This window comes from Bos taurus, chromosome 6, assembly GCF_002263795.3.
Source record: "Bos taurus isolate L1 Dominette 01449 registration number 42190680 breed Hereford chromosome 6, ARS-UCD2.0, whole genome shotgun sequence".
NCBI lineage: Eukaryota > Metazoa > Chordata > Mammalia > Artiodactyla > Bovidae > Bos > Bos taurus.
Window position 1 is genome coordinate 44314820 of NC_037333.1, and position 72089 is coordinate 44386908.

General features: G+C 41.1%; 1 long non-coding RNA gene across 7 annotated transcripts; it reads left to right on the forward strand.

Moving 5' to 3' along the window:
- The first annotated feature begins 5810 nt into the window (after positions 1 to 5810).
- Positions 5811 to 57289, forward strand: LOC104968852 (uncharacterized). Of its 7 annotated transcripts, none has more exons than XR_003035104.2 (5): positions 5811 to 6413; positions 7235 to 7470; positions 8339 to 8476; positions 19598 to 43092; positions 46711 to 57289. It is a non-coding gene; the product is annotated as an uncharacterized lncRNA (long non-coding RNA). The 7 variants fall into 7 exon arrangements; XR_009494853.1 differs by lacking the exon at positions 46711 to 57289 and adding an exon at positions 9884 to 10045 and having other exon boundaries at positions 6141 to 6413; positions 20233 to 43092; XR_001500496.3 differs by lacking the exon at positions 46711 to 57289 and having other exon boundaries at positions 6127 to 6413; positions 8339 to 10045; positions 20233 to 43092.
- The last annotated feature ends 14800 nt before the right edge of the window (positions 57290 to 72089 follow it).

The window sequence follows — 72089 nt, forward strand, 5'->3', positions numbered from 1 at the left end:
GAGTTTCATTTCACATCAGGCAGCAGATGGGAGGCAGCATGAGAAGATTCTGGAACCTGAAGGCAACCTCAAGAACCTAAGGTCACCCAGGAGTTCAGAGAATCCTTGGCAACTTTTAACTTGCGTAGGCTCTGGCGCTGCAGGAAGTGTGATCCATTTCTTTAACATCTTGGGTATGAAACATGAAGTACACAGAAAAATGCAGAGTAGGTTTCTTATAAAGGGAGGTAAACATTTATCAGAACTCTTATAATAAGAGGGAGATGGATGGCTAGTGTTTAAGATCTTAATCTGTTGTACAGGAAGAAGAACAATTTATTAGGTTAAATAATAAGTACATAAAATCTATTTGGTGTATATAAGATGGTTTGTGTATATTCATACATATATGAATACTTATTTCATTTTTATACATAATGAACCATATGCTTGTGGAAATGAATATATTAAATAAGTAGAATATAAAGGAATATATTTGGCTAGTTAGACATGTGAGAAATATGGTGAAAATGTGTAAGACTCTACAATCTGGCAACCACAAGACGAAGTGAGTTCAGGACCCAGCTGGAGACTGATCATGTGGGTTAGTGGTCGCAGCTAAGAATGAATGGTACCAGCTTCAATACTGGTTGTCCTGGTAATCACATTCCTCTGCTCACCCTAGTGACATTATAATGAGCAAAATCACATCAAATAAGGTAAATGGAAAGGGTGGGAGAAGACAAGAAGCTGAGCGACTGGCCTAAGACATCGAATTGTGAGCTTGGATATGGCTACTGGTACTTCCTCCGGCCTGAACAAATCCAAGGTGAAGAAACCAAGTGCCTTGTCCATCCTATTTTTTTCCACAGCTAAGCTGAAGCATCCAGAGACCAGGGGGTGGATGTGAGTTGTCTACAAATGTGAGTCTTGATTACTCTCCCTGCTGCAGCCTGTAAAGAGGGACAGAATATGCAGGGTGATGGGTGGGGGAGGGGCAGCGGGGCGGGGATTCAACTTACCTCTTATTTGAATTTCTATAGGAAACAGATGATGCGAACAGTCTAGGGGATAGAATTATACACCAACTTTGTCATTCTCCTGCCTTCCCATTAAACGTGCTCTCTGGGGGAAGAGGTGGGTTCTTTTCCTGCCTGTGAGTAGAAACTTCAGTTCAGTTCAGTTCAGTTCAATTCAGTCACTCAGTCGTGTCCGACTCTTTGCAACCCCATGAATCGCAGCACGCCAGGCCTCCCTGTCCATCACCAACTCCCGGAGTTCACTCGGACTCACGTCCATCAAGTCAGTGATGCCATACAGACATCTCATCCTCTGTTGTCCCCTTCTCCTCCTGCCCCCAATCCCTCCCAGCATCAGAGTCTTTTCCAATGAGTCAACTCTTCCCATGAGGTGGCCAAAGTACTGAGTTTCAACTTTAGCATCATTCCTTCCAAAGAAATCCCAGGGCTGATCTCCTTCAGAATGGACTGGTTGGATCTCCTTGCAGTCCAAGGGACTCTCAAGAGTCTTCTCCAACACCACAGTTCAAAAGCATCGATTCTTCGGCGCTCAGCCTTCTTCACAGTCCAACTCCCACATCCATACATGACCACAGGAAAAACCATAGCCTTGACTAGACGAACTTTTGTTGGCAAAGTAATGTCTCTGCTTTTGAATAAGCTATCTAGGTTGGTCATAACTTTCCTTCCAAGGAGTAAGTGTCTTTTAATTTCATGGCTGCAGTCACCATCTGCAGTAATCTTGGAGCCCAAAAAAATAAAGTCTGACACTGTTTCCACTGTTTCCCCATCTATTTCCCATGAAGTGATGGGGCCAGATGCCATGATCTTCGTTTTCCGAATGTTGAGCTTTAAGCCAACTTTTTCACTCTCCACTTTCACTTTCATCAAGAGGCTTTTTAGTTCCTCTTCACTTTCTGCCATAAGGGTGGTGTCATCTGCATATCTGAGGTTATTGATATTTCTCCCAGAAACTTAGGCTCATTGTATTAGCTTACAAGACATTCTTAAATGGTAAAACATTCACTTTCTATCATAAACACAATATCAATTTTAGTCATTTTAAATGCTCAGGCCCCCTGAGGGTAATGATGTCTTTCATTTTTTTCAGGTAAGGAAATTGACGTTTGGAAAGAATAATTGATTGAAAAGAGGTCTCAGTGGTAGAAAGTGGGGAAGTCGGGATTGAAACCCATGACCCGTGTGCTTCACTGAAGACTATACTTCCTACCCTCCACTGAGTGCATCAAAGAGACCCTCACTCTCTCTCCTTTCTCTCAAACCTGTTTTGTCTACCCTTGGAGCAAGAGATGAGTGAAGGGTTGAAAACCAGTTGCATCCTAACTTCTTAGCACGTCCTGACTCTTAGAGGCAGAACTCCGAGAGTAGCATTTACTATTCTGTCCCAGTAGGAAAAGAAGTAAATAATTCATAAGCAGATTTCTTGACCTGTGGTCCATGAAAGATCTCCTGGTGGAAAGATTAGTCTTTTCTCTTAGATTTTCTTTGGTGTCACTTTGTAAATTATCTTTGTGAGAAGACTGTATTTATTGTAAATGTAAACATATTTTTGATGTGTGGTTTCATTACAAACTAATGTTGCATGGGAAGGGTATTACTTGATAATAGACATATTAGCCATTACCCTCACTTCCTGCTGGCGAGAGGAGCACCCACTGATAGAAATGGACCACAACACACCCATCACTGGGTGTGTAAGGCCCAGCTTAATTGGAAAATATAAAGAAAAAGAAGTGATGTCCACATTTACTTATATTCTTTGTTTTGATTTTTTTTATCAGTGAGCATGGTAAGGACTCCCACCACCACTCCCCTCAAAATGCTGCAGTGCCCATAGCGTGGCAAAATTATGTCTGTCCACTTTGCAAATACACTGGACAAGGCAAACACTTTTCATGAGAAGGCTTGATTTTAAAAGGCAGAAACCATGTCTAAACTTGTATTGTCTCAGAACAAAATTCTTTTGTCAAAACATCTTCCACAGTATTTTATTCATACCTTTCACGTGAAATAAGCCACGTATAGTTAGCGAGATTTGAGGAAGTCCTCACTGTGTGGATTTGACCTTGTTTATTTGGGACTTGGAGCAGATAAAGAAAACTGAAGCATACCTCTGTCAAACAGCAACGTACCTTTGGAATTGTTGACATTTCTTTTATTACAGTGTTTTGAAAGTCCCTTGGACTGCAAGGAGATCAAACCAGTCAATCCTAAAGGAAATCAACCCTGAATATTCTCTGGATGGACTGATGCTGAAGCTCCAATACTTTGGCCACCTAAGGTGAAGAACTGACTCACTGGAAAGGACCCTGATGCTGGGAAAGATTGAAGGCAAAAGGAGAAGAGGGTGGCAGAAGATGAGACGGTTAGATAGCCTTATCAACTCAATGGACATGAGATGGAGCAAACTCTGGGAGATAGTGGAGGACAGGGAATCCTGGCATGCTGAAGTCCATGGGGTTGCAAAGAGTCACACATGATTTAGTGACTGACCAACAAAACCTATGAAGATGTATTGTTTGGAACTGCTGCAGCCATTTTGTGACCATGAGAAGGAGGCCAAGAGAATTGTAGAGAAGGTGACCCAGAATTCTGATCTTGTTGAGCTGCTAAACTGTCATTGGAATTCCCTATCTTTGGATTACCTTGTTAAAAAAAAATACATTCCTAGGATCTAAATAACTTTAGCTAAATATTTTGTTACTTGCCCTCTAATATTAGGATCTGTGTTTCAAACCTTGTCTTGGAGAATGCTGTTATTCCTTGGTATAAGTTTTCTCTCAAATGGCAAAAAGCTTTAGGGGCTCTGATTCTTTTGTGAGTTAATGTTTAATATTTTCCAAAGGAAAAAGCAACTGGTTGGGTATTGATATGTCATGTACAGATCATGTCACATCATATATTACAATTTCAATTTCATCTATTGCAAGATGAATATCATTTTTTAAAAGTGAAATTTACCTTTGAGAATATGTAAGATTGACTTTTGTCTTATTGTTCTTATTTTTCTTCCTGGAATGAATCATTAATTTTTGAATAATCAAAAGTGAGAGAAATGATTTTTTTTAAAGATTGAACATAGATGAAGTAAGTACATTTCTAATGTAATTAGTTCCTTGCATGTAAATTTTTCCCACTTATGTTTCAAGAGTATTTTTCCCTGGGGAGGGATCCTATACCTTTTATCAGATCCTCACATGAGTCTGGAATAGAAAAAATATTTATCTTGAGTTGGTATGATAAGATAGACCGTATTCAAAGCCTCAACTTTTGCTAGATTTCTACCTACTTTTTATTATGAATGGGCATTGGCTTGGTCCAAATTCCTACACAATGGTCCATTCTTATACCTCCAGTCCATGCTATGGTAGCATGTTACATCCCTACACTGTTGATCTCAACGGTAGCTACATGATTTGCTTTAGTTAATGAAATGTGAGTAGAATTAACATGTATCACTTCCAGGCAGGAACTGTAAGAGCCAGCACACAATTCATCATATTGCCTTTTACCCTTCTGTGATCTTGGAATCAGGTAACAAAATGGCACATCTGCCAAGGTTCTATCGGGTTGTGAGTGGCTCTGGTTAGTAGAGCTCCCTCGTCAACCCATGATGGACATGGGGCACGAGTAAGAAATTTGAACTCAATTGTTGTCAGCTGCTAAGGTTTTCAGGTTGTTATTGTAGCACAACCTAACCTATCCTGATGGATCTAATGTCCGTTTCAATCCTTCCTGCTTTATCCATTCATACCTCTGACCTCAAACACATGCAACATGGAACCAGGGAAAGGAAGGAATTTCATTTACAGAATGGTTTCTAAGTGCCCAGGATAATGTAGGGTCTTATTCCCAAAGTCACCTTATTTCAACTGCACAAATAGCCCAATGACACAGGAAGGGCTCCTAGTTCAGCACAGGATCCAGGAGCTCAAGGCTCGGAGGTTAAGCACCCAGTGCTGGGAGCCTCAGTTTCTACTCCAAAGCTCTCACTCTTTCCATTGCAGCAACTGTCTCTCACTGCAAGGCTGGCTAAGGTCATTCTGGGAGAGAAGCTTTTGGATCTTAAAAAAATAATAATAACCTTTACTAATGACCTGGTAATTGTTTTTATAGCTTCCCAATGAAGTGTGAAGTGTTCTAAGAGACAACACAGGACAATTTCCTTTGATGGTGAAGTTCTCCAAAGAATGATTGCCTCAATCTGGGCTCCTGGTCCCCTGACTTCAGAGTGATATTGAACAGACCCTGAGTTGCTGGCCTAGAAAACCTGCCGAGGTTGGCAGGAAGGTTGGCTCATATTTATCTATATTTTAAAGCAGTAATTCTATCTTTCTTTTTCAAAAATGACCACATAATAGCATATGAAAAAATAATAAATAGCTGGCCTTTGTCGAGCACTTACACCGTGCTATGACTCAGCACTTCAAGTCTCCCGCCTCCAACCAAAGCCCAGCGTGGTGCCTGGCACATGGCGAGGACTCCATAAACATCTCTGTAATGAATGAATCACCTACAACAAACATTTGTTAGACCTGCTGCTTTGAGCTCTGCTCAAATGCAATGAAATACTTTCTGCTCAAATACTTATGCTGTGCTGTGTTAAGTTGCTTCAGTCGTGTCTGACCCTTTGCAACCCTATGGACCGTAGCTTGCCAGGCATTTCTGTCCATGGGATTCTCCAGGCAAGAATGCTGGAGTAGGTTGCCATGTCCTCCTCTAGGGAATCTTCCTGACCCAGGGATTGAGCCCATGTCTCTTACGTCTCCTGAATTAGGAGGCACGTTCTTTAGCACTGGTACCACCTGGGAACTTGACCTCTGCCCAAATGCAGTGAAAATTTATTGGGATGGGGGGAAAGATTAGTGTTCAGACAACTCAGTCACTGAATTTGCAGCCAAAAAACCTTTTGAAATCCCAAGACAATGAGAAGATTAATTTTAATTGAAAATATTAATGATATCAGCTAATATTACAGTTAGGTCAAATTTATGATCTAGGAGAGTTGCCTTTTACTTGTTTTGGTACTAATAACTGGACTCCCTCTGTCCAGAGGGACATTACGTTCCTGTGGGATAGATAATGTGTTATGTCTATTAGGACTCTTCGTGGTTTACTTACAAAGCCCCTCCCAAGAGTTGCCTCATTTTCCTCTCACAGTTTCCCTGTGCGGGAGGCAGGGCTGATGTGTTTCTTATGAGTTGCAGCTCAGGAAGTTTGGAGACGTCCAGGGAACTGCCTGAGGAGCTGCACACTCATCCAGGGCAGAGAAGGCTGGAACCGGACACGAGCTCTAAGAGAGGCCAGCTCTGAGCGTGAAGTGTTTTCCATCACACCGGGGGATCTTCCTCCTTCTCGGCTTCTGATAGGTCCTGGGACGAAGGCGCTAAGCAGGTGATGGGCGGTCCCACCTTTTGTGTTGTTGCTGTGCCTTTATAAATGCATGTGTTGCTAATCTACGGTTTATTCCATGCTTGCTGCTTGGTTAGCTATGATGTTCCCTGTAGTGTGTGCTGTGCTTAGTTGCTCAGTTGTGTCCGACTCTTTGTGACCCCATGGACTGCAGCCTGCCAGGCTCCTCTGTCCCTGACTCTAGGCAAAAATACTGGAGTGGGTTGCCATGCCCTTATCAAGGGGATCTTCCCAACCCAGGAATCAAACCCAGGTCTCCCATATTGCAGGCGGATTCTTTACTGACTGAGTCACCAGGGAAGCCCATTCCCTGTAGTAACATACCTGTGATAGAGGTACCATACCTGTGATGGTTGACATGTCAACTTGGCTAAGCTATGGTGCCCAGTTGTTTGGTCAAACACCAGTCTACATGTTGCTGTAAAAATATATTTTTTAAAGATGTGATTAACATTGAAATCAACAGAGTTGAAGTAAAGCAGATTACCCTTTGTAATGGGGGTGGACCTCAGCCAGTTAGTCCAAGCCCTTAAGAAAAAAAGGCTGAGATCTCCGAAGATGAAGGAATTGTGCCTCCTGACTATCTTTGGACTCCAGACTGTAACGTTCACTCCTGCAGGAATTTCCAGCCTGACAGTCAGCCCTGCACATTTTGGACTTGCCAGCCCCCACAACTGCATGAGCCAATTCCTTAAAATTCACTCGCTTCTCTCTTTATTCTGTATACATACATATTTACATCCTGTTGGTTCTGTTTCTCTGAAGAACCCTGACTAACACAATACCTTATGCCTTTCTGGCAGATGATGACCACGAGGAAAGCTCCCACTCCGGACTGCCTCCTCTCTGCCTTTCTTGAGCCATCTCATGTAACCTTCACAACAGCTCAACGTGGGCAGTGTTACTCCCTCATGATACCAATGAAGAAATCAAAGTGAGTCAAAATAACTCACTCAAGGTCAAAAAGCTAGCGAGTTACAGAGAATGAAGCCAGGTTTCCAGTCCCAAGCACTCAAACAAACATCTCTGAATTCATCAGGTAATCCATTTTCTAAGACAGTCAAAGAGTGTATCATGGTTAACAATTAAGCAGCTGATTATATTTTTCAGATGTGATATTTTATTCATTGGGAAATAGCAGCCATTTGTCAAATATTATTTGAGTAGTGTTAATTACTCAGTTGTGTCCAAATCTTTGTGATCCTGTGGACTCTGTCCTGCCAAGCTCCTCTGTCCATAGAATTTTCCAGGCAAGAGTACTGGAGTGGGTTGCCATTCCCTTCTCCAGGGAATCTTGCCGACCCAGGGATTGAACATGGGTCTCCTGCATTGCAGGCAGATTCTTTACTGTCTGAACTACCTGGAAAGCCCATTATTTGAGTAGATGTAGTATAATACCTTGAACTAAAAGGAGGAAACCTTTCTGATGATTTGCTGTGTTCCCAAATTCATTATAGAGAGGATGCAAAAATCTGTCACCTGGCAACCTCAAAAACCGAGTTGCATTTGTGTGACAAAAGACAAAAGCCTATGACTTTCAGGTTGGTTCTGGGTTTGGAGATGTTTGGGACTCGAGGTGTTACAGGAGGGGAGACCAGTGATAAATGATTCTGAAGTCTGTGCTTTCTCTTTGCATGCAGCACAACTCCCCGGAGCATAAGGTAATGTTCCAGAAAGATAAAAAAAAATGTCTGAGATGGCTGCCACCTGTCCCAGTGCAGTATGTACACCCTCAGTGACATTTATTTTGCCTGTTACATGTGCACAGATATGTAAAACCAGCTCAGGAAAACCAGCTCTTTATCTTTCTCTGGGAAACTCCATGTAAGCTTTGGAAGTTTAAAAAAAAAGGCAGGGAGGGATCCGCTTTCTCATGAGCTTATTTTTAGCTCCTCTCTCCTTTGCAGAATGGCTAACGCCAACTCAAACTATTTCTGAAAAGAGTTGCTGGGGACAAAGTGGAGCCGTGGGTAGGCTTCCTCGAGCTGGGTCTCTGAAGCAGGTGAGATGCAAGATAAAGCAATCGCTTTGCAGCCACCTTTGACGTAAGTGCTGGAGATTTCTTCAATTAGCTTAATCCTTTCCTCCTGACACGCGCTTTATAGAAAAGCAAATGGCATCATTATCCTCCCCCGGCCTCTCTAATCCCTGTCTGCGCGCCGCCGACAGATGCCTCTCTGCCTGCCTGAGCTGCCTGCATCTCAGAGCCCTGTGTCACGATGAGGCGGGCTGTGTGTGACAGATTGCTAAATCTGGCCTCCTCCAGGCAGGGGACTCAGCGCTCAAGTGGCACCGGCTGCTCCAGCCTTCCCTGGGGCTGAGGCAGGCCCAGAAAGTTCTGGAGGGCTACGTTGTGACTTAGGAAATCCCTTGCAGAGAAGGCCAGCTCTCCGCTGCTGGCAGAACCCATCATCCAGAGCTGGTCTTGTTTAGGATTTAAATCTGGGGCCCCGCCCAGGAGAAGCCTAGGGAAGTGTCTTGCTCCAGATGCCATGGCAAGTATCAGCCATCTTTTGATAACCAAGGAGTATGGCCTGGCCCTGTCCTCCTTCTAAACACAACTGGGACCTGTCTGTGTATGCCCATTTGTTCATCTATTTGCCTGTTATTTTCACCCCTCACACACTTCCATTTCTGTTTTTTTTTTCTTCCGAGGCCACTGCTTTGGATGTGAAAACTGCTCTTAGTTAAACTTCAGCCCTGTCTCCAATCACCTGTGTAACTTTTGAGCCTGCTTCTGAGCCTCTGTTTCCTTATCAGTCAATTGGAGTCAATTGCTTTCTTTTTTCCTTTTGAGAGATGTTTAGTGAGGAGTCAGGAAAATAATGAAAGCACTGCACCTCGTGTACAGGGGGTACTAAATAAATGTGATTTATTAATGAAACAATAACACATTTACATTACCGTCACTACTGCTAGTGTATATTTCTCTAGTGATTTAGTTCGTTAAAAAATGTCAAGGGAATTTCATATAACATTGCTTCAACTGCTAGAAAGTAGGTATTATATCCCTCAATTTTTTTTCAGATGACATGTGATATACTCGAGATCACTGAGGACAGAGGTTGGCAAACTATGGTCAGTGGACCAGAGCAGCTCATTGTCTGCTTTTGTAAATAAAGTTTCACTGGGACTTGACCATGTCCTCAGTTATACGTGGTCTGTGGCTGCTTTTCTGTCACAAAGGCAGGGTTGAGAGGTTCAGGCTTGCAAAGCCTCAACGATTTCCTCTCTGTCCTTTTACCAAAAAATTTGGCTGCCCTCTGACAGGTTCTAAGTGGTGGAACCAGGACTGAAATGATATACGTGTCTACCAAAGCTTAAACCCAGGGCTATCCTGGGAACATGTTCTCTAAATGGAAAGAAAAAAGATGGCAGCACGTGGAAAAAACCTGCAGATGTGTTTTGTGTGTGTTTTTAATTAACCTAAACCATTTCTTTGCATTCCTTAGGCAGGTTTCACCATGTACACAGCAGTGTCCTAGACCGACAGCTTAAGGAAGTTCCGAATTTAGACCCCAGGGCAATCCCTTGAATTAGAGCCCACCCAGCAAGCTCATGGCAGAGACAGCATGGGGTCTGGAGCTTCTGATTCTGGAGGAACTTCTAACAAGGTCTTGTTCTCACTGTTACCTCCGTGTGAACATTTCCTGCTACTTATTATATGCTCTTTAACCCCTAATTTCTCTTTTCCCTATCCCAGCCCCAGCCTGCACTGTGTAGCACTCTCAGAGGCTGGCAGTATAGACAGGGCTGTTGAGGGGTTCTGTGCTCTGATCCCACAGGCAGGAAATCCAGCTCCTCCACCCCTTACTCCCCAGCACATATTTCCCAAGAGCCTGCTCTGTGCTAAGCCCAGTCCTGGGTGCTGGGGAGACACCAGTGCATGGTGAGCCCTGGTGCCAGCCCTCAAGGAGCAGAGCGGAGGAAGGGGATCAGAAAGTGAAGAAACAATGCTAGAATAGGGTAAATTATCTGGGGAGGGTAGGCTTCCCTGGGGGGAAGCCAGGAGAAGCGGCAAGAGATGAAGTGTGGAAAGAAAAGGGCCTCACATCAGACTCTGAGGAGTTTGGATGACTTCCTGGGGGCAGGGAGGAGCCCTTGAGGGTTCAAAGCAAGGGGTGCCCTCAGGCCAGCCCTTCCTACCTGCAGGGCCACCACCTGTGCCCCATTGTTCTCACCCTAGTCTCTGCCCAACTCCGCTCCATCTGCAGATCACTGCCTCAGGCCTGGTGACGTGCCTCTCTGAGGAAGTGAGCTCCAAAGGGTGGCTATGGGTCAGCCAGGAAAAGACGGTGAGGAAGGAGGTGAAGGTGAGAGGGGACGGGCAGGGAACAGCATGCCAAACAGAAGGGCTGCCAGGAGGAAGACACAGCGACGTCTGCCCGTGTTCTCCTGGCAGGAGTGACAGAAGAGGGTGGCAAGTAGCAAAGTGAGGCTGGTGCCCCGGCTGTATAGGGCATTAGTGTACAACTCTGTGCGTGTATGTGTTATGTGCGTGCACGTGTATGCACACATACATGGGGGGAAGGGCAGATAGGAAATCCCTCTCCAAGTCAAGGGGCTTTTAACCTCCATACTCACCCCCTCTTTCCTGTGTGAGGATGTAAATGTAGAGAAAATAATTCAATCTGGATGAGTTGAAGATAAAAATAATAGTGACACACATGCGTGTGCCCAAAGCAAACGGAGAAAGAACTGCAAACTTCTTTTCATCCCACAGAGTGAAAATAATTTGGTCTCTGACCCGATGGGGCATCTGAAATGCAGGCAAAAGCAACATAACTTAGATGCCAATCATGCTGTTTTTAATGAGTTCTTCAGACATTTACATTCGAGGCTGAGATAGCCCCAGAGGACTCCTGTGTCAGTTATCTATAGTTGGAACATTGTGGATACTCTCTTTGCACAAAACAGGGCCCACTTCCAAAGAGATATTATGTTTTCCCCATCAATAAAGCCTGATTTTTATGGGCATTTAAAATCACACTAGCAAGACCCGCTGGTAGGTGTTGAACAGGCTCCAGGATGGGAGCCTGCCAGTGTTCATCATCTTCATGAGCTCAAATGCCCTAAAATGTTGCCCTTGAGGATCTTCCCAGAAAGACCAGCCTTGCCAATTCTTCAATACACTTGAAATAAGAAAGATTCTTCTGAAGAGTGCAAAGCATTTTGGAAAGAGTGGTACCCTTCCCTCAGGGTGCTGTCTGAGCCTCCTTCATTTTAGTCTGCTCATTCAATGGCAACTTCTACTTCATCTCCTTGCTGTCAATCCTCTTGATTTCCCTTTTACCATTGCAGAAGGAAATGGCAACCCACTCCAGTATTCTTGCCTGGAGAATCCTACCATTAACACCATTTTTAATATGGGTATGGTACAAGGCCTAAAATTAAGATTTCATATTATAGGCTGCCTTGGCATTGATAAAATCAGGAGATCCTCAAATGGCCTAACCCCAAGGTTCTGCAGTCCATGGGGGTGCAAAGAATCGGACATGACTGAACGACTGAACAACAACAGCCAAGGTTCCCACTCTGCTCCTGGAGACCAGGTCTCTTAGCCCTGTTAAACAGCCCAGGTGTAGTTCTTGCTTTTCTCTCAGTTCCTGGCTGGCCCAAAGATTTATTCAAGCAAGCTTACTGTATCCTTCCTCTGGAACCAGGGGCACTTCACCCTTTGATACTACAAAGCCTGCTGCCCACAGCCCCTGGCGGTTCAGTCTGTTCCCTAGTGCAACTCCCTCATGCCCCTGCCTGGTGCAGCTGTTTTTGGTTGGAATTGTTGCACATTCTGAATTACTGGGATGTAACTAGAAAGCTTTTCTTTTCAAATTTAATTAATTTATTTGTCTATGCTGGATCTTTGTTACTACACTCGGGCTTTCTATGGTTGCTGAGAGTGGGATCTACTCTCTACTTGCAGCGGCTTCTCTTGCTGCGGAGCACAGGCTTTAGGCATGCAGGCTTCAGTAGTTGTGGTGCGTGGACTTAGTTGCTCCATGATGTGTGGGAACTTCCCAGACCAGGGATTGAACCCATGTCCCCTGCATTGACAGGTAGATTCTTAACCACTGGACTAGGGAAGTCCCTAGAAAGCTTTTCTATTGTCCATCTGCTCAGTGCTCCTTGACACTGAGGGGATTCATCTAGATTGTTTTATGGAGATCATCCTTAAAATTCCTTAGAAAATATTTTTATGTAAAAAATAATATAGCTCCACTATTAAAAAAATAGAAAATTCATACAAATATTCAGATGAAATTAAAAATTAAAATTCATCCACAACTTTATGCATCTAGAGTGGTCACTAACTCTGTACATTTAATTCTCTGTACATTTAAAAATATAGTTTATATCTTATATATATATGTTATTTTTGTCCTCATTTTAAAGTTAGTATTATATCATAAACATTTACATAGGCTATTAATGATTTCTGTAAACATTTTTAATGGCTGCATAATAATCTGCATATGTTTCCTAATGATTCTCTGAAAACTATTTTGGTTATCTATTATTATATAATTTACCATATAATTATTATAAGTAATACTGGGATAGCAAATGAACACATCTGATGCCCAGCTTCGTAGATCTGGGTCTCTTATAAAAAATAATGTTATCTTTTATCATGTGATATCACTTATATGTGAAATCTAAAAATAAGGTAAAAATGAACTTATTTACAAAACAGAAATAGAGTCACAGATGTAGGAAACAAACATAGTTACCATGGGGTCAGAGAGAGAGGGAAAACTGAAAGTTTGGGACTTACGTATACACACTACTATATAAAATAGTTAACTAATAAGGACCTAACATAGAGCACAAGGAACTCTACTCCATACGCTGTAATGGAATATATGGGAAAAGAATCTAAAAAAGAGAGGATGTACGTTTGTGTGTAACTGATTCACTTTGCTGTATACCTGAAACTAACACAACATTGCACATCAGCTATGAAAGTCAGAGTGTTAGTCACTCAGCTGTCTCCGACTCTTTGCGACCCCGTGGACTGTAGCCCGCCAGGCTCCTCTGTCCCTGGAATTCTCCAGGCAAGAATACTGGAGAGGGTTGCCATTCCCTTTTGCAGGGGTATAAGCCAATAGAAAATTTTTTAAAAGGAAAAATAAAAAGATAATAGTTTCCTTGATGAGTTTCACAATGAAAGGTCATGGTTACCTCATGTGGATAAGGAAACTACTACAAGTATTACAGCATAGGGTTTGGTAAGCTGTATCCTCTAGGCCCAGTCCAGCCAGCTTGTTTTTGTAAATAAAGCCTTATTGGTCACAGCCATGCTCTTTGCAACCATTTTGTCTATGGCTGCTTTCATGCCGCAAGGGCAAAGTTGAGTCATTTAGACTTGCAAAACCTAAAATATTTACTACTGACTTTGCATAAAAAGTTGGCTAATTCCTGATACTAGAATATCAGGGACCTCAGGCTTTCTCACTGAAAACCCTACAGCCCTAAACCATGCATTTTAAAATGTCTTCCTTTAAATTGTGATATTGAAAACAAATATAGAGGAAGTTAGCTTATAATAATAAAACAGCCAAAATCCAATAAACCTCCAAATGGAGGCTTCATGGGTGTACCCAATTTCACTCCTTCCATCCGCCTATCTTCTGTTTTAGAATTTTAGCCAGGCCCAGGAAAAGACTGATAGAACAGAAACTCAGACAGAATAAGATAGGAACAGTAACTTTATCATAACAAATACGCCACCAAAAATTAGTGGAGAAGAAAAGTATTGCTCTACACATGGTGTTGGCATATGGTGTGAGGTAGGAATCTGATTCATATTATATACAAAAATGAACTTCAGATTAATACCTAACTGTGAAAGGTTCTGGTGGCTCAGACTGTAAAGAATCTGGCCTACTCTGGTGTACTCTTATGTGAGCACGCATGAGGATCTTGCTCTCAGCCCTGATAGTGGTAATGGATACCAGAGGCAACTCTTAAATGTGAAAGTATGTACAAATGGATATACTCTATTGTATATATGCAACTGTAAGGTGCAATGTCTGACATTGTTGTTGTTCAGTTGCTAAGTCGTGTACAACTCTTTGCCACCCCATAAACTGCAGCATGCCAGGCTTCCCTGTCCTCACCACATATAGCAATCCAGATACCACCCTTGACTCTTACTATTGAGTGAGTAGATAAGCAAGAAATTTTGACACAATACTCTCTAGTAAGTTCAAAATACAAACACACAGAAAATAGCACTATGTATTTTTAAACTTTTTATTCTGTACTGGAGTATAGCCAATTAACAATGTTTTGATAGTCTCGGGTGAACAGCAGAAGGACTCAGCCATACATAGACATGTTTCCATTCTCCCCCAAACTCCCGTTCCATCCAGGCTGCCACATAACATTGAGGAGACTTCCCTGTGCTATACAGGAGGTCCTTGTTGTCCATCCCAAATTCCCTAACTATCCTTTCCCCCATCCTTCCCCCTGGCAACCATAACTTCATTCTCTTAAGTCTGTGAGTCTGTTTCTGTTTTGTAAGTTAAGTTTGTTTGTATCATGTCTTTTTAGATTCCACACATAAGGGATGTCATAAGATGTTTCTGCTTCTTTGACTTACCTCTGTGTATTTTATAAGGTACCTGCATCTTGAGAATGAACATACAAACAGACAGTGGACAGACCATGTATAAAAATAGAACTCTAACGCACCACCTGCAGCAACCTGTCCAGGAAACCAATAGTTAACTCAATAACTAGCCTAGGAAGCCAGCCTGCTGTAAGTCTTTCTTGTAGGAAGTCAGACTGTTAATCAACTGTTGCTGCTGCTGCTTCACTTCAGTCGTGTCCGACTGTGTGCGACCCCATAGACGTCAGCCCACCAGGCTTCCCGTCCCTGGGATTCTTCAGGCAAGAACACTGGAGTGGGTTGCCATTTCCTTCTCCAATGCATGAAAGTGAAAAGTGAAAGTGAAGTCGCTCAGTCGTGTCCGACTCTAGCGACCCCATGGACTGCAGCCTACCAGGCTCCTCCGTCCATGGGATTTTCTAGGCAAAAGTACTGGAGTGGGTTGACCCCAAATGGCCAGGACTAGGAGCTTTCCAGGTGGTGCAGTGGTAAAAATCTGCCTGCCAATGAAGTAAGTGCTGGAGATGTGGATTTGATCCCTGGGTTGGGAATATCCTCTGGAGGAGGAAATGGCAACCCGTTTCAGTGTTCTTGCCTGGATAATTCCATGGACAGAGGAGCCTGGCCAGCTACAGTCCATACGGTCGCGAAGAGTCAGACACAACTGAGTGACTGAGCTTGTATGTACAAGCCAGGACTTGATTAATAACTCACAGTTTGTCTAATGTTTGCCCCCACTTCCATCTTCGAAAACCAATTAGAGAATGTTAAATAGGAACCACTAACCAATCACATAGGCTATCTCTCTTGTAGTTAGCTAGCCTCCAACTTAACATGTCAACAGCTTCTCCAATCAGGGCATTCTGGAAGCCTTCTCTTTTTTCCTACTATAAAGCTTTCCCACTCCTCTGGCTGCCTCTGAGTCCCTGCCAGGATGCTAGTGACAGTGGATGACTTTGCTATAGCAAACTCAGAGTAAATTGCCTCTGCTTATTCTCATTTAGTTGGTCTTCATTTATTTCCATGATCTGCAGGGATCTGCTGGGCACATTTATTTGTGTGGTACCTCTTTGTAGGGTGGGGATGAATTGGAGGGGAAACCAGGGCCTTGCGGCCCATGTAGACTCTGTGCCACAAATTGAGGAAGTGATTAACTGAACTATTGGAGGTCCACGAAAAATAATTTAAAAATTTTTTAATTAGTTAATTTTCATTTCTTTCTGCATTGTGCCTTTCTTTTCTGCTTCTGCTCCTTTCCAGATTTCCCTCTGCTTGAGGTTGGGGGCTAATATCTAGATCATTCTTTAACCAAGAGGAGCTGGTTGAAAGGAATAAAAGAAAGCCATAAAAAGAAGCTGCCCTCATCTGCCTTCTGGGGACCAGTGTAGCGGAGGTTCAGATGATCCATTAAGGTCCCCACCAAATCTGAACTTCTCTAGGAAACTCTCCAGGATGGCACAGACAGAGGGAGTCCTGAATCTAGATTTTCTGCCTACAGCTGGGTTTTATCTCTGTTAGAGTATAGTTTAAAGCTGGTGACCTCCTTCTTATACTCAGTGCTGGAGATGAAAGGAGAAAATAGCCACAATGATTTCATCTCACTCTTTTTCATCGAAAATTACTTTTCAGAACTATTAAATCTTCTGTGAAGGTTATAACAGAGGACTCAGGTTCAGTTTCACCCATTTATTAAGATATAGGCTATCAAGCCCCAGTAGAAAAAATAAACAAACAACTAGCAGTTGACGTGAATTTATGCACAGTTTGTTGAATCAATCAATCTGTAAACATTATGCAAATGTGTGTAAACCCAAACCTAGCCCAGACTTTACGTATGCATTGTTATGTAAACGATCAATCTTGTTAATGCAAATATTAATATAAACCTGACATTAAACACTAGTTTACACAGCCTTGCTAGTTGAAGGCAGCTTAATTTACATTGAAATGTAAATAGCAGTAGTGCTCTGTTTGGGGCTTTGGAAAACAGGCTGACTAAAGCTCATTGGGTGGTGTGTCCCCACCAGAGTCCCCAGATCCACTCCCGGAACCCCTTCATTCACTGTATCTCGTGAGGAATTGGGGGAGGGTTTGGGCAACAGCTCGTCTGTGCCTTCTGGAGTCCTTGTTGTTGACGCCTTGCAGGAAACCACCGTTAGGACCAGAGGGCCGTAGTCTCTGAACCAACAGTTCAGGGAGAGTCATTCACAAAACTTTCCACTCCCACTTTAGTTGAGAGTTTGCAGGTGAGCTGTTATATCAGTAGGACTTGCCATTAGGTGGTTTGTGGGCAGCTTGGTGAGGGCAGCACTCAGTTCACTCTGTCCCACCCTCTCCTTCTTCTTATCCTCCTAATCTGTTTTAAATGTTACCTCTTTGGACAGGCCTTCCTTGCCCATCTATTCTCAGCAGGGGCCCTCCTCCAGCGTTCTCTAGCACAGCACCTGTACCTCACAGTCATAATGCTTTCCTCAATTTGTGAGGATGTGTTTATTTACTTATGTGTTTACTGTTGTGCATCTTCCCCACCTATGAACTTCCTGGGATCAGAGTGACATCTGTTTTGTTCATCCTTTCAAACTCAGTGCCAGGCACATTAGATATGCATAGACAAATTTTGTTAGGGACTTCCCTGGTACTCCAGTGGCTAAGGCTCCACACTCCTAATGCAGGGGGCCCAGGTTTGATCCCTGGTCAGTTAAGTAGATCCCACATACTGCAACTAAGAGTTCACATGCTGCAACTAAGACTCAGTGCAGTCAAGTAAATATTATGATTATTTAAGCTGTGTCGTGTGGTATGCAGGGTCTTAGTTCTCCAACCTGGGATCAAACCTGTGGCCTCTGCATTGGGAGCACAAAGTCTTAACCACTGGACTACCAGGGAAGTCCCTAAATGTTAGAATAAGATAAAATTAACTAAAAACTGATGTTAAAAAAAAAAAGATTTTGTTGGACGGATGAATGGATGGATGGAAAGGTAGATGAATGGACACATACTTGGGAACCTTGCTGCTTAGCACAAAGTTCTGTCTTTCCATAAGCAGTCTTGAGAAATTGCCCAGTTCTGTCTTTTCTTTCAGAGAAGGCGATGGCACCCCACTCCAGTACTCTTGCCTAGAAAATCCCATGGATGGAGAAGCCTGGTGGGCTGCAGTCCATGGGGTCACTAAGAGTCGGACACGACTGAGCGACTTCACTTTCACTTTTCACTTTCATGCATTGGAGAAGGAAATGGCAACCCACTCCAGTGTTCTTGCCTGCAGAATCCCAGGGACAGGGGAGCCTGGTGGGCTGCCATCTATGGGGTCGCACAGAGTCGGACACGACTGAAGTGACTTAGCAGCAGCAGCAGTCTTTTCTTTAGGACTTGGGTTCTGCTCTGAATATATTGATAATCTTCCAGGTCTCACTTGTCCCAGGCTTTCTGCTAGAATTGAGTTCTATTCTCTGAGCTCTTGCCATAGCATGATAATAACAACAGTAGAAGGAAAAGAAGCTGTCATCCATTCAGCACTTAGTAGGTCCAGTTATTTTACTAGGAGCTTTACATGCACACATCGTCTCACCCAAATTTTGATGTTCAGAAGTTGATTTTCCAGAAGATTCAAGAACTTGATTTTTCAAAAGATCAAGCCTTTAACAAGAAGTCCAGGGTAAAAGGGCTTGGATACGGAGAGAGTGCAATGCACAGTTCAGAGTCCAGATTTGAAGTCAGTGAAATGTGAGTTCTAATCCTGACTATACTGGCTCTGGATCTTAGAAAAGATCTTTACACTGAGCCTCCATTTCCTGAGCAGTAGATCAGGGAAGTACATATTTGTTTTCCAGGATTGTTGTGACAATTTAATGAGATTGAGAGTATAGCATAAGAATTTAGTCAATATTAGTGTTTATTTACAGCTCTTACACAAAAGTTCAGATTTAGAGGCCAGGGGCTGGCTTTATTCTCTTCAGTCTTTTTGTCTTCTTTGTCCTCTTTGTCCTCTTCAAATCCGTGACTGCTTTCGGCTCTCTTGGATCACGCTGTGCTCCTTGTAGTAGAGCATTTATATGAGATGAACCTTTAGGTGCATCCACTGGGATCAGCCGCCCCAGGGTGAGACTGAGGACCCAGGACGCTGCAGGTGAAAGAAAGAGGCACTACACATGACTAGAACCCTTATGCACACAGATCAGTCCTAACCCCAAGAGCCCCCCAAAAAGGGAGTAGAACTAGACCTCGAAAGTTAGAGCTAGTTGGTCACAGCTTCCAGCTGAAGAACATCTATTACTGGCATATCTATTTATGTCTCACTGCCCTGAAAAGCAGGGCCTGTGTCTTACTCATCTTTGTAATTCAGCAGCCAACACAGTGCTGGAACTTGGCGAGCACCCAATCAGTTTGTTGAATGAATATTCCCTTTCCAACCTCTCCTACCTAGATTTGTTGGAGTTCTATTTGGGGGTGTTTATTGGTAGGGGGTACTTTGAAGTTTTTACTTTGTTCTTTATTTGGGTGGGAATTGAAGTGCATTGGGAAGAAGACCACACAAATATTCTCCTGCACTAAGTCTCTAGGTGATGGCTGCCTGAGAATCACCTGTTTACATGGAGGCTCAATTTTGACCAAATGAAACTCAACTCCCATGACTCAACTTCCAATTATTAGTAGCAGCTTCATTTGGAGCAGAGAGTGGGTAGCCAGTTCCTTCTTCAGGGGATCTTCCAGACCCAGGAATCCAACCCAGGTGGATTCTTTACTGTTTAAGCTACCAGGGAGACCCAAAATCTTCCAGCAAGAACACAAATACCAGCAGAATGAGACAATTTCTGTTGCTTGAAGCTGAAGCAAGAAAAACTGAAATGGAGTGAAAAGGTGGAGCTGAACTATTATTCTTATACATTATGAATAATAACACTTTTTATTTGAACAAGGCTTTGAAACTGATCAAATGCCTGGATTATCTCATTCATTGCTCACCACCCTTTGAGGGGTATTATTCATCAATTTGCAGACAATGAAATTGCTCAGAGACAGTCCACAATAGCAACTGGACCCTCCAGTGATCAGCTATCAGAATCCTTTCATGAAAAGTCTTGGTTCCTTGATGTCTCCCTGGGAATATCTCAAAGTTAGTATAGGGCTTCATGGCAGTCAGCTAGATGGCTCTTAGCTGAGCGGTTGTCATTGTTCTGACCATTATAGGCTCACGAACTCTGTTTTGAAGAAAGGAGACATTCACCAAGATGGGATTCTCCCAAAAGAGTTCTTTAGAAAGAGTGCCGGAACCTTCGCTTTCCACTTTGACAGTCCCCAGAGACAAACTGAAAGGACCTCGCTTAATGTCTCATCCGAAGGGTATTTGCCGTGCTGGCTTCATCATTCAAAACAGGAAAGGCCTTTGTCATGGTCAAATGCCTTTAATGTGTTTTGAATGCTACATAAATTCAAACTTGATGGCTCATTTATTTGTTGGATTGAAGTTTTATACAATAAACTAAGCCTTGGTATTTACTAATAACTTGTGCACTGCCCTTTGTTTGCTTAGAACAGCCGGAAGGCAAAGAAGTTGACCGAGTCCCTACTAGCCAATATGGTGTTCAGGTCCTGGCATTTCCTGGGAGAGTTTATGGATTGGTGGGAGGGATGATAAAAAGGTTGTTTGCGGAGGCTGGGGAGACAAGAAGGGGGATAGGAGAAGGGGAAAGATGCAGGTGGGTGTTTTATTTCAGACTTTTAAAATTCCTGACAGAGCTCCACCCCAGCCACTTCAAAGCTGAATTCAGTGAGCTGGGAACTGGGAACTTTGAGTGACAGGCTAGGGTTGGCTAGCGACTTGTGGCATGACCTTGAGAAATCCGTCGCCCCCTGCTGTGTCTCACCATCTCACTCTGAAAAAAAAGCAAGAAAACTTGTACTAAATTCTATTCATCGTTCAAGGGGAGCTTCCTTAAGGTAAGCTTTCTCCTTTTAGGAGATCTTTGCTCTTAATCTTGACCTTATCCATAAAAGCTTCTCACGTTCTCTAATTCCAACAGGTACTATTGTCCCATGTGTTATGGGCAAGAACACAGGCTTAAATGAGCTGAATGAGAGTACCAAATCCTCTCCTTGTCTAAACCTGAACAAGTCAGGGAATATTTTTGAGCTTCCAGTTTCTGTAATGAATGAAAATAACAGTATGTATCCACTATATTGTGAGAACTAAACCATAGGACACATTAAGTCCTCAGCTCAGTGCCCAGCATTTAGGAAATATTCCTTATGTGTATATGTGTGTATGTGTGTGTGTTAGTCACTCAGTCACATCCGACTTTTTGCAACCCCATAGACTGTAGCCTGCCAGGCTCCTCTGTCGATGGGATTCTCCAGGTAAGTACACTGGAGTGGGTTGCCATTCCCTTCTCTAGGGGATCTTCCTGACTCAGGGATCGAACCCAGGTTTCCCACAGGCAGATACTTTACCATCTGAGCCACCAGGGAAGCCCCATTCCTTATATATACATGAGCAATATTAACTATAGCCTCTTGTTTTGGGGTCCGGAATAGAGCATAAGCTCCCAAAGGGAAGGAAGCAGGTGGGTACCAATCTTTCAGAACATCCAGTGTGTGGAGATGAACTTATTGTCTGTGATAACAGACATTTACAGAGACAGATAATGTGACTGTCTCACAGAGGAATCGCTGAGAACAGAAGCATCTTTGAGTTCATTTGAAGGGTAAGAATGAGTGTGGGAATGACATTAGTGGGCAAATTCTAGAAGTCTTGACATTTCCATGGCTGAGGAAATATCTTCCTGTTTACGCTGGAAGACAAGATTTGCCTTCAGTAGCTCACATGAAGGATACAAGTTTGAGTAAGCTCCGGGAGTTGGTGATGGACAGGGGAGCCTGGTGTCCATGGGATTGCAAAGAGTCAGACACGACTGAACAACTGAACTGAACTGAACTTCACCCTATTTCCAGACAACTCCATTTTCCCCCAGGCATCACCTGTAGAGTCCAAAGGCTTGTTAGCTGAGGCAGATTCTGAACCCAACAAGGTACACGAGGCAATGCTCTACTGGCCTAGAGCCTCAGCAAGCCTTCATTGGTGTCTCTCTGACTCCTGGATGCTGGCACCTGGCTGCCTGTGTCCTGACCTAAGGCTCTCTTGCCTCCCAACACTTGCTGTCTGCTGTAGCTGACCTGGCAAGCCTTTCCCCTGCTTCTGTGCTGGAGGAGTCTTACTTTTGTTCTAGTTTGTGTTAACAAATAAATTGGGTCCCACTGATCACCACTTACACAATCAATACTCACAAATGTCTGTAGGAAGAAAAGTTGCCTTTAATAAGAATGCTGGCTATCTGGGGAGATGCTGGACTCAGTGTTCCCCAAGAACCACCTCCAAAGATTCTGCTTGGCCAAGAAAGTTTTAAAGGGAAACAAAAAAGGAACCTCAGTTAATCATTGAGATAGGAGGTCAGAGTCGTCACCATCCCCCAGTGTGTGCAAGCGGGGGTGTGGGCTTATCAACTTCTCTGATCTTTCTCTGGATGTTATCTTGCTCACATAGTTCAGTCACACACTTTGTTGAGTTTACTTAAGGGGAAGCTGAGGAAGAGCTCTGGTCATCTGTTAGTTATTTATTTTTCATTTCTATTTCTTTGATCTATGAAAAGAACCAACAAGCCAAGCAACGTACTATGTGATTAAAAGATTTGAAAGGTATGCTTGGGCGGGAGATTAGTAGAGCCTGGGGGTGCTTGATTTAGAAGTGAGTTACAGTAGAGCTTTGCTAAAGTGACAGGAAAGGGGCTTCCTGCTAAGGGCGGTTTCCTGTAAACAGCTGCTTACATTTGCACATCTTCCCCAAGCCATTGAGATGAATTCAGATTGGTCTAAGTGAATCATGGCACTCCCATTCCCTAAATGTGGCTGATGAGAACAGAGCTTCTGAGTAAGGTTTCTTGACTCTAAAAAAAAGACAAAATGGATACCAAGAAGAGCTGGTCCCCTTTATTATTAGGATTCTCCACAGAACCAGATATATATACAGAGAAAAGGCCCTAATACTGGACGAGATTGAAAGCAAAAGGAGAAGAGGGTGGCAGAGGATAAGATGGTTAGATATCATCACCGACTCAATGGACATGAATTTGAGCAAACTCCAGGAGATAGTAGAGGACAGAGGAGCCTGGCATGCTGCAGTCAATGGGGTTGCAAAGCGTCAGACATGACTTAATCACTGAAAAACAACAACAACAAAGAAATGTGTAGAGAGTGAGAGAGAGAGAGAGATTTATCATGAGGACTTGGCTTATGCAATTATGGGGGCTAGTAAGTTCCAAAAGTGACATGGTGAGTCAGTAAGCTGGAGACCTGGGAGAATGTATGGTTTAGTTCTGGTCTGAGTCTGGAGGCTGAGAACCAGAGGCAATGGTGTAGATCTAGTCTGAAAGCCAGTGGCCCAAGATTCCAGAAGAACTCATGTTTCAGTTTGAGTCCAAAGGCAGGAAAAAAGTCAATGTCCCAGTGTGAAGGCAGTCAGGTAGAAGAATTCTCTCTTACCTGGGGAGAAGTTTGCTCCTTCTGTTCTATTCAAGGCTCCAACTAATTGGATGAGGCTCACCCACATTGGGCTTCCCAGGTGGCGTAGTGGTAATGAACACATTTGCCAATGCAGGAGATGTGGATCTCATCTCTGATCTGGGAAGATCTCCTGGAGGAGGGCGTGGGAACCCACTCCAGTTCTCTAGCCTGGAGAATCCCATGGACAGAGAAGCCTGGTGTGGTCACAAAGGTACCATGCACGCAGGTACCCACATTAGGGAGGCAATCTGCCTTACTCTCATTTAATCTCATCCTAAAATGCCTTCTCAGAAACACCCAGAATGATGCTTGACTGAATATTTAGGCAACAAAAGACCCAATCAAATTAACTATCACCTTCCCTTTCTGCCTAATGTACATTATGGGTTGATCATGTTTCACTAAAAACGTATGTTGAAGTCCTAAACCACAGGTTACTTCAGAAGTTGATCTTGTTTGGGAATGATGTCATTGTAGATGTAAGAGGTTAAGACAAGGTCATATTGGAGTATGGTGGACCCTAATATAGTACAACTGGAGTCCTTATAAAATAAGGCAAATTTGGACATAGATACAGAGAGAGTGCTGAGTGATGATGGAGGCAGAGACTGAAAGTATGCAGCTGAAGCCAAGGAACTCTGGGAATTTTTTTAACACCAGAAACCAAAGGCATGGAATATTCTTCATCAAAACTCTCAGAAAGAACTAACCTAGCTAACACCTTGTTTTCTGATTTCTGGCCTCCAGAACTGTGAGACAATAATTTTCTGATGTCGTAAGCCATTCAGTTTGAGACATTTTGTTTTAACAGCCCTAGGGAACTAATCCAGTGTGTGAAGGTGTGATGCCTGGGGCTGCTGGATCATCTTGCTCACAGAGATGAGTGGGGCTCACAGACACGCTGAGGAGGACAGGGTAGAGTTGGAAAAACCTGGGTCTTTGATAAATTTGTTGAGCTTCTGAAATAACCAGCTCAGAAAGCACCCTTTCTCTACACTTGTAATATGAGATACTACACACCCTTATTGTTTCGACCATTTGGGATTGAGTTTTCCGATATGTGTCGACAAGTGCATCTGACTGATGGATGGATCTCATAGCCTCATAGTTCAGACATATTGTGCCTTCTGTGTTTCTTGTCTTAGTGAAAGGCATTACCATCCATCCAGGTGCCTGAGTTTCCCAAAGGAGAAATTTGGTAGTCATTCTTGATGCCTTCCTTTTTCTCATCCCCCCAGCTTAATCATTCATCAGATCCTGACAATATTATCTCTTTATTGGCTTTCAGTTTGCCAGCCATCACTGCCTTGCTACAGTCCTCCCACAACATCTTAACTGGACTCCATGTGTCAAACCCTGATCAACTTAAACCATGATCCTCACCAGGGCCAGACTGATATTCTGCATATATAACTTTCCCAGTTTCTGCTTGGCAGAAAGTTGTTGGGTGGTGCTTAAAACCTGAAATGGATGGAAACTGACCAGACCACGCCCTCTGCATATGACAGTTGCAGAGTCTCCTGGCAGATTTTAAAAGCAGATCATACCCCTTTGTCCCTCATTTTTTCCCATACCCCAAACCACATCACTTGCTCATTTATATCAGTGTATTTCATAAGTTTCATTCTGTATTACTAACCCTAAATATAAATAGAATTGTTCAAAGGAGACCATTCTGTTCTTAAAGTACTTACTGACATATGTATAAGCTCTGCATGGTGGAACTAAGGACAGGGCCCTTTCTTGCACCTGAACATAAATGTAAAAAGAGGATACATTTTTAAGTGATATGAGACTTCAGCTTATTTGTAATTAACTTTCTTCAAGACAAAGTTCAAGCCCAAACTCCTTAGCATGGTATTCATTGTCATTCATGATCTAGCGTCTGGTAGCTATTTCAGCCTCATCTTTTATCACATGACCTGTGATCAGACTTGAAACCATTGAAGTTATCACTCTCTCTTGCCTCAGGATCTTTGCATATGCAGTCCCCTCAAGGTGAAATGTGTTAACCAAGCATTCCAAGAATGGAGACCTGCTGAAGGAAAAAAATGTTTATTTGGGGTTTGTTAGGATTGCAGCCCAGGAAGTAGAAATTCAAAGAAGTTCACCTTGAATTATGTTTGGCTGGAAGGAAAGTTATGATCAACCTAGATAGCATATTAAACAGCAGAGACATTACTTTGCCAACAAAGATCCGTCTAGTCAAGGCTATGGTTTCTCCAGTGGTCATGTATGGATGTGAGAGTTGGACTGTGAAGAAAGCTGAGCACTGAAGAATTGATGCTTTTGAACTGTGGTGTTAGAGAAGACTCTTGAGAGTCCCTTGGACTGCAAGGAGATCCAACCAGTCCATCCTAAAGGAGATCAGTCCTGAGTGTTCATTGGAAGGACTGATGTTGAAGCTGAAACTCCAATACTTTGGCCAACTCATGCGAAGAGTTGACTCATTGGAAAAGACCCTGATGCTGGGAGGGATTGGGGGCAGGAGGAGAAGGGGATGACAGAGGATGAGATGGCTGGATGGCATCACCGACTCGACGGACATGAGTTTGGGTAAACTCTGGGAGTTGGTGCTGGACAGGGAGGCCCAGCGTGCTGTGATGGGGTCACAAAGAGTCAGACATGACTAAGCGACTGAACTGAACTAGACTACAAAATAGGGGAAACTTATAAAGGTACCCCCCACTCCCTGCCAAGATTGGATAAATTGTTTGTCAAGAATTAGGGTTGGAGCTGGCAAGAAGTAAAGGTGCTTGTTAAGTCAGGAGTGGTTGGTGTTCTAAACTTTGAAACTTTGAAAGATGTTGCAGCTAGCTCCTGCTAGGAGATACTGGTTTTGAAAATGGCTGATGGTGTCCTTGAGTTTGATACAGTTCAGAAAATTCAAGTTCTCAGTGATGTAGGAATGTGTCTGTAACCACATCCACAATGGTCACTGGGGTTTATTTTCAATGCCTGAACCATAGTTACTCCATTTTGATTTTTGAGAAATCTTAAGTATGTCATCAAATGCTACTCAGCTCTCTTGGCTAATTCATCCTTCAGGCCTGAACTCAGCCACTCCCTCCTTCTCCAGGTGACCTTTTCTGACACCCTGCTATTGTTTGGTTGGGTATTTTCAGATTCTAGAAACAATGCTGGCACTCAGGGAAATGTGGCCTGGAAAGCCCCTCGTTGTTGTGGCAAACCACTGGAGAGAGAGTGAAGAGACCTAAGTTCCTGTCTTGGTGTCTGCCACTGAGGAAGCTGTGGGGCCTCGGGGAAGTACCGTCTCCTCTTGTGGGGGTCAGTTGTTCTGTTTTGAATAAGGAAGTAGGACTATGGTTAGTAGCTTCCAAACTACATCCTTCAGAGCCTAACGACTCTGCAGACACAGCCCAGGTAGGGAGTAAAAGAGGGAGAGACAATCCCTGGATCCTGTCTTCTCATCTCCTCAGGTCTTACTACATCTGCTTCACATACTGTGATTTTATCAGAACTGGGGAGAAAGAGAGGAATTAAGAGCTCACAAATGTTAGAAAACCAGTGATCTTTATAATTAGTTTCATTCAGGGCTTCTCTGGTGGCCCAGTGGTAAAGAATTCACCTGCCAGTGCAGGAGACACAGGCTCGATCCTTGATCCTGGAAGATCCCACGTATCTTGGAACAACTAAGCCCATGCACGACAACTATTGAGTCTGTGCTATAGAGCCTGGGAGCCACAACTGCTGAAGCCTGTGTTCCCTAGAGCCTGTGCTCTTCAACAAGAGAAGCCACTGCAATGAGAAGCCCACACACTGCAACTAGAGTAGCCCCCATTGCTGTAACTAGAGAAAAGCCTGCAAGCAACAACAGAGACGCAGCACAGCCAAAATAAATATATAAGAAATTTTTATAAAAGTCTCATTCAGTTCGCAGGTTATGTTGTAACACAGGAAGATGAAGAGAGAGAGAGAGTTGAGGAAACAAAGGCGGTGATGCCAATGTCTATGGGAAGAAGCAGGGAGAGCCATGCAACCCAACAGATCTCTTTGCTCCAGCTTGCACAGAAGTGACAGGCTCTGGGATAAGACTGGACATTAGGAGTTTGGAGTCCAAAGCTTGGGTCTATGGGATTTCACACAAGTGGCTCCTACCCTCAAGCAAACAATCTGTTTCCTGTCTCTACATACTGCCCTTTTCTGAACATTTGAAATTATAAAATATATAGTCTATTGTGTCAGGCTTTTTTCACTTCATGTAATGTTTTTGAGGTTCATCCATGTTATAGACTTATAGGCTGTGCAAAGGATTTCCAGTCTGATGAAGGATAAAAATATGACCCAGAGAGGCAGTAACACATGAGGAATTTCATTGCGTGGTGCTTAAGCTTGCATTGGAGAGGAAGCATCTTTCAGGATGAGACCATCCAGAGACTTATGGCTCTGGGGTCATTATCTAGAAGAGGAGGGGATCAGAAAAGAGGCTTGTGTGTTTAGGTAATGTTACTTCACAGTGCCTGGCAATCTCCAGGTCAGACATATGGAGAACAGTAGTATGGGGTCTTGGGGCCCAGGGCACACCTTTTTGATTGCTAGCAGATATGGGGTGAGGTTAAGTGGAGCATACACATCCTCTGGAGAAAAAAATGGTAACTCACTCCAGTATTCTTACCTGGAAAATTCCATGGACAGAGGAGCCTGGTGGGCTATAGTCCATGGAGTCAGATACGACTGAGCTGCACACACATTACACATTATACACACATCAGGGAAGTTTAAGTTGCTAAAAATCTGCTTGTTTGGAATATTTTTAGGATAACTGGATCCATAACCATTCGAGTTTCATCAGGACTTTTGGCTAATAGGTTTCAGTCTGAAGAAATAAACACCCTAGGGACCAATACACACTGGCCATATTTGGCTCATTTATACAACAAGCATATGTCAGTATTTCATCTCTTTTCTTTTCTTTTTTTTGTTGAATTGTATTTAATTGTAGATATACCACATTTTGTTTATCCATTCATCAGCTGATGAGTATGTGATTGTCTATTACAAATAATACTGCTATGAGCATTCATGAACATGTCTGTTTGTTGGCATATGTTTTCATTTTGCTTGGGTAGTTTCCTGGGAGTGGTTTAGCTTGGTCAAATGATAACTTTATGTTTATCTTTTAAAGAAACTGTCAAGCTATTTTCAAAGCAGCTAGATACATTTTACATTCCTGCCAGCAATGTATGAGGGGCCTAATTTCCCCACATCCTTGCTAACATTTGTTATTGTCTATCGGTCGGTCAGTGAATTGCTCAGTCATGTCTGACTCTTTGTGACCCTATGAATTGCAGCACGCCAGGCCTCCCTGTCCATCATCAACTCCCAGAGTTTACCCAAACTCATGTCCATCGAGTCGGTGATGCCATCCAGCCATCTCATCCTCTGTCGTCCCCTTCTCCTCCTGCCCCCAATCCCTCCCAGCACCAGGGTCTTTTCCAATGAGTCAACTCTTCGCATGAGGTGGCCAAAGTACTGGAGTTTCAGCTTCAGCATCAATCCTTCCAATGAACACTCAGGACTGATCTCCTTCAGAATGGACTGGTTGGATCTCCTTGCAGTCCAAGGGACTCTCAAGAGTCTTCTCCAACACCACAGTTCAAAAACATCAATTCTTTGGTGCTCAGCTTTCTTCACAGTCCAACTCTCACATCCATACATGACCACTGGAAAAACCATAGCCTTGACTAGATGGACCTTTGTTGACAAAATAATGTCTCTGTTTTCAATATGCTATCTAGGTTGGTCAGACAATAATTGGTGCAAATAGTTGGTGCTAAGTGGTGTCTCACTGTGATTTTAATTTGCCATCCCCTGAAGACTAATGATGTTAAGCATTTAAAAATAAATATATAAACAGAAAATTTGCCATTGTGCCCATTTTAAGTTATAATCCAGTGGCATTAATTACATTCTCACTGTACAACCATCACCATTATCTTTTAAAAAAACATTCACTCATTTGGCTACATTGGGTCTCAGGTGCAGCACACAGACTCTCTAATTGTGGCATATGGGCTTAGTTGCCCCTCGGCATGTGGTATCTTAATTCCCCAACCAGGGATTGAACCCATGTTCCCTCTGTTGCAAAGTAGATTCTTAATTACTGGACCATCAGGGAAGTCCTTCTGTTAAGCATTTGAAAATGGGCTTATTAGTGATTCATTTCTTGGTGATATGTCTATTCAAATCTTGTGTCCATTTAAAATTGATTTGTTGTCTTCCTTATTTATTATGTTATTTATTCTGGATACAAGTCTTTTACCAGATATACAGTGTGTAAACATTTTCTCCCAGCCTACAACTTGCTTCTTCATTTTCTGAATAGTCTCTTTTGAAACACAAAGATGTTTAATTTGATAAAATCAGATTTATCATTTTTTTTCTTTTATGTATTGTACATTTGGTGTTGTATCTAAGAACTCTTGTCTAACCCAAGGACACAAGGATTTACTCCTATTTTTTTCTTTCTTGAAGTTTTATAGTTTTAGCTCTTAGACTAAAGTTTAGTTATAATCCAATTTGAATTAACTTTTATGTATGGTGTGAAATTTGGATATTCTTTTGTCATGTGAATATTCAATTATCCCAGTGCTATTTGTTGAAAAGACTATTTTTTGTCCATTGAATTGTTTTGGCATCTCTTTTGAAAATCAGTTGACCTAAATATGTCTTTATTTCTAGACTAAATTCTGTTTAATTTAAATCTATCTATCTATCTTCTTATACCAGTGTCACATGTCTTGATTACTATAGCTTTATAGTAAGTTTCGAAGTGAAAATTCTGCCACATTTCTCTTCTTCAAAATTGATTTTGCTATTCTGACTTTTGCCTTTTTATATAAATTTTAGAATCAACTTGTTAATTTCTGGAAAAACAACTCCCAGAATCTTATAGAAATTATGTTGAATCTATAAATTACTATGGGGATAACTGACTTCTGTAACAACTGTCTTCTGATCCATGAACATGGAATATTTCTTCATGTGTTCAATTCTTATTTCTTTCAGTAATGGTTTCTAATTTACAGTGCACAAGCCTTACACTTTATTGGTTAGTCTATTATTAAATATTTTACCTCTTTTGAGGCTGTCATGAACTAAATTGGTTTTTTAAAAAATTTTATTGGAGTATAGTTGATTTACAATGTTGTATCAATTTCTGCTGTAATGAAATTGTTTTTGAAATTTTATTTTGTGGATTGTTCATTACTGTTCTACAGAAATACAATCGAGTTTTGTATATTGATCTTATATCCTGGACCTTGCTATACTCATACATCATTTCCAGTAGTTTTAAAAGAAAACTATGGATTCCTTAGAATTTTCCCTATACAGGATTAAGTAATCTTCAAATAGAGACTATTTTACGTCTTCCTTTTAATCCAGATAGTTTTAATTAAAAATTTTTGCATTGATTCACTAGCTAGCTAACATTCCCTAGCTAACAGTGGTGGTGCTATACTCAGTCATGTCAGATTCTTTGCAACCCCATGGACTGTAGCCTCTGTTCAGGGAATTTACCAGGCAAGAATACTGGAGCAGTTGGCCATTTTCTACTCTGGGGAATCTTCCCTACCCAGGGACTGAACCTGCTTCTCTTGTATTGGCAGGCAGATTCTTTACTACTGTGTCACCTAAAACCTCTAACAAAATGGCATTTCAAAGTGATGAGACAGTACATTCTTGCTTTCTTGCTGATCTTGGGGGGAAGGCATTAAGTCTTTCACCATTAAGTATGATATTTAGCTTTAAGGTTTTCATAGATGCCCTTTTTCAGGTTGAAGAACTTCTCTTCCTATTTTGTAGAAAATTTTTACTTGAATGAGTGCTGGATTCAGTTAAATCCTTTTCCTGCATCTATTGAGATAATCGTGTGGCTTTGTTCTCTTAATAGGGTGCTTTACATTAGTTAATGTTCAGATGTTAAACCAATCTTGTATTACTGAGATAAATCCTACCTGGTCAAGGTGTGTAATTCTTTTTATATGTTTCTAGATTCATTTGGCTAATATTTTGTTGAGGATTTTTGTGTCTGTATTCCTGCCCAGGTTTCACAGTGGTGAAGAATCTGCCTGATAAGGTAGGAGATATAAGAGATGCGGGCATGATTCCCAGTTGAGGAAGATCCCTGGGAGTAGCAAATGGCAGCCTGCTCCAGTATTCTTGCCTGAGAAATCCCATGGACAGAGGAGGCTGCCGGGCTACAGTCCATGGGGTCAAAAAGAGGTGGACACGACTGAGCAACTAAGCATACACACGCATTTCTCAGGATATTAGTCTACAGTTTTATTTTCTTGTGATATCTTTGTCTGATCTTGGCATCTGACCATTACCCGATGTTGGCATCTGAGTAATAGTGGCGTCATAGGATAATTTGGGAAGTTTTTCCCCTCTCTGTATTTTCTGGAAAAGTTTCTGAAGGATTGTTTTATTTATTATATACATACTTAATAGAATTAAAATTCTCCAAGCCAGGCTTTAGCAATACGTGAACCATGAACTTCCAGATGTTCAAGCTGGTTATAGAAAAGGCAGAGGAACCAGAGATCAAATTGCCAACATCTGTTGAATCATCGAAAAAGCAAGAGAGTTCCAGAAAAACTTATTTCTGCTTTATTGACTACACCAAAGCCTTTGACTGTGTGGATCACAACAAACTGTGGAAAATTCTGAAAGAGATGGGAATACCAGACCACCTGACCTGCCTCTTAAGAAACCTGGATGCAGGTCAGGAAGCAACAGTTAGAACTGGACATGCAACAAGAGAATTGTTCCAAATTGGGAACGGAGTATGTCAAGGCTGTATATTGTCACCTTGCTTGTTTAACTTCTATGCAGAGTACATCATGAGAAACGCTGGGCTGGAAGAAGCACAAGCTGGAATCAAGATTGCTGGGAGAAATATCAATAACCTCAGATATGCAGATGACACCACACTTATGGCAGAAAGTGAAGAGGAACTAAAAAACCTCTTGAGGAAAGAGGAGAGTGAAAAAGTTGGCTTAAAGCTCAACATTCAGAAAATGAAGATCATGGCATCTGGTCCCATTGCTTCATGGCAAATAGATGGGGAAACAGGGGAAACAGTGGCTGACTTTATTTTTCTGGGCTCCAAAATCACTGCAGATAGTGACTGAAACCATGAAATTAAAAGACACTCTTTGGAAGGAAAGTTGTGACCAACCTAGACAGCATATTAAAAAGAAGAGACATTACTTTGCCAACAAAGGTATGCTAGTCAAGGCTATGGTTTTTCCAGTAGTCATGTATGGATGTGAGAGTTGGACTGTGAAGAAAGCTGAGCACCGAAGAATTGATGCTTTTGAACTGTGGTGTTGGAGAAGATTCTTGAGAGTCCCTTGGACTGCAAGGAGATCCAACCAGTCCATCCTAAAGAAAATCAGTTCTGAATATTCACTGGAAGGAGAAGCTGAAACTCCAATAATTTGGCCACCTCCTGCGAAGAGGTGACTCATTTGAAAAGACCCTGATGCTGGGAAAGATTGAGGGCAGGAGGAGAAGGGGACGACAGAGGATGAGATGGTGGGATGGCATCACTGACTCAATGGACATGGGTTTGGGTGGACTCTGGGAGTTGATGGACAGGGAGGCCTGGAATGCTGCGGTTCATGGGGTTGCAAAGAGTTGGACACGACCGAGTGACTGAACTGAACTGAATTGAATAGAATTCACTGAACAAGCCATCTGGGTCTGGAGTTTTTTTGCCTTTGGGAGATTTTTATTTACTAGTTCAAGTTTTGTTGTTGTAGGCATTTATATTTTTAAAATTTCTTCTTGAGTCCATTTTGATGGTGTTCTTCTAGAAATCTGTCAATTTCATTTAAATTGTCTGGTTGTTGCCATAACATTGTGCTGATTCTTTGTACTAATAATTCCTTTAATTTCTATACAGTAGAATCCTCTTTCCTTCTGATTTTTGCTATTTGTGTTTTATCCTTTGTTTCTTGGTCAATCAGGAAAAAGTGTGGTCAATTTTTGGAAGTGTTTCAAAGAAACAGACTTTGGTTCTATTAATTTTTCAGTGTTGTTTTGTTTTCTGTTTTGTCCACTATAATTTTTTATTATTTCCTTTCTCCATTTGCTTTGGGCTTAGTCTGTTCCTTTTTTCTAGTTTCTTAAGGTGGAAACTTAGGTTATTGATTTGAGATTGTTCTTCTTTTATAATATACACATTTAAAACTATATACTTTCTTACTAGCATTGTTTTAGTTGTATCCATACATTTTTGATATGTTGTGTTTTTGTTTTCATCCATTTCAAATATTTTCAAATTTTTTTCCTTTGACTCACCAGTTCTTTTGAAGTGCATTATTTAATTTCCAAATATTTATGGATTTCCTGATTTTATCTCTTTCTTGTTTCTGATAAGGAATCAGCTACTAACTGTATTGTTGTCTCTCTGTATGTGATGAGTCATTTTTCTCTTGTTTCTTTCAAGCTTGTCTTTAGCTTTCAACAGTTTGTATATGATGTGTTTATTTATTTAAAAAATGAACTGCAGTTGATTTACAATATGGTGTTAGTTTCAGGTGCACAGCAAAGTAATTCAGACTGTATATATATATGTGTGTGTGCATGTGTGTGTGTGTGCGTGTATGTATGTGTATGTATCTGGAAAAGAATATATATATATATTCTAGATTCTTTTCCATTATAGGTTATTACAAGATATTGAATACGGTTCCCTGTGCTATACAGTAAATCCTGTAGTTTATCTATTTTATATATAGTGCTGTGTATGTTAATCTCATACTCCTAATTTATTGCTCCCCACTTATACCTTTGGTAATGATAATGTTTTCTATGTTTGTCTGTTTCTGTTTTATATATAAGTTAATTTGCATTGCTTTTTGGACTCCACATATATGTGATATTGCATTGCTTTTTGGACTCCACATATATGTGATATCATGTAATATTTATCTTTCTCTGTCCAACTTACTTCACTTAGTATGATGATCTCCAGGGGCATCAATGTTGCTGCAAATGGTGATATTTTATTCTTTTTTATGGCTGTGTAATATTCCATTGCATATATACACCACTTCTTTACCCATTCATCTGTCAATGGACATTTAAGTTGCTTCCATAGCACGTGCATGCATATGAACACTGGGGTGCGTATATCTTTTCAAGTTAGAATTTTCATCTTTTCTGGATATATGCCCAAGAATGGGACTGCTGGATCATATGGCAACTCTATTTTTAGTTTTTTTAAGGAGCCTCTATACTGTTTTCCATAATAGCTGTATCAACTTACATCACCATTAACAATGTAAGAAGGTTCCCTTTTCTCCATATCCTCTCCAGCATTTATTATTTGTAGACTTTTTATGATGGTAATTTTGGCCAATGTGAGGTGATGTCTCATTGTAGTTTTGATTTGCATTTCTCTAATAATTAGCAATAATGAGAATCTTTTCATGTACCTGTTGACTATCTGTATGTCTTATTTAGACAAATGTCTATTTAGATCATCTACCCATTTTTTGATTGGATTGTTTGTTTTTTGATATTAAGCTCTATGAGTCATTTGTATATTTTAAAAATTAAGCCATTGTTGGTTGAATCATTAGCAAATATTTTTTCCCAGTCTGTAAATAGTTTTATTTGTGTTGTTTATGATTTCCTTTGCTGTGCAAAAGCTTAATTTGATTAGGTCCCTTCTTTTTTTTTTTTTTTTTTTTGCTTTTATTTCTTTTGCCCTGGAAGATGGATTTAAGAAAACATTGCCATGATTTATGTCAGAGAATGGTTTGCCTATGTTCCCTTCTAACAGTTAAATGGTGTCATGTGTTATATTAAAGTCTTTAAGCTATTTTGAGTTTATTTTTGTATATGGTATGAGGGAATGTTCTAACTTCATTGAATATGTGGCTGTCCAGCTTTCCCAACACTTGCTGAAGAGACTGTCTTTTCTCCATTGTATATTCTGGTCTCCATTGTTGAAGATTAATTGGCTATAAGTGTATGTATATGAAATAGTTAGATATAGATCTATTTGTATTTAAACTACTTGAACTTCATAAAACTTCTTGAATCTGTAGATTCATGTTTCTTATCAAACTTGGGAATTTTTTGGCCATTATTTCTTCTAGTATTTTTTGCCCTTCCCTCACTTCTCTCCTTCAGATATTACCATTACATATATGTTGGCATGTCCAATGGATTCTTACGACTGTTTGGGGCTCTATGCAATTTTCTTCTTTTTTGTTCTTCAGATTGTATAATTTTTGTTGATTTATATTCAAGCTCACTGATTCTTTATTATACCATCTCAAATATGATGTTGAGCTCCTCTAGTGAAAATTCCATTTCCCTTACTTTACTTTTCAACTGTTAATTTTCCATTTCAGTTCAGTTCAGTTCAGTTCAGTTCAGTCGCACAGTCATGTCTGACTCTTTGCAACCCTGTGGATTGCAGCATGCCAGGCCTCCCTGTCCATCACCAATTCCCAGAGTTTACTTAAACTCATGTCCACTGAGTGGGTGATGTCATCCAACCATCTCATTCTCTTTCATCCCCTTCTCCTCCTGCCTTCAATCTTTCCCAGCATCAAGGTCTTTTCAAATGAGTCAGTTCTTCACATCAGGTGGCCAAAGAATTGGAGTTTCAGCTTCAGCATCAGTCCTTCCAATGAATATTCAGGACTGATTTCCTTTAGGATGGACTGGTTGGATCTCCTTGCAGTCCAGGGGATTCTCAGGAGTCTTCTCCAACACCACAGTTCAAAAACATCAATCTTTGGTGCTCAGTTTTCTTTATGATCCACCTCTCACATCCGTACATGACTACTGGAAAAACCATAGCTTTGACTAGCATACCTTTGTTGGCAAATAATGTCTCTTCTTTTTAATATGCTGTCTAGGTTGGTCACAACTTTTCTTCCAAGAAGTGTCTTTTAATTTCATGGTTTCAGTCACCATCTGCAGTGATTTTGGAGCCCAGAAAAATAAAGTCTGACACTGTTTCCACTGTTTACCCATCTATTTGCCATAAAGTGATGGGACTGGATGCCATGATCTTAGTTTTCTAAATGTTGAGCTTTAAGCCAACTTTTTCACTCTCCTGTTTCACTTTCATCAAGAGGCTCTTTAGTTCTTCTTCACTTTCTGCCATAAGGGTGGTATCATCTGCATATCTGAGGTTATTGATATTTCTCCCGGCAATCTTGATTCCAGCTTGTGCTTCATCCAGCCCAGTGTTTCTCATGATGTACTCTGCATAGAAGTTAAATAAGCAAGGTGACAATATACAGCCTTGACATACTCCTTTCCCAATTTGGAACCAGTCTGTTGTTCCATGTCCAGTTCTACGTGTTGCTTCCTTACCTACATATAGGTTTCTCAAGAGGCAGATCAGGTGGTCTGGTATTCCCATCTCTTTCAGAATTTTCCAGAGTTTATTGTGATCCACACAGTCAAAGGCTTTGACATAGTCAATAAAATAGAAATAGATGTTTTTCTGGAACTCTCTTGGTTTTTTGATGATTCAACGGATGTTGGCAATTTGATCTCTGGTTCCTCTGCCTTTTCTAAAACCAGCTTGAACATCTGGAAGTTCATGGTTCACGTATTGCGGAAGCCTGGCTTGGAGAATTTTGAGCATTACTTTACTAACGTGTGAGATAAGTGCAATTGTGCAGTAGTTTGAGCATTCCTTGGCATTTCTTTCTTTGGAATTGGAATGAAAACTGACCTTTTCCAGTCCTGTGACCACTGGTTTTCAACACATGATTTCTATCTGTTTGTTAATATTCTCTATTTGATGAGTCAGTCACCATACTTTCCCTTAATTTTTAAATGTAATTTCTTTTAATTTTGAACATATTTTTGCTACTGCTTTAAAGTTTTTTTCTTCTAAGTCCACCATCTTACAGGATCTCTCAGAAACCGCTTCTATTGACTGCTTATTCCCTAAGCATTTCCTACTTTCCTGTTTCTTCAAATGCCTTATAATCTTTTATTAGAAACTAGAAATTTTAGATAATATATTGTAGCAACTCTGGATTCTGACTCCCTTTCTGGGAGTTGTTGTTAGCATTGTTTTTTGTTTGTTTATTGACTTGCTTTGACTTATTCTGTAGAGTCTCTCAACTTTAGTCTTGGCATGTCTTTGCTAATTTTCTTTTTTGTTCTAGCTTTTCTTTCTAAGTTTGCCTTCCTACAATTAACCCTTAGTTCAGCATAGCTTACTAATTGGTCAGAGGTTGTATTCAAGCACCTTCAGTCAGTAAAGCTTCTACCCCTGGCTGTTGGAGCACTCTATGGATTTGAAAACACATTTAAATTCAAGCAGGTTATACATCTGCCCTTGCTTATACGTTATGCCTGTTTGTGTCTTCTCTGTTTGTACACAAAATCTCACATTATTCAGGCATATGTACATAGCTAAAATCTTCTCCAGCCTCTCTTGGATATGCACTTAGCCTGGAGCATGGTTACAGCTTTTGAGATCTCTGGGGATAGGCTGAAGCTTATTGAGGCCAACTATGCCTATCCAGTTCCTTTAATATCATTGTCAAATTTCTGGCTATGTTTCTAAGTCTTCTTCTACCAATGTCCCAAACAATATCACAGCTTAAAGACTAGCTGTCACATTAACCTTTCCCATTTGTTTGCTAATACAATCAGTACTATTAATCATGATGTCTGAAGGCACGGGATTTTTTCCATGCTCCACTCCAAATCATGTCAGCTTTCTCTGAAAAAAAATGTAGTTGGTTTTCAGAGCTTATCCTGCCCTGGTAGACCTATGATATTGATGCCACTGAAGGGATGATGGGAGTAGCTGTGAGTTGAAGTATCATAGAGTCCAACTGTCCTTAGCTAAGTTTCAGTAGGCTTACTTGAATAAACACATCTTAGTTTTGTTGCATGTCTTTGGACAGTGTTCAGGGTCTCAAAGTTGTTTTTGACATTTCTATCTGGTTTTACAGTTGTTTGGGACAGAAAGAATTTGTTGAGTTCCTCTCTCTGCCATTCTGGAAACCCCACCTTTTCAATATAACTTTATGTCCTTATGTCTCTATTGTGTGTTGCTTTGCTGAGACTGCTAACCAGAGGCCGCACCCTTTTCTAGCCAGGAGATACACGTAAGACGTAAGTGAGACATCAAACTCTCCGGGCTAAAATTTTATTTATCTATGGTAAAACACCATTTATGTATTCATTTGGCTCTGTTGGGTCTTAGTTGTGGCACGAGGGACCTTCTTTGTGTCATGTGGGATCACTCATTGCGGTGCACAGACTCTGGTTGCGATGCACTGGCTCAGCAGTTGCAGCACGTGGACTTTGTAGCTCACGGGCATGGGAGATCTTAGTTCTCTGACCAGAGACTGAACTTGTGTCCCCTGCATTGCAAGGTGGATTCTTAACCACTGGACCACCAGGGAAGTCCCTGGACTCAAATTTTAAATCTTGATGGGTGTGATACAAAGTCAGGAAATAAGAAGTTGTAGCTCGTTTATTTTAGCCACACCCTGATAAGACTGTCAATTATCTCTTGCTCCTTACATTTCTGGGACTCCCCTGGTTCTCATTATATACAAAGCCTGGTTGTCTGGCCTTTTATCAATTGTGGAAAGACCCCTCTATGTTCGTTCAAAAAATACCTTTTCTGCTCAAGTTAGCCAGACCTTGTTTCTGTTGCTTGCAAACAAAGAACCTGACTGATACAGCTTTTCAAAGGATGTGCAGAAGGGAATCTTCTAAAGACTCCAGATAAGAGGCCAATTATTCACTTGACAGTTCTCGGGATTGCTACAACACACACGTGCCTGTGGGAAGCTCCTGAGCCGGCGGTGTGCTGTGTGTCTGATGAGATCCCACTGGAGGGGCCAAGTCTGCACCTGTCACCAGCCACAAAGAGGATCCAATTTTTTTTTTTTATCCGTTTCATCTGGAGAACCATCTGGGCTGGGAATAGAAGTAATAATAACAAATCATTGTCACCAGATTTCCTCGTAGATAGCACTTCATTTTTGTGGCTCTTGTTAAAAATCAAGTGTTCAAACCTGCTGGTGAATAAACAGCCAGCAATCGTTACAAAGGCTGTCCTGAGCTGTCCTGAGACTGAATTGGGACTGGGCCTAAGAACGTGGCATAGAGAGACTTGGCTGCTGGCTCTCTTTTCTGGAGGGGCAAGAGGCTGGAAAGCCCCAGAAGCTACAGTAAGAGGAAGCCCTACTGAAAGCCATGCAAAGCAACATTGTGTAGCAATGGCCTCCTTACCAATATCATGCATGAGAATCTAGGGTTTTGTTTGATGAGGGCCAGCAGCAGGACCTGGGGGCTTAAGTAAGCAATCTGTGATATTAAGTAACATTAATAGAGGTATATTATCTTAAACAAGGGAGATGATATTTATTTCTTTATTCTTTCTTTATTCCATGCTTCTCTGAGCACTCCAAGTTATGTCTTATTTTGGCATCATCTATTTCGCGTGCTATAGACTAAAAAGAACCTGTTCAGAGGACAACAATCAAGATGGCAAACTGAAACTGCCACATGATAAACAATGGGAGAAACGGAGGGCGTTTTGTTTATGGAGGAGGGATTAAGAGGGTGAAATAGAGGAGGGGAGGTATGATAACTATTTTTAAAATCTCCAGGGCAGACAGGAGGAGGAAGGACAACACTCATTCTCTTTGCTGCCAGTGACAGCTAGGATCAATGGGCAGAAACTACAAGTAGACACATTTTAATTCCATATCCCTTTAAGTGAAATACTTAAATTTCCCCCAGGGTCACTAGGAAATGTTTTCATCTTAAAATCTCAGTCAAAGAACGTTTCTTTGTGAAAACCAGAGATGTTAGTTTATAAGTACCGACACTGACTAGTGGCAGGTAGGTGATAGCTATATGACTTACATATATACAGACATATATATTTCCTGTTTTAACTCACTGTACAAACCCTATTTATAAGAAACTAGGTGTACTTTAGGCGTTTATTGGCTGAAAAATGTTGGAGTTTTAAAAGAATTTGAAGAACCATGTATAAGAGCTCAGAGAAATGAAGAAGATACACTAATAAAACCTTAAAGAAGAGATCAAGTAGCTGACAAGTGAGAGACTAACAGTGAACCAGGAGCAAAGAGTGGGAATTAGAAGAAGAGCAAACAGTTCTACAACTGTCAGAAGGAGCAGAGGAGAGTAATCCATCACCTGTAATCAAGGTGGAAGCGCACAGCACAGAAAATGTTAAAGCTGCATGCACTGCATTGATCTTAAGACTGTGGTACCCTACTGTATGGGCTTCCCCGGTGGCTCAGTGGTAAAGAATCTGCCTGCAAAACAGGAGCCACAGGAGACTTCAGTTCGATCCCTGGGTCAGGAAGATCCTCTGGAGGAGGGCATGGCAACCCACTCCAATATTCTTGCTTGGAGAATCCTATGCACAGAGGGACCTGGGCTAGGCTAGGGCCCATAGGGTCACAAAGAGTCCGACACAACTGCAGCGACTTAGCATGCATGCATCCTACTGTATATTTAAATAATCATCCATGCACCACAGGAGTAAGATTCAGGACCTCTGCTGGCTCATCCAACACTTACAGGTGAATTAGAAAGAGGCCATCTACTGGACACATGCAGCCCTGCAGGTGAATGAATCACACAGTGAAATGGCCAGACTTCACCTTTCTCACATCCCTTCTTCTGAGCATCTTTGTACAGGGAATTGCTGTCTTCACAGGCCTGGACAATCTTGACATGATCTGTTCCTGTGTTCTGAAACTCACATTTAGAATTTTATATCTGGACCCTTTAAAGACTGGATCAGAAGAATGAAGTTATTCATTGCGTTTGGAACAGAATAGCAAATGTCAATCTACATAAAACTGGTAAGGAAGAATTTTCAGAGCTATCCAAATCTGAAATACAAAGCTTTAAAAGAAAGTAGGCTTCTCACTTTCAAGTGGTTCAAGTAAATATTTGGTTATAGGAAAAAAGAAAACGGTCGGGTTACTACAGCCAAGATCTAAAGTTTGAGTGAAATTAAGAGCAGAGTGATGAAGCTATGTCAATGGTTCTAAATATTAAAATGTATCTGAACCTCCTGGAGGTTACAAGCGTATATTGCTTCAAAGTTTCCAATTCAATAGATGTTCTAATAGGCTCTTAGCTGAGGCTGATGATGCTGCTTCAGAGACCACATTCTGAGACTGGCCTAGACAGTCATTAAGACATTTTTACGTGGGTATGAATCACTTGGAGATCTTGTTAAAATGTAGATGCTGATTCATCCAGTTTGGGAAGCGGAGGCTTGGGATTCTGGACAAGCTTCCAGGCACTGGTCCAGGCACAAGGCTTTGAGTATCAAGCACCCAGGACTGGTTCCATGGCAGATGCTGAATCTGAAGTCATGTGACAAGTTACCTCGGCTGTAAAGACTTAGAGGACTGTTGGGCAGGAAGCCATGTGGCTCATTCATTCACTTCACAGATATGAGTGCCTACTGAGTCTCAGCTGCTGGTAAAGGGGACATAGCAATGAAGAGGCACAGACCTCGCCTCCATGGAGCTCGCATTCCAGAGAAGCCAAGTCATGTTTACGGCTCACTCTCCAATCTCTCAGTGATCTCGTCCTTTGGCTTCAATATTTCATACCCCAGCTTATCCCAAGGAAGGAGAAGAAATATAAAGGACTGCAAAAAAGCAGAATAACTTAAAATACTTTTTTTCTTCCCACTTTATTTAGGAAGTATAAAATTTTCTGACTCTTGAAAAAAATTTTCAGAAAAGACATTCATATATTGACATAGGCACACTCACTTTTACTTTCTCTCCAATATCTCTAAACAAAATGTACATCAAGATGAACCTTAATGTCATTGTCATGTGTGAAACAGACATGGTTAAAACCTAGATGCTGACTTTTGAATTGGGATGGTTCAAAAATAGGGATCAGGACAGTATTTGGAGGAAGTAGCCAATTTTGAAAGGAGCAAATGGATATTTTCCACTGCCTTCTTCCTTCCTTCCAGAAAGTCTGGGTGAGTGGGAAGGAAACAGTCAATAGATGGGCCATGAAAAGTAGTGGCCTAAAGCATGGCTTCAAATTCTGTCTCTATCACTTACAAATTGTGATCCGGACAAGTTACTTAATGACTCTGATTTATAGTCCTTATATGAAAAGGAGGAATAAAGTCTACCTTGCAAGGAAAAGAATGAAATAACAGTTCAACATGCATATGGTTCACAGTAAACTCTCAGTGAATGGTAATGATAGCAAGATCCAGGTAGACCAGAGTGAAACTCACTCAGTCATGTCTGACTCTTTGTGACCTCATGGACTATATATACAGTCCGTGGAATTCTCCAAGCAAGACTACTGGAGTGGGTAGCAGTTCCCTTCTCCAGGGGATCTTCCCAACCCAGGGATTGAACCCAGGTGTCCCTCATTGCAGGTGGATTCTTGACCAGCTAAGCCACCAGAGAAGCCTAGAAAGTCAGTATAATTCAGGGCTATTTTTTAATATTTATTTTTATTTATTTTATTTGGCTGCCCAGGTCTTAGTTGTGGGACATGGGATCTTTAGTTGCAGCCTGCGAACTCTAAGTTGCGGCATATGGGATCTAGTTCCCTGACCAAAGACCAAACCTGGATCTCCTGTGTTAGAAGCATGGAGTCTTAGCCCCCAGACCACCAGGGAAGTCCTAGTTCAGGGCTATTTTTGAGAGGCATGTAAGCAATGCAGAGGGAAAATAGCCCTTCTTCTTGGCCAACCTTCCAGAAAGAGGCTCAAAATACAGTAGAATAATTTTGTTTGGATAAAAAGGAAAATATCAACCAGGTGATAAAGAACTGGGTTAGACTGAGCTGAGGGAGATCTGTGGCTGCAACTAGTATGGATTCTTTTCTAGGATTAGGGTATTGGAATTTTACAATAGATACACAAGAACAGCTTTGGATTTGTGACGCTTTTAAATATACCTAAAATTATGATACCCAAAGCTGGTGAAGTTGCAGTTAAACTGCTATACCCATAAGGTTTTGGTGGAAAATTGGTACTATCTTTTAGGACAGTAATTTGGCACTATGAATTAGATATTATGAAAATGTTCATATGCTTTCACTTGGTTATTTTCCTTTTGGAATTTATTCTAAGGAAATAATCCAAATGAAGGAAAATGAGGAAGGTGGTTATTTTTATTACCTGTATTTGAGAAAAAGAACTGGGAAGCAGCTGTAGTAATTTTAAACATTTTTTAATTTTTACTGAGATATAATTACATGTAACATTGTGTCAGTTTAAAGTATGCAATGTATTGATCTGATATACATATATTGCAATATGATTACCACTGTAGCCTTAACTAACACATCCATCATGTTATATAATTACTGTTTCTTCCTTGTAGTGAGAACATTTAAGATCTAGTCTTTTAGCCACTTTTAATTGTATAATACAGTGTTGTTAACTATATCACACTGCAGTGATTAGATTCCCAGAACCCATCTTCCAACTGCAAGTTTGTACCTTTTGACCAACATCTTCCCAATTTCCCCCACACCACTCTACTCTCTGTTCCTAGGAGTTTGGTTTTCTAGATTCTGCATATAAGTAAGAACATATAATATTTGCATTTATCTGTCTGATTTATTTCAGTGTAATGCTCTCAAGGTCCATCTAGGTTGTTAGAAATAGCAGGATTTCCTTCTTTTTTATGGTTGAATAATATTCCATTGTGTGTATATGTAGACATACACCACTTGATATATCCATGCTTCTTTCATTCATCTCTGGATGAACACTTAGGCTGCTTCCATATCTTGGGTGTTGTGAATAAAATGCTGCGATAAACACAGAAATGCACTTATTTATTTGATATCTTATTTTCAATCCCTTTGGATATATACTCAGAAGTAGAATTGGTGGATTATATGGTAGCTCTATTTTTAAGTTTTTGAGAAACTCTATACTGTTTTCCATAGTGCTGAACCAATTTACATTCCCACCAACAGTGCACAGGGTTCTCCCTTAATTTTTTAGATTGATGTAATCCCACTTGTTGATATTTTAGTTTTGTTGTTTGTGCTTTTTGTGTCATGTCCAAAAAACTATTGTCAAGACTGGTGTCAAAGAGCTTTTTCCTCTGTTTTCTTCTAGTTAGCTTTTTTTCCTAGAAGTTATATGGTTTCAGGTCTTATGTTTAAGTTTTTAATCCATTTTAATTTTGTGTGAGCGGTATAAGTCCAATTTCATTTACTTCCTGTATGTAGTTATCCAGTTTTTACACCATTACTTATTAAAAAGACTATCCTTTCCTATTGAGTATTGTTGACTTCCAGTCAAGTGTTAGTTGACCATATATGCAAGGAGTTATTTCTGGGCTCTCGATTTTGTTCCGTTGGTCTACGTGTCTACCTTTATGTCAGTATCATACTGTTTTGATTATTATATTTTTTTAGTATAGTTTGAACTCAGGAAGTGTGAGAGTGCCAGCTATTTTTCTTTCTCAGGATTGCTTTGGCTAGTTGGAGTCTTTTGTGATTCCTTACACATTTTCAGATTATTTTTTCTTTTATGTGAAAAATGCCATTGGAATTTTGATATGGATTGCATTGACTCTATAGGTGGCTTTGCGTAGTCCTTCCTTTACTATAATAAACGGTCTATTTGCAGCTGGGTAGCTTTCTCATTCTGCTTTTATCTCACAGAAGGGCTGGAGTTTCAAAGGCCTTTTTTTCCCCCATTTCATGTTGGTGCTGTCTTTTTCAGTTCAAGGTGGTATTGCTTCTGCAAGTAAAATTCTCTTGAAAATTTTGCTGGTCTTTATGAAATATTATTGTTTCCTTCATTAGGTAAAATTCACAAAGCGTCTTTGAGGTAGACCCTTCTCTCCCTTCAACTCTCTATAAATCTGCTAAAGGCAACATCCTTGAGAGTCTAGAAGTCCTATCATTTAAGAGGTATGGTTTACAAAGAGTGGCCTTAAGGTCCTTAGACAATTTTTCTTATCTGGTTGATGATATTTTTGAGATAACACCTTGCATCTTTCTGAAATCTTTAAAAGAGTGTTTTAAACTCACCCTTTCTGGATTCATTTTTACCCTGTGACTACATTTTCCTGAAAATCTTTTTCCTGGGCTTGTTTTTACTTTCAATCCTCTGCTGGATAAAAATATTCTCTTTTGCCATTTGTATTTCCTCCAAATTCTACTTGAAAACTGTATAGTTGGTTTTTCAGTTCATCTGTTTATATCATTCTACTCTCATTTTATTAAAGGCAGCTCCAAAGAAGCCAGGTGGCATCTTAAACACTCTGCCTGGAAGTTCTCTTACCCGAAGCATAAAGTTCATTGAGTGCATTTTCTACTTTCCACATCACTGCAGGTGATGGTTTTGCTAAACTTTCTACCACTAAATAACAACAGTCTCCTTTCCTTTAGTTCCTTGTAACATTTCCTTGCATTCTTTCAAGCTTTCACTGACATACTTCTCATGGCCCTTCCAGCCCTTATACCCTTACCCAGTGTCAATGTCACATGTTTTAGGTTTTTATTATAGCAGCTGCTCATTCCCAGGTACCAAAATTCATTTTTGTTACTAGTGTTGCATGGAAAACTGGCTCAACACTTAGTGGCTTAAACCAACGGTTTTATTTTACTTATGATTCTGTGCATTAGAAATTGAAAAATGCTCTGCTGAGCAGTTCTTGCTTGAGGTTACTCATGCAGTTGCAGTAACATGTCAGCCTGGGCTAGATGTCCAGGATGGCTCACTCATACAGTTAGCAGTTGATGCTGGCTGTCAGCTGCAAGCTCAGCTGGGCTGTCAATCAGAGCGTCTATGTGTGGGATTCCTAGCATGGCAGTCTCAGGATACTTGGCCGTCTTACACGCTGCCAGCTTCCCCTAGAGCTAACATCCCAAAAGAACCAGACAAAAGCTCTGTGGCCTCGTCTGACCCAGTTCTGAAAGTTACACAGCATACTTTTGCTGTATTCTGTTGGCTACAAGGAGATCACTAAGTCATCCCAGCTTAGAGGAGAGGAGAGACAGAAACTACATCTTAAAGACAGGAGTGGCAAATAATTTACAGATATGTTTTAAAATCTCCAGACAATGTATCCAGTTCTACAGAATTGCATGTATACTGTCCATGGAGCAATACACAAGGGGCATATGGAAAACACTGAAAAGAATGAAGAAATTATTAAAACTATTTTGTTATTATGGAATATTTTTCTTCATTTATATTTGGAAGGAAAGATGAAAGGAAGGGAAACTACATACATAGCACAGATCTAAGTGATTCCATGTTTCTGCTTTCTAACCTTTGTTACTTTAGAAACAAAGTAAATTCAGAGAAGTGAATTTACTGACCCAAGTGATGGAGGCATTTGAAGGATACAAGGCAGAAAGACAGCGATGAGGAATCTGATTTGAAAAAATCCAGCAGAAAAACCATACTCATCCCAGTGGAACTTTATCACAGTCAGAAGAAGACTGATACACAAGAGACTGGAGAATGTGGTGGATCAAGGTCTTAAGTTTGACAACCCTGTTTGTGATCATGTCTTTGTTAATCTTAAACAGCTGCATAGAATAATGTGCGAAGGAACATGGCAGCTGAAGAACTCAAGAACACTACTGCTGCGGCTCAAGCTGCCTCTCCTGACACTACTGATATGATGGTCAAGGAATGAACTGGAAAATTTCCAGAGTTCCACTGATGAGGAGGAGGCTCTAAGCTCCCCATTGTTGGTTTCTGTTCCCTATGAAGCCCACCAGAAGCCTTCAAGCTCAACTTCCTTCTTAACTCATGAGCACCATATGCCTTTTGCACATTTGCAACAGGCTGATCACTGAAGATGTTTAACAGCTCTCCAGATCCACATAAGAAAAGGGCTTTGTGTAGTGGTTAAAAGTTCAGGTTTTAGAGTGTTCATTCAGGCACATGGTCTTAGAAGCTTTGCAGGCTGTGTGAGCTTAGCTGAGTTACTAGGCCTTTCCAGGACTCAGTTTCTCTTCTATAAAATGGGGATGACAATATAACAAACATCCTGACGGTAAGTGGGGTCTGTACCTGGTTGCTTCCATCCTTTGCAGGATGCTTGGACCCTTGGTGAGAGAGCTGGTTGAACCCAGTGCCAATTTACCTCAATCAAGCTGTCAGCGTCTTACTGGGGGCGCTAGAGCTAGGTGAGAAACCCCTTTCCTCCCTGTTGTTGAGATACGCCAAGTCACCTGGCCTGAACTCTAAAATGTGGGGACATCTTGGCCTTTCTGATGGCAGGTGGTGGAAGCTCATCCTAGCCCCAGAGTAGTCAGGAGGGTGCATTTCAGGGAAACTGACCTGTTTAGGATGCCAGGATAGGTGAAGGCCCATCAGAACTATGAGCTTTGATCTGTAATTTACTTCCCTGCATCACTCTCATGCCTGTTAAAAAATGACATTCTGGTCTCTGATCCTCTGGGGAACCCCATGGAAGGACCTGCCCACATTTGGGATTCAGTGGACACGAGAAAGGGAGCCCTGACTTCAGACTGGCCATAGTGGTAGAATCACCAACAGAGGGCCAGTGGGGGCAGAGGCACCATACAGAGGCATGATGAAGATGCTGAGTGGCTGAACTCAAGAGTCTGTGTCCCAGAACATGGGAGATGATACCCAGATGACTGAACTAGCAGGGAAATGCTGTGATGAAACAGAGGAGTATTTTCTGCTAAGTAGGCAAGTCTGTGTATACAGTCCTTTGGGTTACCAGCCAAACACTGTCTTCAGGTGGACCACACCTACATCTATACCCAATGTTGATGGTCACTATACTTAACCACTACTGTATTGATTAGGACTAATCCCAAAGGATGTAGTTGGCACTGAAGCTTCTAGTCATTTTTGGAAGAAAGAAAATCTCACAGCTAATGACATGGAAAAATTCTAAAACCTTTTATAAAGAAGAGAAAGGATAATTGGGTTGTCCATGATTTCCCCCCCAAACCATGGATTCCTTCCTGTTGAGACCAAAAGACCCCTCACCACTAATCTGTTTGAGTTCTGGATTTTGATACTGGAGGTTTCGTTTGTTTAAGAGGACAGAGGGAATTCAGTTTTCTGGATGTCCCGCTGCACAAGGAATTGACCCTTTGCTGTGGTTGCTGTTTAGTCACTCAATTATGTCTGATTCTTTGCGACCCCATGGACTGTAGCATAGCAGGCTCCTCTGTCCGTGGGATTTCCCAGGCAAGAATACTGGAGTGGGTTGCTATTTCTTTTATCCAGAGGATCTTCCCAATCCAGGGATCGAATCCAGGTCTCCTGCACGTCCCCTGAATTGCAGGCAAATTCTTTTACTGCTGAGCCACTGGGGAAGTACATCAACCCTTTAGTTACTGGGTACTGGGGCAATTCATGAAATCCCAGAGGAGGTGCTGAGTAGCTGGTAGCAGTGAGACAAACAGAGGGCTAGGTCAATATACCTTTACCAAGGAGCATGAAAATATTCCAGTGTTTTAACAACGGGAGTAGCTGAGTACCGATGTACACCTAACTTACACACAGCACGGGTGCTCTTACCGTGATGCCATCTCCTGACTAGGTACAGAGAGAAGACTGAGGCTCTGGGTCCCCCAAGCTTTAGCTGAGAAAAGGATAGGAGGTCAACTCTGCTTCAATTCAGGCCATCTTCCCTGCCAGACAGATAGATCCACATACTTTCCCTATCTACCACTATCCATATAGCATAGTCAGGGAAGCTATGGAGGGAGGTGAGATCTTGGGTTAGTGCTCCTTCCCCTCCATCCCCTACCTCTGTCTCCTGAGTCTCCAGAGCGAGGCAGGTCCACATGATACCCAATTCCCATTTCAGGGTGTGCTCAGCCTTGCCTAAAATGAAAAGGTTGACTTATTTTTAACTTCAGCTCTTCTGCTTTTGGACTGAATGAATGCTGGCTGATTCGTAGCTGGCAAAATGGAACTATTTCCATGACCACAAATCCTCATTCAAGGTCCCCACAAGCTCAGCCCACACCCTCCTACTCCAAATCAATGAGGCTGACTCAGTTTCCTGGTGACTCACAGCAGTCCCAGCTTTATTAGGCAGCTAGCTCCACAGGTTGAACGTGCCTTGGGGTAGAACCCACGACCTCTGGGAATCAGAGCATCGCATGTGGCCACTGTGAGGCTCAGTGTGGTCCTCAGATCCCCTGCATTTTCCTCATGGCCTGGATCTCCTCACTGCGCTGACTGTCTGATTCTGAAATGGGAGTGTGAACAACAGCGTGAGGTGCAAAGGCAGATGGAAGCACATGGCTAAGATCACTACAGAGCCTTGATTCCTAACCCAATTCAAAGGCTACTTGAAATCAAACACCTTGGGATATTCAGGCATCCTGATGATCAGCTGCTTAGAAAATCTGGATTCTAAACTCCCAATCATCTGGAAGGAAGCAAACTCTATTGTTGGTGACATGGAAAGACTCGGAAGCCCTTTTATCAAGAAGAGAAGGGAAAATTAGATTTTCCCAATAAAACCCATAGTCCTTCCTGCTGAGACCAACAGAACTCTCAACACTAATCTTTTTAATTCTGGGTTTTGCTGCTGGAGTTCTTTCAAGAGAGCAGAAGGAATCAGATTTTCTTAAAGGAATATGTTCCTGACCTAAGATCAACCTTTTTACATTCACTCTAGTAAATCTCTGTGCACAATTTACAATACTCACTCCTGCTGGCAAAAAGTTGATAATCTTTTAATAAAAACATCCAATTCCAAGATGATGGAACAAAATACCTTATCTTCTCCTAATTCTTAATTTTAATAAAATCTGTGGGTTCTGGGAATAGGGCTTACAAGTAACAGGTAAATGGTTCCTCTAGGGATGAAGCTAAGGAATTTAAGAGGGCATCTCTTTGTAATCAAGTCAGGGAAACATACCTTTAAATAACCCTGAATTCCTGTCCCCATACCCTAACGATGAAATTTTTGAATATTTCCAAACAACTGTTAAATTGTGATGGTTAATTTTGTGTAATTAATTGTGATGGCTGGGCCATGGTGCCCAGATATGTGCTCAAACATTCTTCTGAATGATTTTTGGATGAGATTAACATTTAAACCAGTGGACCTTGAACAGAGCAGATAGCACTTTATATTGTGAGTGGGCCTCATCCAATCAGTTGAAGGTATGAATAGAACAGAAGATTCACCTCCCCAAACAAGAGAGAATTCAGCAACAAGTGGCCTCTAGACTTGAACTGAAGCATTCTCTTCTCTGGTCTCCAGCCTGAAGGCCCATTCTGCAGATTTTGGATTTTCTATCTCCATAACCACATGAGCCAATTTCTTAGAATAAATCTCTTTATTTGTACATATATATCCCATTGGCTTTCCCCTAGACTAATACCAATGTGTTTCCCTATTTCTCTAATATGATTCCCTGCTCATATTCTCTTCCCAATCTTGGCTAAACAGTGGACTCACCAAGGGGAGCTTTAAAAAATACGGGTACCTGTGTTTCTAACTGCAGAGTATGATTTAATCCATCCAGGCTGTGGCTTGGGCATCAAGATTTTAAAAGCTTCCCAAATGAGGCTGAAGTGCAATGAGATGGCTGAGAAACACTGTCTTCCAGCTCCTTGGTCAAATAATGTAAAGAAGAACTGCATTGAAACTCTACAACTATCCTATTTCTAATCATTTCATTGGATCCCTCTGCTGGGAGTCTCACCCTTATGGATTCCAGAACAGGGCACAATGTCCCAGGAATCGACTTTTTCTCACCCACCTACTTGTGATAGTGCTTGAGGTCACCAAGTGTAAACCATGTCATTTTGTGTTAACACAGATTTTGATCTTTCAGAAGAAAATTATGTTTTTCATTTTAAAGTTTTACGTTAATTCTTTGACACTGGCAAGTGGCTAGTTACTTTGCATCTGTTTTACTCATGAGGAAACTGGGGTAAAACAGACAATTTCTTTGCATAGAATTTTTCCTAAGAGCCAAAACTGTCCAGTGAAGGAATAAATTGTCTTTTGAGAATTTCTTCCCTTAGTGCCTCTTATGAAGTCATGGAACCATGTCCTCTGCTATATTTGCATGTGAGCAAAATGACACGCGCACAAGGTTATCCATTGAAGTCTGGATTGTGGAAGTAAAAGGCCGGAAACAACCTGAGTGTCTACCACAAGGGACTGGTTAAAAAATTATAGTACATCCTAAAATGACCTGCTACACCTTCATGAAAGGGAATGAGGCAGCTCTTCATGCTCTGATATGGAAAGATCTAGCTGTGTGATGGAGGTGGCTTGGACCAATTCAGAGCGCAGATAATTAGCTTCTCTTCCTAACTCTGTACTCAGTGACCTCACACAGCTTGAAATTGACCATGGTAGCAGTTACACCACGGACATCTGTAAATACTAGCAATCAAGGCACTCCCTATCTCACAAAAGCTGGTCGTTAACTACTTACCAGCATACCACTGAAAAGATCTATAGAGCCCATTGTCAAGTGAGTAAAGCAAAGTGCAACATAATACGTGTAGTATGCAGGCAACTATGTGAAAATAGAGGAAACTGCATGTTTAAAAACTTCCTATTTCTCAATATTTAAATTCTATTCTATTGCTGTATGGCCCAGCAATTTTACTCCTAGATATATATGCAAAAGAAATCCATATGGGAACTTGTACACAAAAGACCAAAGCAGCATTATTCATAACAATCAGTAGGTGAAAACAACTCAAATGTCATTCATCAGCAGATAAATGAATAAACAAATTGTGGCATATACATACAACAGAATGTTATTCAGCCATAAAAAGAACGAAGTAGTGATACACTCTACAACTTGGATGAACCCTGAAAACATAAGTGAAAGAAGCTAGACAGGAAAGGTCATGTATTGTATGATTCCTCTTATAGGAAGTATCCAGAATAGGCAGATTCATGAAGTTGGAAAGCAGATTAGTGGTTACCAAGGTGGGAGGCTAGTGGGGGAGAAATGGGTAGTGATAACATAACTGCAAGGAGATCCAACCAGACTATCCTAAAGGAGATCAGTCCTGGGTGTTCATTCGAAGGAATGATGCTGAAGCTGAAACTCCAATACTTTGGCCACCTGATGTGAAGAGCTGACTCATTTGAAAAGACCCCGATGCTGGGAAAGATTGAGGGCAGGAGGAGAGGGGGATGACAGAGGATGAGATGGCTGGATGGCATCACCGACTCGATGGAGGTAAGTCTGAGTGAACTCTGGGAGTTGGTGATGGACAGGGAGGCCTGGCGTGCTGCGATTCATGGGGTCGCAAAGAGTCGGACACGACTGAGCGACTGAACTGAACTGAACGGTTAATTTTATCTTTTGCTTTTTCTGGGGTGCTAAAAAAGTTTTAGAGACGTGATGACTGCACAACATTGTAAATACACCAAATGCCACTGAATTGTACACTTTAAAATTGCCATATGTGAATTTTACCTCGAGTTAAAAAAATGCCTCTGGGATTTTATACATATAAACTGTATTGTATAAACTAGTTGTCTCTGGAAAGGAGAACTGGCTACCTGGGCAACAAAGCATCAGGGTGCCTTTTCGTTGTATGTGCTGGTGGGTTGTTGAGACGCTAAGTCATGTCTAACTCTTTGCGACCCCATGGACTGTAGCCTGCCAAGCCCCTCTGCCCATGGGATTTCCCAGGCAAGAATACTGGAGTGGGTTGCCATTTCCTGCTCCAGGGGATCCTCTTGACCCAGGGATTCCAGCATTGCAGGCAGATTCTTTACCACTGAGCCACCAGGGAGGCCTTTTTTGTTGTATGATTTTTAAAAATAATTTTACTGAACTACAGTTGATTTATTTAATATTATGTTAATTTCTGCTGTATAGCAAAGTAACTCAGTTATACAATTTTTTTTCTATTATGGCTTATTATAGTATAGTGAATATAGTTCCCTGTACTATACATTAGCATGTAGTTGTTTATCCATCCTATATATGATAGTCGCATCTGCTAATCCCAAACTCCCAGTCCTTCCCCCCCACTCCCGCCTTCCCCCCCACTCCCACCTTCCCCTTGGCAACCACATGCCTGTTCTCTATGTCTGTGAGTCTGTTTCTATTTTGTAGATATGTTCATTTGTGTCGTGTATACCATTTTTGTACTTTAAAATTTTGAACCATGTGGAAGAAAGGGGATACCAAGATCTAAACAGATGAACGTGTTCCCTCTACAAAGCCCCAGATATGTAGGTAAACAGGTAAACAATGAGTTAGTGGCAGACCACAATTAATTTAGAGTCTACAAACACAGATTCTAGCTCAGTTCTCCAGATGCTAGCTTTCTAGAGGCTTCCATTGGCTGAGCTAAATTCACCATCAGTGGGAACATCTTTCCAGAGGGCAACTCGCATCTGGATTGACTCTGCCCTGTGTACAGAAGACATAGGGGAATGTTTCGGAGCCCTGCTGGTAGAGTGGGTGAGGCAGACTTGGGGAATGGCCATATGTCCTTGGGTTAGGCATGTGACCCCTCTCTACCTGTTGATGTAGCATGAAGACTTGCTCTGCCTTCATTGTTCAATTGTACAACTTGATATTTTACCAATAACTTTCTAAGACCTCCATTTCTTCTGTTTTTATAAATCAAGACTGTATCATTGAAGTGGAGGATGAAGAGCAAAGTAAAGAATCAAACTCCTAAGAACAACCAGAACTATGATTTACTGAGTGCTTACCTTGGGTCTTGTATTTTAAATGTATTGCTTCTGACTCTTAAAACAGCCTTAGAAGTGATATATTTCAACCCTCATTTTAGACACCACAGAGAATTTGAGTAACTTGCTCATAATAACACAGCCTTAGTAAGAGGGCAGAGGTTGGAATCCAGGAGTGCCTGGCTTTCTACTCTATCATGTTTCATCATGGAACCAAACTTGCAAATTTTCAAAGTCAAAGCTATTTCTCCAGTTGAACAATCATGGAATCTAGATGAAAGTTGGAAGACACCCCAAAGAGTATCAAGTCTAACCTTTCTCTGACATGGAACCTTAACTTCAACATCCTTGATTTTTTTATGGGGAGCTCACTACCTCATGTGACAGTCCATTCCATTTTTAGACAACTCTAATTTCTAAGAAGACTCATAATGTCCTATTTGCCAGTCAGATTCACCTGCTATTTTCATTACAATTTCATTCATCCTGATGGGGCCATCATTAAGACATTTTCAGCTGAAATCCTGAATCCATTACCTCCTGGACTTGCAATAGATCCCTTCACCATTGCCAAATAAAGTCCCTCTAGAACATCAGTGATGCAGACAAAGTCATGAAAGGGATGCTGATTGCTGCTTCAAATGAGTCTGGGATAGGTGATTATCTCTTCCTGAGAAAAGGTTTTTTCTGGATGGGATGTATTGTCACTTGGGACAGAGGTATAGCATATATTGCAAAAGTTTAAAAATAATCAGAGTCGTGTGCATGCAACACAATTCCTCAGTTAATTAAAACACTGCAAAAAGCACTGAGAGCTGATTTTTGTGCTTCTCCTTCTTCCTGGTTTTCAGCTTCTCTGGCAGTTTTCTGTTGAGTTGAAGGACAGTCTGCTCTAAACAGTCAACAATGAGCTAATGTCGCTAGCATTCTGCACCTTGACCTTACTGTAAGATCCAACTGCTCATAATGGAGATTAAAAATGTGTAAGAATTAAGAAGGGGGTAGCCAAGGTCTTCTGAGTGTGGGAGCCATGCTCATCTGATTCTCCACAGGGAAAACAAAATATGTTTATGTGATTGTGCAAACTGCAGGGAACTAAAAGCTCAGGGTCAGAAGAGCGATGTGGCTCCTCTGGGATTTCAGGTGGCAAATCGGATTGAGAATTGTAACTTTAATGAAGACAACAAAAATCACATAATTAACACACACTGTTAACACCTCATTAGTCTCCTAGGGCTTAAGTTATGCTAAAAATAATCAACACATTTTGCTTAATAGGGTGCTCTTACAGGTGGTCTTGAAGGCAGCCTTGGCCGTAGCAGAATGAGGCCACTGCTCTGCAGTTTCTTCAGATGTTTTAAAGCAGGACTTATCTTCATCCCGAGGAAAGGATTATTAAAGACATGTGGAATCACAGAGTGGAAATGAGTGTATTATTAAGAGCCTCTCTGACTCTGAGCCTGACTCCAAAATCTTACATAACCCTATTTCACAACGCAGGTCCCCTAAGTCAGGATTGTCTCCTAAATGAATCTGCCAGGAGGCATTGGTACTGGCTACAAGTCAAGCTGTAAACTGATCAGTTTTGTTCAGTATGCCTTCTTTTCCTAGTGACAGTCTGAGCATTAAAACTCCTAAACATTAGACATTTACCTCCACCTAACTCCTTGGAAGAAAAGTTATGACCAACCTAGATAGCATATTCAAAAGCAGAGACATTACTTTGCCAACAAAGGTCTGTCTAGTCGAGGCTATGGTTTTTCCAGTGGTCATGTGTGTATGTGAGAGTTGGACTGTGAAGAAAGCCGAGCGCCGAAAAATTGATGCTTTTGAACTGTGGTGTTGGAGAAGACTCTTGAGAGTCCCTTGGACTGCAAGGAGATTCAACCAGTCCATTCTAAAGGAGATCAACCCTGGGTGTTCTTTGGAAGAAATGATGCTAAAGCTGAAACTCCAGTACTTTGGCCACCTCATGTGAAGAGTTGACTCATTGGAAAAGACTCTGATGCTGGGAGGGATTGGGGGCAGGCGGAGAAGGGGATGACAGAGGATGAGATGGCTGGATGGCATCACCAACTCGATGGACGTGAGTTTGAGTGAACTCCAAGAGATGGTGATGGACAGGGAGGCCTGGCGTGCTGTGATTCATGGGGTCACAAAGAGTCAGACACAACTGAGCGACTGAACTGAACTGAACTGAACTGAATCTAGTTTGGCCCATAACTGCTTTGACCAATGGAATTTGGAGGAAAGATGTTGCAGGAATCTGAGCCCAGGCATTCAGAAGGCCTGAACCTTTTGCCATGCCCTGAGCTCTCAAGTATAATGTCTGAGTTGTTGTTTAGTCACTAAGTTGTGTCCGACTCTTTGTGACCCCTTGGCTTGCGGCCTGTGAGGCTCCTCTGTCCATGGGATTTTCCAGGCAAGAATACTGGAGGGGGTTGCCATTTCCTTCTCCAGGGAATCTTCCTGACTCAGGGTTCGAACCCAAGTCTCCTGCATTGGCAGGCAGATTTTTTACCACCAAGTCACCTGGGAAGCCTGAGTACCCTTATCATAAAACAAGGCCACATGGACAGGGCTTGGAGGATGAGTCATCACATGAAGGATGATCACACAGAGGAACACCTGAGACTCAGATATCCAGCCCAGTGGCAACCCAGTTGCCCACTGACAGAAAGTGCAAGAAAGAACCCAATAGAGACCAGTAAAGGAGCTGCCAGCAGCCAATCCCCAGCTAACCCATTATCTAAACAACCCATGAAACATGAAAAAAAATGGTTGTTGGGGTGCATGCTGTAGGACAGTAAATAACCCAGAGACCTCCTCTCTGCCCTCCCCTTTTAAAAAATCTGAAAGTACAGTTATTTTATTTGGTGGGAATGTTAAGGACTCTGAGCCCAGGAGGCAGCATTCCAGTAGCTCTGAGAAAACTGCTCCCTCTACCCCACTTTTTAAGATTCTGTTTTTTTTCTTGGGCACTTCCCGTCTTGTAGGATCTTGGCTTCCCGACCAGGGATTGAACCCGAGCCCTTGGCAGTGAAAACATGGAGTCTTAACCACTGGACAACCAGGTAATTCCCACTCTGCCCCTCCTCCCCTGACGATGCCCCTGTTCACCATCTCTCTGGGCATTTCCAAGGTATCTTCTAACATGTTTGGGAAAATCACCTACGTGTATTCACATGTGCTTATGAAAGCAGGTCTCCCTCCATTTCTTGGCAAAATAATATTCACTGCGATTTTTGGAGATGAGACAGCAGATTTCTTTGTCTTACCTAAGAGAGAAATACTAAGTTGTTCCTTAACTTTTCTTGCTCTTGTTTTCTCTCTGGGTAAAAATAGGAACACCACAACCCCTGTGGGATTAAACAGCAAAACCCTGAGCTTAAGGGGTAATAGTGCTGATTGGGGAGAAGGGTGAGAGTCATTGCTTAATTTTGCTGCCCTGGACATCTCCCTAAGTTTAAGAGTCAGTGATAGGTCTCCAAGGGGATTTTTCAAGTAATTCTCAACTTGAAAAATCGTCTCTTCCTGTCAAAAGTCAGGGCATACAACAAAACTGCTCCTACCCACTAATGAAGATTGGAGCTTGCTCCAGAGACAGGCAGGGAAGCAGCAAGCAGCCATACAGGTCTGATAGCAAAACAAGGAATTTTGTGAGCATATTGAAGGAACATTTACACAGACCTGTGCAGTAGCCTCATCACTAGGAAAGGTAAAGTTTTAGAAGTATTGTTGACAAGACTCTGTACTTTAGAAAGCTTATATTGAATAAGTAAATGGACGGATGATGGAAGGGTAGAGAGACAATGGATGGATAGATAGATGGATCATTGGCAGCTCTGCTCAAGGGAAACAAGCATTTAACATTTTGAGACCCAGAGAAGCTCTGTGAATGGTGCAGTACAAGGATGATAAGGAAGATCTGGGTGCAATATTTCTTTTAGCTACATCTGGCTAAGGTTTACATCACTCCCTTTAGATAAGAAATAGACAAGACTTTGTGGTTATTTCTAGCCTGGGTCCTCTTTATTCATGCTTAAGTTAATTGTAAGTAGTTAATGCCACAGGATGAGCTTGGTTCTTCTCATCTAATCTTCTTGCTGTCTTTGTAAAATCTCAAATTAAAGAGCTTCTTTAGTTCCTTAAAGAACTAAAGATAAATATCTGAACTAGTGTTGCAGTCATTGCAAGCCGCCTCCCTAATAAACATTCTCTTCCTTCTTAATAAGGCAAATTTAATTTTGCTAGGGTAGCAGTATTTTAGGCTAAGCACACTTGCTCTGTTAGAGTCCCATGAATCTAGAGATGCCCTGTGACACATTCCTCACCATGAGACATAAATTGAAGGCATCAGGAAGACAAGGAGCTTCCACTGCCCCCTCCTTCTGAATGAGATGGACATCTGGAGGTTTCAAAGCCAACTTGCAGGACGGAGGCAGCAAGCATGAGGTCAGAAGTCTACACACTGCTGATGAGGAAAAGGAAAGATGTGAATTTCCTGAGCCACGAGCCACAGTGAACGTTTTATTCCATGAGACAAACATCCAAGTGTTTAAGTAACCTTCTATCATATTTGTAGCCAAAAGCACCCCTGGCAGTTACTTTTGGGTTCTTTCTATTGAAAACTGCAGCCTAGGTTCTAGTGCCCAGGTAGGTAAGGGGGAAAAGCATTCTTAACTGAGCATTGCCTGAATAAAGGTGAATTCCTTACTGGGGATGGTACATCGTATTAGTATAGGCTACAAATAAAGAAACCCCTGACTCGTACTAACATATATAATAAATCACAGAGTGGGAAGTCCAGAGATAAAAAAGACTCAGGTGCAGAACCGTCGCAGCTCAGGGATCCAAATTATTCCATCCCTTTGCTTGACCGTCCTTGGGGAGCCCCATGTGCTGGCTGAAGTAGATTAATCAGGAAATTTTCTTGGTGATCTGAATCTTCTTGGGTAGAGTTGGATACTTGAACAAAATGTATGCCTATCAGCAAGGAAAAGCAGGGGTTGACAGTCGTATCCGTGACACACAGGCCATAGAAGTTCTCTGTAAAATGTGGAAAGCCCCAAAGGATGAATGACAGCAATTCCAGCAGCCTAGAGCCAGCATTGATCTGAACATGTTCTGCTGCCACTTGAAAAGCAGAGGACTTGTTTTCTTGTCCATTCAGCTAAAATTTATGGCCTCCAACTGAATGGTCTGATTCATTCATCCCATTTGACTGGTCTCATAACAGGAAGTAAAGTATCCCAAGGGACCAAATAGCCCTCTTATAAAATTGGAATATTTGAAAAAATAAACAATTCCTTCCTTCTCTTCCTCCAAACTAAGCTACCTTCACTGGTGGTACCTAATAAATCCAAACTCTGTTTACAGGGAAAGAAGAGATTCCAAAATCTATTTAATAACAGGACAAAGTCACGGATGCTTATTAGAAACAGTCTTTTTTTTTTTTTTCATCGTGGAGCTAATGTTCTTAGGAGTTTTAAGAAGTGGCGCCTCACTGGGAATAGGTGTGAAAACTGAGTGCAGGGCCCTGTGATGTGCAGACAGCTTCCCAGGAGTTCCTTTCTCCCCAGAACACTAATCTTCTTGTGGGTAATCTACCGCAGTACTCACTGTGGCATCTGTTGTGGAGAACAATTCCTAGGGCCCGGAACCACTTACGAGATATATACAATTTTGACAGCGAGGCACCCATGTTTTCCTTTGGGGAATTATGTCTTTCTCTCTCTTCCTTTGTGGGTTGGTTGGGCTGACCCTGGCTCCTGGCTATTGATGTGCCTATCACAGTAGTGTATTCATTCTCATCCACGCTGCAGCTGGTTCATATGTGGGACCCAAACAAGCCCCCTAGCCTTAACCTGGAACTCCTGTTGGACTTATTAGGGGTTGCAGGGTTACTGGAATATAAGACACTGGATTGTTCGGTTCTGTGAACCCATAAACTCCTGTTTGCTGAAGTTGGCTTGAAGGAGATGTAGCTAATATAGCAACAGATACCAGTATCTTGACTCCTAAAAAGGAGGATCAGTTACCTATGGTGAGATAAAGACATTTATTTTATATTTACACGTCTTCCCATACCCATCCTGACAACTCTGTGCATTCTCTAGCTCAATTTATAAAAATGAGCAATTCTCAAAAAAAAAAAAAAAAAAAACAACCAACAACTAGAAGTAATAGAATGATAGAGTGTGGTGGTTACTATGTGCCAAGCACTTTGCTGGTTACTTTTATACACGTATCTCATTTCATCCTTACACAATTACTGTCCTGTTTTCATTCGTGAGGACCTTGAGCTTGGAGTGGATAAGGTCTGTGAAGTGGTGCCCAGTTCAGCTAACCAAGCCAGGCGCAGCACTCACCACTCCTGAGGTCTCCATCAGAGACTTGGCAGAAGGCTTCAGAATTGATTAGCTCCTCAATAAGACAACCATTCAGCAATGGATAGAAACGCCTCCTCTTTCTTATCTAGAATGGTTACTCATTACAGGCTTGATCTCAAACTGTGAGACTGAACTTTAAGGACCAAAAACATAAAATCCAAAATTCCATTTAGATGACTTTGTCTGGAAAGAATTTGAACTTGAGGTTATTTTCACACCAGTGAGGTTCAGCCCAACAGCTGCCAACTTGATTATTCTGCTAATGTTTACACATGTCTTTGCTTTTCAAATTTACTGAAGTACAATTTACAAGCAATAAAATGTATGATCGTTGACAAACCCTCATTTAAGCATCTCATATTCAATATAGAACATCTCCATTACCCCACTTTCATCACTCCAGAAAGATTTCTCATGTCTCTTTGCAGCTAATTCTGATACACATCCATATTCAGCGCCCCTTAACCCCCATCGTAGGAAGCCCTTGTTCTAATTCCTATGACAATAGATTAGTGAACCTGTTCTAGAACTTCATTTGAATAGAATCACACAATATGTACTATTTTGTGTCTGGCTTCTTTCACTCAGGGTTACACTGTTGACATCACTCTACGTTGCTGTATGTACTAGCAGTTTATTCCTTCTTATTTCTGAATAGTGTCCAATTATGGAAATATAACACAGATGATCTATTGACCTGCTGATGGACATTTGTGATGTTCCCAGTGGAACACTTATGTATAAAGCTCTTATGCATATTCTTGCATAAGTCTTTGTGTGGATATTCATTCTCATGTGTCTTGAGTAAATATCTAGGGATGAAATGATTGGATCACATGTTATTTGGTGTTGTTGAGTGGCTAAGTCATTTCCGACTCTGTGACCCCATAGACTGCAGCACGGCAGCCTTCCCTATCTTTCACCATCTCCTGGAGTTTGCTCAAACTCATGTGCATTGAGTTGCTGATGCCATCTAACCATCTCATCCTCTGCCACCCCATGCTAAGTGTGTGTTTAACCTTGTGAGAAATTTCTGAAAACTTTTCCAAAGTGGTTCACCATTTTATACACTCACCAATAATGTAGGAGTTCTAGCTATTCCACATTCTCACCAACATTTACATCATCCGTGTTTTTCTTTTTAGCAAGCATATTGATGTACAGTGATATTCAATTGTGGTTTTGTTTTGCATTTTCTTGATGATCAGTGAAGATGCTTATTGGTCATTTGTACTGAAGCATTGATTAAATTATTTGATCCCATTTTTAAAATTGGGTTATCTTTCTTATTATTTCATTGTAGACATTGTCTATACATTCTGGATACAAGTCCTTTGACAGACAAGTGTATTAGTAATATATCCTGGTCTGTGGTTTCCCTTTTCAGTTTTATAAAAGTGACTTTTGAAGAACAAAAAAATTTTTAATTGAGACGAAACGCAATTTGTCCATTTTATTTTATAATTTATGCTTTTTTTGTTCTAGTAAGCAAACTCTACCTACTTGAAGGTCATAAAAATTTATCTCCTACACTTAATTGATAGAGTTTTCTAATGGGTCTTAAAGTCAGGTAGTATCAGTCCTCTAACTTTTTTCCTGAAAAATTATTTTAGCTATTCTAGATCCTTTGCTTTTTTACATACATTATAGAATCATCTCTTCAATTTCTATAAAAGTCTGCTGGGCTTATGACTAGAACTGCATTGAATCTGAGATAACTGACATCTTAACAATACTTATTTTATAATCCATGAATATGAAATAACTATATTTAGATCTACTTTAATATCTCTCAGAAACATTTTGTATTTTTGTACATTTTGTACATTTTAAGGGTTGAAGTATTAAAATCTTTTTCTATATTTATTACTGAATATTTTATTCTCTTTGATGTTCTTATAAATAGTATTTATTTCATTCTCAGTTGTTTTTTGCCAGTATACAAAAATCCAATTGATTTTTATTTACTGGCTTTGTATTATGTGACCTTGCTAAATTCTTTTAATTAATTTTTATTGGAGTATAATTGCTTTCAATGTTGTGTTAGTTTCTGCTGTACAGCAAAGCTAATCAGCTCTACATATATCCCCTCTTTTGTGGATTTCCTTCCCATTTGGATCACCACAGAGCATTGAATAGAGTTCCCTGTTCCCTGTGTGTTAATACACAGTATTTGTTTTTCTCTTTCTGACTTACTTCACTCTGTATGACAGTCTCTAGGTCCATTCATGCTGGATTTTGTCAAGAGCTTTCATGCATCTATCAAGATAATCATATGGTTTTCATTCTTTAATTATTTGTTAATATTGTGTATCACATTGGTCGATTTGTCTATATTGAACAATCCTTGCATTCCTGGGATAAATCCCACTTGATCATGACATATGGTCCTTTTAACCTTGTTAAATTCTTTTACTATTTATAGTAGTTTTTAAAATAGTCCTTGGAATTTTCTCTGTAGACAACCACAATGTTCGTATCAAGTTTCCTTTCTTCCTCCTCAATATCCATCCTTTTTTTTCTTGTCTTACTGCACTGGCAGGGACTTCCAGTACAGTAGGTAGGAAGAACAGTTCCAATCTTAGGTGGAAAGCAGTCAAAATTTCTCCATCACGCATGCTGTTATCTGTAGGCTTTTCATAGCTGTCTTTGATGAAATCAAGGAGGTTCCCCTCTATTTCCTTCTAATCAAGGAGTCTTTATCATGAATGGGGATTGGCTTTTGTCAAATACTTTTTCTTCTCTTATTGAGATAATCATGTGATTTTTCTCCTTTATTCTGTTAATGTGGTGAATTGCATAGGCAAATTTTCAAGTGTTAAACCAATCTTGTATTTCTGAGATAAATTCTACTTGGTCATGATATACTTTCCCTATTATATATTTTCTGGATTTGTTTTGCTAATATTTTGTTGAGGAATCTTTTTCTGTGTTAATGAAGGACATTAATCTGTTGGGATTTTGGTTTCAGGTTTATGCTAGTGTTGTAAAATAAATTGAGAAGAATTTTCTCCTCTATTTTCTGAAAGAGTTTGTGTAAGTGTGATATTACTTCTTTCTTAAATATTTGATAACTGTTTGGTAGAATTCACCGATGAACCCATGTGGGCCTATGCTTTTCTCTGAGGAAAAGATTTTTGAGCTACAAAAAAATATATTTTTAATGTACAGGGCCATTTAAATTATTTTTCTTGTATCAATTTTGGTAAGTTGAATTTTTTAAGAATTTTTCCAATATATCTCAATTATTGAATTTATAAACAAATTTACTCAGAATATTTAATTATCTTTTTGATAGCCATAGGATATGATGTGTTTATGCCCTCTTCTATTTCTTACACTGGTAATTTGGATTACTCTCTCTTTTTAAATTAGTTTTACTAGAACTTTATCAATTTTATTAATCTTTCCAAAGTACCTTCTTTTGGCTTTTTAAACTTTCTCTAAAGTTTATCTGTTCTCAATTTCATTGATTTATGTTTTTTATTATTTCTTTCCTTCTGCTTACATTGTTGTGATTTTCCTAGCTTATTAACACTTAAACCTCCCTATTTTTCTAACACAAGCATTTAAAGTTATATATTTTCCTGTAATAACTGCTTTGGCTACATTCCACAAATTTTGATGTGTTGTTTTCATTATGATTCACTTAGAAATATGTTCTAATTTCCCTTAGGGTTTCTTCTTTGACTCATGGATTATTTAGTGTGCCTTATTTAATTTTCATATATTTGGGAATTTTCTAGATATTTCGTTGTTATTGATATCTATTTTTCTTTCATTGCAATCAGATAACATATTAACATAATCTATAAAGCTTTAACTTTTTAAAATATAATGAAATCAGGATAGACTAGGATATAGTCTACCTTGGTGAATATTTCATGTAAACTTGAAAAGAACATTTATTCTGCAATTGTTGGGAAAATAATTTTAGTCATGTTGGTTGATAAGTGTTGTCCAGATAATCTATATGCCAAGTATTTTTTGTCTATTTCTTCTATCAACTAAAAAGAGAATATGTTAAAAAATGTCCTGGTGGCTCAAAGGGTAAAGAGCCTGCCTGAAACGCAGGAGATCCAGGTTCGATCCCTGGGTCAGGAAGATCCCCTGGAGGAGGAAATGGCAACTCACTCCAGTACTCTTGCCTGGAAAATCCCATGGACAGAGGAGCCTGGTAGGCTACAGTCCATGGGGTCGCAAACAGTCGGACATGACTGAGCAACTTCATGGGCTTCCCTGGTGGCTCAGACAGTAAAACGTCTGTCTGCAATGCAGGAGACCCGGGTTTGATCCCTGGGTTGGGAAGATCCTCTGGAGAAGGAAATGGCAGCCCACTCCAGTATTCTTGCCTGGAAAATCCCGTGGATGAAGGAGCCCGGTAGGCTACTGTCCATGGGGTCGCAAAGAGACAGACATGACTGAGCGACTTCAATTCACTTCACTTCTATCAACTAAAAAGAGAATGTGTTAAAAAATGTCCAATTATGATTATGCACTTATTTATTTATCTCTTTAGCCAAATTTTTGTCAATGTATTCTAATGGTTTGTTATTGGGTAAACATTTAAGGATTACTGTCTTCCTGATAAATGTGCTTTCATCATCGTGAAATGCCCAATTGCAATGATCTACACCAATCGTCTTTATCTCAACAACTACTTTGTCTGATATTAGTATAATCGTGCTTGTCTTAGGCTGTTTGCATGGTAAATCTTTTTTCATCCTTTTACTGTCAATTTATCTGTATATTTGATATGTAGCCTTTACAGACAGCAAATAACACTATTGAACCATCATTTGAAAAATGAGAACTATCATGTAGAGATGTCAGTCTCTGGTCTCTCTTGAAAACAGAAGGTATGGCAATAATAGGCAGCATTCCCATTTGGCAACATCTGGTTGTGCAGCTGCTGCCCCGTATCTATTCAGAATTTCTCTCCAATCTCCACTCTTCTCTATTGTTTTCCAGGCACTGGGGCTGAGTTGCCATTTTTCAATGGGCTGTTGCTCTTTTTCTCACAGAAAAGAAATTTTTCTTCAGGTAAATACCTCCACTAGAATATGAAGACACAACACATATAGAAAGGCTATGTGTTTAATGACAAAAAGGAGACAACACATACCTGGCCCACTTTCATCATGATGTGACCTGTCTGGCCCCCATAGGTGTCTGAGTTTTCAGTTCCTATTGTAATAAACACTTGAGTTCTGTTTGAGTTGATACGACTTTGAAAGTTAGAATGCTTCTAACTAAACCATCCTCAAAAGAGAGGATTGTTTCATCCTAGGCATGGGCATTTTCTTTTACAAATGCCTGTTCGCTCCTTGTAATGTATTTTAAAAGCAATTTCAAGTCTATGTTAGTGTGTATGTAATAAATACATGTTCCCAAATGAGAAGATAACTTTATTCTGATCAATAACGCCCAACCAGGAAAATGCTCTGATGATCAAAACACATTTCCATAAGTCAAATAAAGTAGTTGAACCAACAGTTAGATCCCAACTCTTCTGCCTTGGGTTTTAAGGGAAATTAACCCGGTGGCTCAGTAGCAAAAAATCTAAAGAATCTACCTGCAATGCAGGAGACACAGGAGATGGGGATCGGATCTCTGGGTCAGGAAGATCCCCTGAGAAGGAAATGGCATCCCACTCTAGTATTCTTGCCTGGAGAATCCCATGGACGGGGAGCCTGGTGGCCTACAATTCATAGGGTTGCAAAGAATCAGACATTATTTAGCATGCAGCAGCCAATAAGAGATACCCCCTAGTTTCTGATGTAAAAATTTTGTGGAGAAAGACCAATGTGAAAAGCTTCTTATGCTAAGATGGACAAAAGCTGGAGAAAGTTCCATGTCCTGGTCCCCATCTGGGTCTGCCAATAGCTCCTATTATGTCCCTGCCATAAGGAGGATGTCCCAAGACCTCAAACCTACTTCCATTCTCTCCAGGAAAGGCAAGATGGATCCTGAACAGCTGTGTCTGGGCTCAGAAGAACTGCGAGGAGGTTGCTTGCTTTGTAAAATTGTTCCAAAATTCTGTGAAATGAAATTCAAAATACACTACTAGGGCCATAATGCAGGACTATCTAATCTTTCAGATACTGCTGCCCTTCTGGATTCACCTCTGGGTGATATTGGTAGGTGATGGTGGTTTGGAGGCTGTGATGAGAGTCACTACTCACTCCATTTGAGACCATCACTAAAGAAGGGCCAGAACCCTACTGGATTCATTTTCTAAGTGAGACACATGGCTGCTTCTCTATTTTCCTCCCTAGGCTTCAAATCTGAGGCTTTCTGAATTCCGTCAGCATTTAGACTGCCTAAATCCTTTTCTAAAATAGAGGCTGAGTCAGAGGACCTCTTCCGTACAGTTTCTTCCAGCTTTGATTTTCTATAACCCTAGGAGGAGAGAATGTTATGTCACTTCCGTCCCTAGATGCCAATTTCTACATGTTGCAGTGTTTATACATTTTGCACAAGCTCCCTGGGGGTTTCCTGTCCATCTTTTTCTTGTTGTAGTTCATTTGGTCATTCTGAAGGTGTGGACAAAAGGAATTGGGCCAGGGTGGCCATCTGAATGGGGAGAGGTTTTCTTCTTCCTGGTGAGGTTGCAGGGTGTGTGTGTATTGCAGGGGGCGGTCAGAAGGGGAAAGGGAAAGAGATAGTCTATGAAGCATCAGAACCAGTGAGATAGACAGGCACCAATCTGAAGGCTCAGCGATCTGGGCTCAAGTCCTTCCTCTGCACCTATTAGATGTGACACTGAACAAGGCAATTAACCACTGTGGGTCTCAGTTTTGTTATTTGTAAATTATGAAAATAACACTGGGGAGAATCTGTGGTCCTTCATATGTAGGTCTGTTCAAATAGATTATGAGCCGCCTGAACTAAGGTTATGATTCATACATTTTCAGAGTCATGATGCCCAGAGCAGAGTCTGGTACGTAATTTTATCAGTCAGGCATGAATTTGGCTGTAAGTATTAATAACAGAAACCCACTGACAGTGGAAAACATGGAGGTAATTTCCTCCTATTATCAGAAAACTACAACTGCGCTAGTGTTAGTTAAGGTGTTCAGTGAGACACTTTTCCCTCTTTAGCTTTTAATTTAATTTAGTTTTTAATGAAGCTTTTGAGGACCTAGGTTCTTTCCATTTTTTTCTCCTTCATCCTGTGCACGTTGGCTTTTGTTCTCATTCTCACCAACTTATAGCCCTAAAGGAGCTGCCACATTACCAGGCATCAAACCCATGTTTAAGACAATAGGAAGGATAAAGAGGCAGCACCAATCATTTCTGTCTTTTTAATAATGAAAGTGAGAACTTTTCCCAAAGCCACATCAGATCATGTCCAATTGGCTGTAACTGGGTCTTATGACCACCACCAGCTGCAAGGGATTCTGGGAAAGTAAGTGCCTGGCTTTCCAGCTTCTATAGTGGGAGGCAGCAAGCAGAGGGAGGGGTCAATATGGCCAACGGTTCAACAAATATTTTAAAATAAATACAACTAGAAAATAAGCTGAAAAATACTTCTCTTTTCTCAAGTGGGGTGTACTGTGCAATTATTTTGAGGAGATGAATGCTTCATTGGATATGCTTTTAAATATTCATACTGCTATTTTGTTTTTATGTGGCAAAACAGGAATGAGCTAAGTGTTCTCTCACAGGTATGGGCAGGAAGTGGAACTAGAGGCAAGGTCAGACCCCGTGAAGGACTTAGCTTGGAGGGATTTTACTTTGATGTTTTCCTGAGAAAATACTTTGCACATACTCACCTTCTGACCAGAAAGACATTGCTTTTCGTGTGCTACAGTTGGTCTTCTCTTCACATGGCCAGCCAAGTGTAACTTGTTGAGAAGTTCCTGGTTCTGACTGGTTTCCATTCCCTTCTGATTCACGTACATTTCAACGGAAGGGTTACACATTCACAGTGAAAAGGAAATTTCCCAGAACATAGCATGGACACGGGATGCAGTGTCTCTTCACTGAAGAGCAGGGCTATTACAAAGAAAAGGTGCATGCGAGTCACTTAACTCGTGCCTGGCAGAGAAGAGGCACGAAATACATCTGAGATAGTATTGGTTTATGACTATTAATAAGAGTGATGTTTTTAATCTCCCTGACCACTTTGCCAACAAGCATCTCCTTTTCCCCATATTATCCTGTTGGGTTTGGACAAAATGACAGGAAGCAAGGTTAAACTACACAGGTCCCTGGTTCCACTCTTACTTCCCAGGGGCTTCTGGGAGAACCCAGGCGGGCAAGACACACTTGAAGCGGTCTCAGGTGTATCTGAAGTCCTCTGGTTGGGTAAACTGTTACCACACAGACTCTGGCCTTTTATGGAGGCAATCTGAAATCCTAACTGTTGTATTCAGAAACTTTCTCCTCACAGTAACCACTTTATTTCCTGGTAGAATTTAATTCTATCAGTTTTCTAAACACAACGAGAAGGAAGTTATGTACAACTGATATTCCTGCATAAAAGAAGTCCGAAGTTCTCTAGCAAAGCTCTCTTCTATTCAGATGGAAGTCCATTGGAATGCATCTCCTAATAATGGCTGATTGACAATGCTTGCTTGATTTTCCATTGTATTATGCATTAGCACAAGGAGAAAGGACAGAGGTTGAGGGTTAGGTGTCTTGTTTGCACGGCACTCATTGACTACAGGGATAACTGGGAGGTACAGAGTCATTTGTTTCGAACTTTTCTTTCATCTCCCCTTCAGACTTTTGGAGGTAATAAAACATAATGATTAAGGGACCAGGATCAGCAATCAGAGACTCTTGGGTTTAAATTTTGCCTTTGCCGTGTTATAACACTGAAACTTTCGGCCTGTTCTTTTCTTTAAAAAAACTGAAGTATAATTGACCTATTATTCAGAAAGAATATTCCTTCTGAATCTCATTTCCTTATCTACAAACTGGGCAAATTAACACCTATCCCACAAAATTAATGCAAGCATTAAATAAAACAGTATGTGAGAAAGTGTTTTGTAAAGTGTTTGGTCTCAAGTACAGAAAATGCAGCCCAAACAACTTGAGCAGAAAGAGAAGGTATTTTGTAATAGACTGGTAAAACATACTAGTCTATTAAAAACAATAAATTATAAATAATTTTTTAATGAAGTAATGCTTTCTCATAAATAATTTTAGGAAAAAAACTCCAAATGGTGATTAGGATGCTTCTTCCTCTCCTTCCTCATTCTCAGTTCTGCACCCCAAAGACAAATGCTGTTAAGAGTTTCTGGTTTTAATACATGTTGTAGGAATAGAAAAATAGAATGTATTGTTTATTAGGCTATGTTTAAATATATGTATTATAAAGTGTGTATATTACTAAAAAGGTACAAAAACTACCAATAAATCATTTGTCCATTAAAAAACAAACAAAAAAAAGAATGTATTTGACTCACATAATGAAAACAGTTTCAGGTACAGCTGGATCCAGGGGCTTAAACACTGCAACTGGGTCCAAATATCACTCTACTTTTATTCTACTTCCCTCCACTGGCCCCATCCTCAGATGGGTTTTCCCTGAGTGGAGCAAGGGGGTACAATAACTTTACCCTTTCTCCTCCAGTTTCAAGTCCATTGGGAAAGAGAAGATGCATCCTTCATAACAGTCCCAGCAAAAATGTCACTGCATCTTACTGGCTCTGAATGTATTATTCTGGAACTAATGCAATATTATGACTGGTCAGGAACCCACCTCTGGAGCAAAGCGTGAATCAATACTACTTGCATGGACTGAAAATGCAGTGGTTTCCAAGAAGGAAATTGGGGTGCTATTGCCAAAGGAGTGGTGCATGGATGTTCACGAGGTCGGGTAGGAGAAAAAGCAAATTTCTCCTAGAATGCCATAAAAAGGAAAGTGAAAATGGATTTTAATACCAATCCTAGAATATCATAGCAGAGGAAATCTTTCTTGGCCCTTAAATAAAACTAACTGCTTAAATAAAAGAAAGTGCTACTTCATACAGTAGTTATGAACTGATACAATTCTTACTTCAATAACAATGAAAATACAGATTTCATTTTTTTTTTTTTCAGTTGGATGGACAATTCAGAACGGGAAACCAGAATGTTTCAGGGTGAGGTAGAGTGGAGGGCAGCATCTGGAACTCAGAAAAGTCATTAGTCAAAGGCACCTACGCCCATCAACAGAATGCAGAGTGGGAGGGACTGAGCCCATGATGCCCGAGTTCTCAGTGTGCCAGGTGGGCTGATGCCAGGGTAGAGGCTGGAGGCTCTGAGTGCCCAGAAGTCTCCATCTTATCTTGTGCAATGGCTGCTCCAGGACAAGATCTTTAGTTTGAGTTCTGCCTGCCAAGCAGAGGTTTCCAAACCTGGTTGTACCCCAGAATTCTTGTTGTTTCAGTTGCTACATCATGTCCAACTCTTTTGCAACCCCATGGACTGTAGAGGGCCAGGTTCCTCTGTCCACGGGATTTCCTAGGCAAGAATACTGGAGTGGGCTGCCATTTCCTCCTCCAGGGGATCTTCCTGACCCAGGGATCAAATCTGTGTCTAATGCTTGGCAGGTGAATTCTTTACCACTGAGCCACCTGAGAAGCCCATACTCTAGAATAGCTAGTTTTTAAAAAGATGATTCCAGGAAGCCCTGCTGGCAAAGGATTAACTTAGCCTGGGATGGGGCCCAGAAGTCTAGATTGTGAACAAGCTTTCCTGAGGTCAGGACAAGGGTCTGGGTCTCTAGGGGCCCTGGCTTTGCTTCCCCAGTTGCAGTCCCCACTCTGTACTAGATGGATCTGTTGACACTGCTGTTCCCTCCCTGGAGTATGAACCCCAAAAGGCAGGGACTCACACAGCTTTGGGTACCAGTACACAACAGAGTGAGCACCCACTAAGCATTTATTGAAAGCAGGCTGGAGGGCAGACAGGCAGGCAGGCAAGCTGCCTTTTCCAATGTGGGCTTTTCTGGGGTGGGGGGCAGGGAGCTTCTATTTCTGGAAAGAACTGCTGTGATTGAGGAAAGATTATGGCAAAAGAAGGAGAAAAAGGGCACTGGGGAAGCAAAAGTGGTTCCTCCACACTACTCATTCTTTTAAAGGACTCCTCCATAACTTTAATAAGGAAGCGAGAACAGGATGAGTGGGACTACGGGCAGGGCACTGGGTTAGCCTCACCTCCCCATGTTACAGATGATGAAACGGAGGCACAGGCACATCCTTAGGAAGTGCACGGCTTGGACTCTGCAGCCTGAGTGGGTAACTGCTACCCCGCCTGCGTCTCATCTCTCACAGGTGTGGAAGCACGGTCCTGGAGAAAACATTATGCATTTTTGCAGGATGTCCATTTTCTTCTTAGACATCCAGCAAAAGTAAATCAAGAGCTGAGGAAATCAGGGGACAGCAAAGGGCGTCTCAAG